The 72,089-nt window shown below is 38.7% G+C and overlaps 3 protein-coding genes and 1 long non-coding RNA gene across 5 annotated transcripts; 2 read left to right on the top strand and 2 right to left on the bottom strand.

The window, feature by feature from the left end:
- The first annotated feature begins 8,739 nt into the window (after positions 1 to 8,739).
- LOC107825391 (uncharacterized) lies at positions 8,740 to 13,239 on the top strand. Its single transcript, XR_012709754.1, has 3 exons — positions 8,740 to 8,918; positions 10,455 to 10,778; positions 12,975 to 13,239. It is a non-coding gene; the product is annotated as an uncharacterized LOC107825391 (long non-coding RNA).
- Positions 13,240 to 31,965: 18,726 nt separating this feature from the next.
- On the top strand, positions 31,966 to 32,916 carry LOC142180948 (uncharacterized). Its single transcript, XM_075253053.1, has 2 exons — positions 31,966 to 32,276; positions 32,577 to 32,916. The coding sequence occupies exons 1-2, from the start codon at positions 31,966 to 31,968 to the stop codon at positions 32,914 to 32,916; spliced, it is 651 nt and encodes a 216-aa protein (XP_075109154.1).
- A 9,158-nt stretch (positions 32,917 to 42,074) lies between these two features.
- On the bottom strand, positions 42,075 to 42,692 carry LOC142180947 (uncharacterized). Its single transcript, XM_075253052.1, has one exon. It carries the CDS (start codon positions 42,690 to 42,692, stop codon positions 42,075 to 42,077), a length of 618 nt encoding a protein of 205 aa, XP_075109153.1.
- A 3,613-nt stretch (positions 42,693 to 46,305) lies between these two features.
- On the bottom strand, positions 46,306 to 58,661 carry LOC107825398 (trihelix transcription factor PTL-like). 2 transcript variants are annotated; one of them, XM_075254026.1, is made up of 4 exons: positions 58,064 to 58,661; positions 54,485 to 55,361; positions 47,750 to 47,810; positions 46,306 to 46,533 (listed from the first exon to the last, which is right to left on the bottom strand). In XM_075254026.1, the coding sequence occupies exons 1-4, from the start codon at positions 58,465 to 58,467 to the stop codon at positions 46,493 to 46,495; spliced, it is 1,383 nt and encodes a 460-aa protein (XP_075110127.1). In that variant the 5' UTR covers positions 58,468 to 58,661; the 3' UTR covers positions 46,306 to 46,492. The 2 variants fall into 2 exon arrangements, with proteins under 2 accessions (XP_075110127.1, XP_075110128.1); XM_075254027.1 differs by lacking the exon at positions 47,750 to 47,810 and having other exon boundaries at positions 58,064 to 58,660.
- Between the last annotated feature and the right edge of the window lie 13,428 nt (positions 58,662 to 72,089).

The following is a 72,089-nucleotide window of genomic DNA, read 5'->3' as shown; positions in this document are numbered from 1 at the left end:
CTAAAAGGAGTGCAAAGTGTTCGACACTACCCTAATGTGAATTTACAATATTTTTTTATATTATCCCCCTCTTTAATACGTGTTTTACTTCTTTTTTGTTTCTTTTAATTTCCTCTATAATTTTGCTTTTTTTCCATTTATTTAATTTTCTTTTGGTAAAAAAGCCCACTAAACTGGAGAAATAAAGAAATCCCTAGACTTTTGATTTAAATTTTTTTTTATTTAATATTTAATGAGAATACACACATCTTAGATGTCTTGAAAGTTTTAGAATTATACTTATTATTTTATTAATAAAAAAGTATTCCTAAATCTACCAAGATGTTCGAGAGCCAAAAACTTATACGAGAACTATGTTAATTTTTTTTTTTTAATTTTATAAAGATTCTAACCCTACAAACGTGGACTTCTTTCACAAGTATGGTTGTATATCATCTTCTACAAATATGGTTATATATCACATAAGGAAAAGTTTAATACATCAAATTTAGTTAAGTCTAAAGTCCTAAATATTAGAGAAATAATTAAAGTCCTTAATATTAGAGAAATAATTAAAGTCGTAAATGTTAGGAAAATTATAAATTGACTGTCTTGTCCAATGTAACATCTATTTTTGAAGAATAAAAAAGACGAATGATATTTCGCTAAGGGCCTTCGTACTTTTAATATAGTATAGATTTTGGTCCATCAACATTATATTCATACTTTAAAGCATATTTGCAGCATGTTAATGAACGTCAATGTAGTGCAGACATGAGTTTAAGTCAAATAAGAATTCTATCCTAAATATTAGATGATATAGTATTCTTTTAGGTTGGTTTTTTGTTTTTGCATAGGCATTATTCTGACGCGTAGTATTTCACTACACTCGAAAGTAATTATACTAATAGAATTCCTAAAGGTAATCATGTAGAACTCCTAACGTGTAGTATTATGTCCTAAAACTAATAGGATTATAAAGCTAATGTCTAGAATTCTCGGTTATGCCCTTTTATTATGAGTTATTATGCTTAATATTTTAAGGTTATTTTTGTAAATTGATATTGTATTCATGCTTTTATAATAATATAGATATAGATATAGATAGATAAATTTTGTTATCGTCGGAAGTATAAATTCTTTTTTATTACCTTGTCAGCCAATATGGTTAATGTAAGAGTAATGTGTTCGTGGTAAAAGTCTTACCATTCTTGTTGTTATCGAAGAGTCAATAGCCGGTGTTGATTCCGATGAGTAATCTCATCACCAACTCCGATGGGGCAAAGCCTCATCACATACCCCCAAATCCCCCCCCCCCCCCGACATTCCTTTCAATTGCCAGTGTGGGGAACAAACAGCGACTACCCCATCCTTCAAAGACAAATTATTGGCCACTGATTTAATGGAGAAAATTATCCAAAGAAGCCCAGAAAATACCTATTCTCCTACGCCACTTTTCTTCCACCAAACTGAAAAAACTAACCAAACAGACTTAATGTTTGAGGATACTCCTCCCTCCAGTGTAAGCAAACAATTCTCGACCGTTTCCTTAATAAAAGGAATTAAAGAAATTATCCTAACATTGGAGGATAGAAATAGAATGTACACCCCATGAAAATTCTCAGTGATTATTAAATTGATAGGCAAAAGAATTTCACACCAATATCTAAAAGAAAAAATCACCCATCTATGAAAACCCACTGAAATTTTCCCCCTAATAGACCTAGGTCATGACTTTTTCATAGTCAAATTCTCCAAAGAAGAAAATATGATTACAACCCTCCACAATGGTCCATGGTTTATCAATGGATATTTTTTGTCGACAAGGCAATGGGAACCAAATTTTGTGGCAGGAAAGGCTAAGCAAATTCATACAGCTATATGGGTCCGTCTGCCCCAACTACCCACTGAATTCTACGACGGATTAATCTTGCAAAAAATTGGTAATTTTATAGGGAAACTACTTAAAATTGATGCATGCACCAGCTCCACCCTTAGAGGCCGTTATGCACGACTCTGTGTGGAACTGCCATTAGATCAACCGGTTCAACATTGTATCCTAATTGGATCCCATCTCCAACAACTAGTCTATGAAGGAGTAAATTTTATTTGCAAAAACTGTGGCTACCTTGGACATACAACTACCTCATGCACAGTTACCACATCAAAAATTACTAAATTACAAGATCCTATAGCCTAGGAACAAGGTAAGGAAGAACAAAGCTTAACTACTGTCACGCCACCAGAAGAGCAGTGGCAAGTGGTGTCTTTCACCAGGCGGAGAAACCTAAGACCAAACGACCCTGTTGAAGGCAAGCAAAAAAACTCTCTGGAGAAAACTAAAGTACCAGGTAACAGTATAGATGTAAAAATTTACGATGCAGCTACTGGTAAATTTCTTAACTCCCAAAAATTAGTCTACAAAGCATTAAATGATCTTAATTCTTCTACAATTAATGTCTCTAAAAAATACTAAGATCACTCCTACAAAAAAGGAAGATAGTTTAATGCATGCATACAATGAGGATGTTTTAATGCCAACTTATAATAAATTTGATTCCCTTAATAACTTTGATTGTTCGAATTCCTCCCCTGAAACTCCAAAAAATTCCTCTTCATTCGAACACTCTCTACCGTTATGTCCAATGTTACATGTGGACCTCACCAACCAATCCACTACTATGGAGACAAGTGGCATATCCAAGCCATGCACTCTCAACCCTAATCCACTTGCCAACCCAAAAACCCCTTCCTACACGCATAATATATCCTCTCTCTCTAACCCTCTAGAAGACAGTCTACACTTGGCATTAGACGATGGCCAAATGGCAACCCAAAACTTCCCACCAATCACCATTTCTCCTCCCCCTAAAATTCCATATCCCCATTGAATGCAAGATCTACAACTTTAAATATGCAATCATTTGCACCAGATTTGCACTCCACTCTCAACAATATATCTCACCCTCTACTACACACCACCCAGTCACAGTCTTCTCCGTCTTCTCCTTCATCCAGTCACAACCCAGTTGATGATGGCCAACTTCCCACCATTTCCTCCTCAGATTCCATTCCACCCACCAACATGACACTAGACCAATTAATATCGGAGGTTTGGATTGTCCTCCAGAATTCGGCCTTTCTAGACCAATTAATATCGGAGGGCATGACACTAGCTATTGGGAATTACATCAACCACATGTGGCTAGCCAATGTCCTGGATCCCTTAGCCCCAACTATTACACCAGCACTGCTACACAACTTGCAAGCCCAATGGAATTTATCGAACCACTTCAATTCACTCAACAATATGGAATTGTTGTACCATCTCCCCTTCTTCCCTCTAGTCGAGCATGTCAACAACAACCCAGTCTTCTACCCTTGGCAACCAATCCCCCAGCATCACCCAATACCCACGGGCTTTCACTACCAACAGCCACCTCTATTCGAACAAGAGCAAGACGACCCAGAGATGCCAGAAGAACTAATAGAGGAGGTAATAGCTCCACCGGTCAGGGGATCGTTCATCGAGATTTCAAGCCTTAGAGAAACAACTCTAATTCTCTTTCAAGAACTGGAAGACAGAAAGTATGTTCTCCGATGCCCAGTGGCACTCTACAAATGTTCAATCGACATTCGCCCACCCATTCTCCAAGCAACAGGGAATTTTGCGACGGTTTTGAGTCCCTCTCTAAGGCAGACCAACTACCTCCTTCATCAAGGAGTAGGGAACAATCACCACAACCCAATTAATAGCCCAATGAGCCTAGTTGTATGGAATATTCGAGGGGCTAACAACGATGATTTCAAAAGGAACTTTAGAAAATTTTTGAATACTCACAATCCGGGCATGGTGGCCCTTCTAGAGACAAAAATGACAGACCACACACATCTTAGGGATGAGTTCCTCTTTACTGACATGTTAGAAATCCCTGTAATAGGCCATGCGGGGAGGGGGGGGTATTGTGATTCTATGGTTTGGGAACTTAGTTACCCTAAATCTTGTTAGCCGCTCTCACCGGGAAATACATGCCATGCTACATGTATCTCCCATTCAACCTCCCTATCTTATTAGTATTTTATATGCTAGTACTTGTTTAAATATGCGAAAAGACCTTTGGAACAACCTTTGTGACATAGCGAATAATTATCACGGACCATGGTTAGTCGGAGGCGACTTTAATGAAATTTTATCTCAAAATGAAAAATGGGGTGGCCGGCCTCTCAACTCAAATAGGGCTACACACTTTTGGTCATGTCTAAACTATTGTAATTTACTAAATCTTGGTTTTAAAGGGGCTAAATACACTTGGACCAACTATCGTATTAATTCAGGTGGTCTAGTCTTAGAACGGTTAGATAGATATCTCGCCAACACCCTTTGGATCAACCAATACCCTAATGTCCTCATCACACACCTACCTAGAACTCACTCGGATCATGCTCCACTTCTTCTCTAATTTAAAGGAAAAGAACCTCCCCATAAAAAAAAGTTATTTAGACTAGAGACTTATTGGTATCAACATATGGAGTTTGAAAAAATAGTCAAAGACTCGTGGGAAAATAGACAACTCCTCGAAGCCACGGAATTTTTTCAACATAGTGTCACTCTTTGGGCAAAAAATACTTTTGGAGACTCTGATAGAAAAAAAAATCCTAGCAAGACTGCAAGGGATCCAATCTTCCACAAATTACCATCATAGTCATTTCCTACATCTCCTAGAAAATGATCTAATTACTGAATATAATACCATTCTTAAAATCGAGGAAGACTATTGAAAAATACATTCCTGTTTGAACTGGCTAAATGATGGAGACGCCAATACAAAATTCTTCCATCTAAGTGTCATCAATCGTAGAAGAAAAAATACTATCTCCTTCTTTAAAGATAATAATGGTAACTGGATCCATGATCCAATCTAAATTCTACTCCATACATCCCAATATTTCCAAAAGGCTTTCCAAACAGAACACATAGATACCCCTATAAAAAATATTCTGAGTCCACAAACATCCTTTGACAATCTAGATCTATCCTCATTGGACTACCCACTGCGCGACTATGAAGTCACTCGAGCAATTTTTTCATTCAAACCTTTTAAGGCCCTAGGACCGGATGACATTCAACCTTTTTTTTAATCAAAATATTGGCATATTGTCAACAATCAAGTTCTATCATTTTGTCACAAAATTTTTAAAGACCTTTCCATCCCCACCTCACTCAATTCTACATATATCTGTCTCATCCCAAAATTTCAAAATGCAAATAGCCTTAATAACTTCCGACCTATCGGCCTCTGTAACACCATCTACAAGGTAGTCACTAAAATTATCGTCAACAGAATCAAGCCCTTCCTTGACAAACTAATTGGCCCCTGTCAATCTAGCTTCCTCAAGGGCAGAAGAACTTACGATAATGCTATCATGATTCAAGAAATCATGAACCATTTCCAAAAAATAAGATACCAAAAAAGTAAGGTTCTCCTAAAAATTGATTTGAAAAAAGCATTCGATCGTTTTGAATGGTCATTCATTTATCGGGCTTTAATTTTCTTCAAATTTCTACCTCGCATCACAAAACTTATTATGAGTTGTGTTAGCACCTCCAGAATTTCCATCCTAGTTAATGGCTCCAAAATAGAATTCTTTTACCCGTCGAGGGGAATTCACCAAGGCGATCCAATGTCTCCCTACCTCTTTATCCTATGCATGGAACTATTGTCAAAATACATTAATCACCAGGTCAACGTTGGACTCTAGGATCCAATTAAAATCAATCCCACTGGCCCTCCCATCTCTCACCTATTCTATGCGGATGACCTGACTCTCTCTGCTAATGCTGACACAAGGTCAATCCACACAATCAAACATAGCCTTATCTTTTTTTTCCAAGCTCTCGGGCCAAAAAATCAACAAAGCTAAATCAAAAATCATCTTTTCACAAAACTGTGACGCCCATACAAAAAATCTCTTTGCCAATATTCTGGACATCCAACCCAGTAATAACTTTTGGAAATATTTGGGCTTTCCAATTCTCACTCGAAAACCCAAAGCATCTGATGTTCTCTACATTATTGACCACATGAACACAAAATTTGCGGGTTGAAAAACAAACTTCCTTTCCATTGCAGGTAGAACAACCCTTGCTAGATCAACTCTTAATACCATCCCGAACCATGTAATGCAATATATCATGCTCCCTGCATCCACTCTAAAGCGAATTGACAAAATCCAAAGGGATTTTATCTGGGGCATCACCACTCAAAAACGGAAAATTCATTATGTCAAATGGTCCACTATTACCCAACCAAAACAAGCAGGTGGCCTGGGTCTCAGGAAAGCAGCAGACAAAAACATGGTATCCCTGGCTAGTCTCTCATGGCGTTTGTTCAACAACCCAAGCTCCCTATGGGCCTCCACTCTTATTTCAAAATACAGCCATAAAAGAAACCCTCGCACTAATTCATTCATCTGGAATAACATCATAACAGGCTGGAAAATCTGTAGTCAAGGTCTACACTGGATAGTAGGCCCGGGCAACATTAACTGTTGGACCTCTGCATGGATTCCAGGTCTCCCACCCTTAAGCTCAATCATCCAAGGTCCAATGAACTATTCTGACCAAACACTCAAAGTCAAAGACCTTTAGGATTCTAACTCTTGGAATCTCACAAAACTATCCCATACTCTACCCATAGATATACAAAACAAAATAAAATCCATCAAACTGGACTCCCTCACCAATACTAGGGACATACCCACTTGGGCGCACACTTCTAATGGTATTTTTCCTCCAGCTCACTATACAAGCTAATCTCAATGCCTCTTCCCAACACTTTTAAATTCCAATGGATTTGGAAACTTAATACATTCCACAAAATAAAATACTTTTTATGGCAATGCTCCCACAATCGACTCCCTACTCTAACCCATTTGCACCAAATCGGATTACACATTGACACCCTCTGTCCCATATGTAGAGTAGCGGAGGAGTCACTTATTCACATTTTCTTTGAATGCCATATAGCCACCAAATTTTGGAGCGACACTCAACTCAACCTTCCTCAGTTCCATCAAAATCCTGACCACTGGCTTAATACATTAAGGGATTTATACAAAACCTTAGATCAATGAGATATCTCCTGGGACATGTTCTTTCCTTTGCCATATGGTCTCTATGGTTAAATCAAAATAACAACTCCTTCAACAAAAAGTGTAATCAGCTTCCTATTGAAACAGTTCTCATACGATGCAAAGAATTCATATACTGTACTAACTCTCCAAGCCATGTTCCTCCTGCTATCACTATCTCTATTAATTGGTTACCTCCAACAAACCACTCCTTTAAACTAAACATTGATGGGGCCTTCAAAGGAAAATATAGGAAAGGAGGCTTTGGAGGTGTATTCAGAAATGGCCGGGGGGATTGAATTTTGGGTTACAACAATTCTGCTATAGCCTACACCCCTGCCTATATGGAGCTCTTCGCCCTCAAAACTGGACTTCAACTAGCCTGGGATAAAAAGTTGGTTGACATTGAAATTGAGACCGATGCAACAGATGTCATTTCCTTGCTTAATAATGATACTTGTTCTATTTACTCTAACTTGGTTATTGAGTGCAGGTCACTACTGAGGAAATTGCAGAATCCACCGATCCGGCATAGCTTCAGGGAAGGAAACAAAGTAGCGCACTTTTTGGCCACTGATGGATTCAAACAACCAAGTAGCTCCACCCCCTATCTGATGGAACAGCCTCCTTATTCTATTTTGCAAATCCTCCACAAAGACAAGGCTGGAACCACTTATAGTAGGACTTTATCTACGAGTGTAATTTCCAAATTAGTAGAATTTGGAAATCCTTTTGTAAATGGCTCTACTAATATCGGCAGTATGGTAGAACAATCTATGAATAAGCCCAATAGGGCTCTCTATCCTTGTAATAGTACTAGTTAATTTATAATAATAATTTCGTATTTCCATAAATAAATAAAAAGAAGAAGAGTGATATGTTCGTGGTAATAGTCTTACCATACTTAATTTGAATAGGAATGAAATCAATCCACAATATTTTACCCAAATTCTAAGCGGACATAATTCTCGTTCAATTCAAAGTTTGATTAATATTAGGTAAAGTTTAAAAATTAAGATTTTATCCAATTTTGAAATATTTATTGATCAATATTTTAAGGCTATTTTGATAAACCAACATTGTATTCAGCTTTTATAATAATATAGATATAGATTAGTAGGGGGTTTCAACCTAAGCAAAATGAGTCAATTGCAGCAATTGTTGCAATATAGTTGCATAATAAGTAGGCGTTTGGACATAAAAATTATAATTTTTGAAAAAAGTAGTATTTGAAGTTAAGTTAAAAAATGGTATTTAAAATTTAAAATTATATTTGGACGTGCATTTCATTAGAAAAAATGTTGCAGTTATGTAACTGGAGAAGGAAGTTTTTCTGAAATTTTGAAAAAGTGGCCAAAATTATTTTTTGGTTTTTAAAAAACTCATTTTCGAAAAAACATATTTTTGAAAAAACATATTTTTGAAAAAAAGGAAATTTTTTTATGGACAAAACGGGGCCTAAGTTTGGCTATGTTGAATTTTTTTTTCGAATTAGCCCGCTGCATTTAATTTATTTTTTAATAACAGGTGTACTGACGCAACGGTTACCGCAACCGTTGCATAAAGTTCACTAATTTTCCTATTAAGCTTTCCTCGGACAACTCATAAAAGAAAACACTTCCCATTTTAAAACACCGAATATTGAAGACAAATTTAAACCTAGGGTTCAGGGTTATTCTCTTGTCTCCTTCATTTTGTGGTAATTCTTGTTGAGACCAATGCTCGGACGAAGCTGTTAACAGTCTCTAGAGTTATTGAACCGGTCTTGGCATTCACAATATATTTTTGATTCTGCTGTACTACCAAAGGTAACACTTCAATTTTCTTTTCTGATTTTCGTAAATATGTTATGCCTTAAATCCTTGTGGGTTTACGTTTATTTGGTTTTAGAGGATGTTCTTATTGTTAAAACTACTGTCTAGTCATGGTTTCCTTTGATCCTATAGCTATTATTTTCTATTTGCTTGCCCATTATGCCCAACTACCCAAGCAGAGCATAACCCTTATTTAAGGATTAAAGTTCTAAATTGCACGATTCTCTTATACATTTTCTGGAATGAAGCTGTGGGCGAGGGGGAAGAAGCTTCTGTTGTTGTCTTGGAGCCGCTATTACCTTCTTCTTAGAATTCATTTTATGTTTGATTGCCATTTGGCTAAATTTGGTGGCAAAGTTTCTTTTTTAGGGAAGCAAAATTACCAGTTAGCTTATCTGGAAGCGAGCTATACATTAACTTCGTTGTCCTGGTTGATTGACATACAAAAGAATCCTATCATTTAATTTTAGCTATGTCCAAGATATAAATTAAAAATACTAATGAGCCGATTGTTTTTTATTTTTTTGTTTGTCATTAAGGTGTAATGAAGATTTATTGTTCTAGATAGCGCAGTGGTTGTGCTATTGCACCTGCTAATTTTAGCTGCAGTTTAGGTAGTAACACAATTGTTGGCTGCTGTTTTTTTTTTCTCCTTCTTTCTCCTTTAGTTGTATTTTGTGCTTGCTTCTCCAGGATCTTAAAAAACTAGTAAAGGATTTACCCGTTCTTCAATGTAAATTAAGTGCTAGAATGTACTTTGCAATCATCTGAGAGCAGCTGCAATATTGAGGTAAAGTTGTCCAATTCTGCAGGTCAGCTGCTTTACACCTCCAAATGATATTCTATTTAGTGTGTCAGCTGCTGCTCTAAAAGCAGTAGAAACCATTTGTTCCAGCAATTGATATGGTCACAGTGTTTCCAAATAATTAAGAAAGTAGACGAGTTGAATGATACAAATTAGTACTTCCAATCAAATCAAGAAATTACTCAAAAAAAGACGAGTTTTACTCGAGTACTGACTGCTGTGAAGTTAATATTGGAAATCACTTACCATGCGGGTGCCCCAGGCGAATTCATGCAGTATACTTTCTCTTTTGGCACTGCACCAATGTTGAGAATCATCGCATTTAAAAGCTTAAACTGTTAGAAAGGAGTACTTTATATTTGTTTACTTGGATTCACAATTTCTCTTGAGCTTAATGCTTGGAAATTTCTTTTTAATGGATACCAATTTTGTACTCAATACTTTTGCCAGCTTTGATATTATGTTTACTTGTGTGAACTGTCTCATATATAAGAACTTTATGAGGGTGGTGGTGTGGGATGGGCGGGATAAGGGAACCAGTGGTCTGATCAGAAGTGAATAATAGGATGACATTGTTATAGAAGACATCAATAATTCTAAATTTCGAGAAGATAACATTCGTACATTTGAAATTTCTCATTCACATGCATAACTCATGGTTATATTTTCAGATTATATTTTTATGTTGGTTTTCTTCCTTTATGTGATTTTCTTGTGTCACATAGGAAATTCAATGGAGAACATAGATAAAAGTTGGATGAATCTTCGAAGAGACACCGATGAGTATATCCGTGGAGTGAATGATTTCCTTGATTTTGCATTTGAACGAGTTGCTCAAGGAAAAGAAATAATGTGCCCTTGTAAAAAGTGCATGAATTGTTATTGGTATTATAGAATCATTTGGTTGTTTGCGGGTTTGTTAAAGGATACAACAAATGGATTTTTCACGGGGAAGGATATTTATGGAGAAAACGTGCACGTCCCAATAATGATGATGAAAGTTCCAGCGTGCATGACGATAATGATGGCCTACTTCATAACAAAGCTAAGTAAGTTTTGAAAAAATAAGTTGAAGCTGCTGAAAATTTGTTCTCTTTTTTTCTTCTCAATCTCTTGGAATTCAGAGAGGCTGGGCATATTTTCTGCTGTGTTTTGCTGTGCTTTATGTTTTTACTTGATGTCGAAAATCAGTAGTAAAACAGAGTTTACTACTTGGGTTCTATACTAAGTTGTTTCGACACGGCAGTTTATGTGTCGCACCCGGGTCGACACGACACTAGTATGGGTGTTGGTATGAGAACCGTACACAGCTGGTCAAATAATTTTGGGTACTTTGACCACGATGGAAGGAAAAATTCGAGACGAAATAAAATTTGATTCCTGAAATCAGAACCAAAACTAGGGTAAATTTGAAGAAAATAACATACCTTATCTAGGAAATCAATCCTTTACTTATCTACAACTTGAGAATAATAAAAAGATCCACACTTTACAAGCTATACATAATGATTCCACAAAATTTCTCACAATTTAAAGATAGTTTTATATTTATATTTTTTATTTGAATTATTTTTAGCCGGATCCCCGCACCCGTATCCGCACTAGAATTCGTATCCCCGAATCTTAGAATTTACATTTCGAAGAATCCGACCTCTAAATCACCACCCGTGTCGGACACCCACATCCGTGTCTTAGCAACTTAGGTTATATACATTATAGATAGAATAACTGTCTTTAGAGGTCTCCTTAAGTAAACTATGAAATTTTGATAAAGATGTTAAACTCACTTGAGCTTGACATTATTAAGTCGAAAAGAGCTGTACTAAGATTTTAAAGTTGTTGATGCAGTAATTGCTTTTGGAGTTTTCACACTTCAGCACTTCAATATGAAAATGGACATCTACACTTGATTGAGATGAACCTACCCCTTTATGTTCTGTCCCAAGTTTAAAATTTACACACATGTTAATAAACAAAAGAATGCATGCAAATTCATGCAATTCTTGAAATGAGATTATATATTTGTGTCTTATTTATGGTTTTCTTTACTGTTAATTACTGGTTAAAGTAATTTTCTACTAAGTAAATTTGCTCAATACTGTTGGACTTTAAGCCATTGGGCTTTAAAGTAGAAGAAGTGTGAATTGGAAATGGAGGGAAAATGAAAATTTGAAGAAGTGAACTTTTGTCTTGCACTTTGTCCCTCATTGGTGAGGGACAATCACATTTGTGTGCTTATATATAGATTCACTTCTTAAAGCTCTTAAAAGGAGTTGAAGAGAATGAACCCTCGCGCCGTCGTCGTCGCTCGCTCGGCTTCGGATTTGTCAAATGATCGATAAGATTATTTTTTGGACAAAATTTATTTAATTATTTAATAATTAATTAAATGTCAAATCACTGCTGAAACTACGCCAGAACCCTGCTGAAAGTTCAGAGGACCTAGCTGGCCGCGGTTCTGCCGCGACCGCGGTAGAATCGCGGCAGTCAGGTTCAGAGGGCCTCTCTGGCCGCGGTTCTGCCGCGATCGCGGTAGAACCGCGGCAGGCTGTGTATTTTCTGAAAAGGCACCTTTCCAGACACCTCTTCTGATATTTGCCTATAAATTCTGAGGCAAGGCTGCATCTTCTTGACACAAAAAACACTCTAGAACTTCTTTCTTTCTGAATATACTGCATCCTAATTCGCAGTCTCTCTCTCTCAAATTCGTAAGTGTGATTTTGCTCCGTTCTTTGAGTTCGTTGGTATCCTGCAGTTTGTATTGCCACTGTTGCAGGAAGGTTTATTCCGTTTTATCCTGGGAGGATTTAATCCATTACCTTGGCAACGTGTGAGGGGGTTAAAATTCCTTAAAGACGCACAAGAAAATTGTGGACTCGGAATATTTCTGATTCTTTACTATTTTATACATTTCTTTATTTTTCTAATAGTTTTCTGATTTTTTGTTTTAACACAGTAACGCTCACAAATACTTCAAGCTATGATGTACTGAGCAGGTGATGGTTGTATGTGAAGTTGGTTCTTGGATATGAATATGTATGATAAAAGGTTCTATGGTATAGAGTTTTGCCCAAGTATAGGGGAAATTTTACTGAAAATTTTATTGATTAGTTAAGTTTGCTGGGATTGCTGTACATTCCTACACCAGTCGTTGTCCAGCTTTAGTTGTGAAATCAGTATATATATATATGTCGAGAATGTATTTCCTTCCAAACATTTGCTAATATTGATTTATTATCTTGTAGGCGAATCAAATGAGCAAAGGGTTGATGAAATGAATGAAGACGCTATTTAGAATCATGAGATTGTTGCACAAATCATTAGTGTGTTCAAATATTTTATGAACTCTTAGTTTAGAATTTTTCTTATTACCATGTGAACATATATGCTCTCTAGTTGCTAGACACTATTTTGCATTTTGCTTTTATTGGTGGATATTTGGAAATTGGAATTATGGTTGGTGAACATTTTACTTCCGTGATTTGTATATATTTTGTGCGTCATGTCTTATTTTATTGTGCATGAATAATTACCCAGAACCAAATTTAATAAACAAAATTAAAAACGGTTGCTTGCAATGCCTTATATAAACTATAACTTCATAAAAATTATTGCAATATTTTCTATCTGTTCAATATATCGCAATAGATTTGAATCTGATAACAAAAGCAATTTTTTGAACTCCTTTGTCACTTCACTAGTACCTTATATCAAATGGATTCAATAATTTATATAAAAAAAATGGTACCTTTCTGCACAATGTAAGTTTTTGGAAAAACGTTTAACAATATATATATATTTAAAAAAAAAAAAAAAACTTTTTTGCCTTATTTGCAGGATGTAATTTTTCAACGGATGATATTGAATTTTCTCCACCTAGCTACGCCCCTGGTGGTGCATAGCGAAGAAAGAATCTGATCAGATAGTGGTAGTTCTTTTTCTTTTTCTCCTCGTGATTTTCCTCGTCTATATTTTCTGTCTTATTAATTGTTGGGGTTACAATGAGTGCTTTGTTTTACACTCAAATAAGCAATTAAGAGCCGTTTTACCAAGCTTTTGGAAGGCCAAAAGTATTTTTTTGGGTTAAAAAGTACTTTTTGAAAATTGTAAGGTGTTTGATCAAAATAAAAAAGTATTTTTGAGCAGCATCAGAAACAATTTTTTTGCTTTTGGAGAGAAACTACAAATTCTAGTTTTTTCCAAGAAGCAGAAAATTAATTTGTTCAAGACAAAAATAATATTACAATACATTTATACTTTTCAAATTATCCCTCATTAATTTAATATTTTTCTTTTTCTTTTTCTTTTCCTTTTTATTTCTACTACATTTCTTCTCTTTTTTATTTTAATCATATTGTTATTCCCTTTCTCCTATTCCTAAGAGTAGATTTTAAATTTATATTGAATGATGTACTTTGGCATATTTAAATTATTATGTAAACAATAAGTAATACCAAATGCTCAATGTTATTGCTTTGGAATAACTATATTTTATATTGATTGAATTTTTAGTTATATTTTACTTTATGTTTTATATTTTTATTGAATTCTTTTATAATAACTGTTTGATTGTTTTCTTCTAAATAATATTAATCGGAAATTGAACCTTTATGGTCCTTTTTCGTAATTTGATACTTGAAAGTACTTTTTTAAAAGATTGACCTAACATAATGAGCTTGAAAAAAATACTGCTCAAACGAATTGGCCAAACACAAACTGCTATTTTGTAAAAATTCTTTTTTAAAAAGTATTTTTTGAACAAAATTACTTTTCAAAATAAGTAGTTTTTGGCAGCTTAGCCAAACGACTGTAAGTCGTTTTTTCCGTTGCCGTAACTTATCCTTTCATGATATTTCAGATAGCTATTCTTCCCCGAGTAACAGGCTGAAAGCTTCTCGAGAAGGGTAGCAGGCAAAGCCCAAAGTTACGCTAAATTCAAATTTCCACGATCAAGCTAGTCTTTTGCCAAAAAAAGTCTAGCTTTTGTTTCCATGTCTAACAACGTATTTTAACTTATTGTAGCATATAATCTATCTTATTTTTTAGATAGCTAATCTCAATTAATATGGGAAATTAATAACTTAGTGAATTAAGTGAATTGATAGTATAAAATAAGCAAGCGTCTTCTTTGTTCATTGATCGATAGCATATTTATGTAGTTACATCACCAACGAGGTGTGACACCATTTAACAACAAAAGAATGTGAATTAAGTGATTGTTAACCTCATTTTAGGTCGAATTCGCGGAAGGAAATGAAAAATAATTGCAGCAGATGGGAGAGAGAAACAACATCGAGAGATATTTCTGTATAGAGAGAAAATGACCATCCGAAGGTTCTGGATGTGGCTCCTATGCTTATATACAAAATTGGGCCTAGAAAAATTGGGCCTAACTACAACACTATCAATAATTACAGTTTGGGCCTATGCTACAATTACATTTTGGGGACAGGAAGTATGATGGACAATACCTTGTTCTATAAAGAAAGAAGAAGCAGAAGAACTGGAGCCCAACTCTAAAGCATTGTCAGATCTTATAGTTAAAACTTTAGTGTGAAATTGAGTTTGGACCATAGCAATAAAGGCTTTTAATATTGGAAATGCATTTGATTTAGTTTTCAGCAAATGAGTCCAAGTAGTTCTCTTAAAATCATCAACTATTGTTAGAAAGTATTTGCATCTATCATGTGCAGAAATATAATAGGGGTCCCAAGTGTCAATGTACAGTAGTTGGAAAGGGGTGAATTTCACTATTTGGAAAGGGTAACCTGGTTTGCTTTACCATTGGACGAATATTGCAAATGAAGTCTTGTTTACCAGAAAGCACAGAAGCAATAGAAAAAATAGATTTCAAATGACTAAATGGAATATGTCCCAATCTGCTATGCCAAAGAGTGTTCATTTTATTCATATGATTGATATTTACAAATGGAATAGAATAATAAAAAGCAACAGAACACTCCACATTATGTCTATTGGAAACAGGAAAAGTAGATGTATTTGAATAAGTAAAAGTAGATGAATTGAGGGCAACAGTAAATGAAGTAGATGGTACAGAAGAAGGCATGTACAGAATGTAGAGTCCATGTTGTGTATTACCAAACTCCAAAGGCCTCTTCATGGAAAGGCCCTGTAAGATAAAGCAGGAATATGGACTAAAAATTAGTAAACATTTTAGTTGTGATACCAACTTGTGCACAGAGATCAGGTTGTACTGAAAACTAGGAACTAGAAGAACATGTTTCAAAATAGTAACATTGGACAAAGGTAAGTCTCCAACACATTTTTACTTTTACTTTATAACCATTAGGTAAGGTTACCAAGTAAGAAATATGTATAGGTTTAACATTTTGTAATAGGCTATTATGGGAGGTCATATGGTCAGTAGCCCCAGAGTCCAGAATCTAGGATGTTTTATCAACTTTACAAAACAAACAAGTATTAATTGAACATTTAGGCCTATTACTTGAAAAGCAACTGAGAATACCTGTAAAATTTGCAGAAGCAGTAAGAGTAGGTGTTGAGGAAGAGTCCTGATCAGACATATGATGTTGTTGAAGAAGAGACATTAGCTGGTTGCACTGGTCTTGGGTCAACCCTGGAATGGCTAGAGCGTTTAGGGCTGAAGTTGCAAGTTGATTGAACTGCTTGGGCTCATGCTGGTTGAATTGCTTGGGAACATATAATTCAGTATGAATATTGGCAGCAATCCTCTTAGTCTTAGTGAACTTAAACTTTAGAGGGAACTGATAACTAGGGATTCTAGTCTATTTTATACTATTTTTTGCTTGAGTTTTGGATTGAAAATGTATACAAGTAATCCCGAAAGCTTACATGTTGTGCTTGTTTGCAGTGTTTGGTCAAAAAGTGACAAGGAATCAAAATCAGCTCAAAAAGGAGTGAAACCTGCACAAGTGCCAAGAACAAATCAAAGCACCGCTACATCAGTAAATCCACTGCAGCTGCAATAGACCCACTGCGGCCGCGGTCCTTTTAGTGCGGTCCGCGGTGGCAAAGTTCAGAGAAGGTGCAATCCTGGAGTTCCAAGCAATGCGGCTCACGGTAGATTCTTCGCGGCCGTGATAGCCTCATCGCGGTCGCAATCCATTTGTTGCGGTCTGCGGAGAAGGGATTCAGAGAGCTAGAATTTTGGAAGTTTCAAAACACCGCTGACCGCGGTGCATTTCGGCTGCGGTTCATTTATTGCGGTCCGTGGTGGCTAGATTTTAGAGAATAGAGATTTGAAGCTAAAAGCCCCACCACGGATGCAGTCCATTTCTTGCAGACCGCGGTACCTCCTTCAGGGGTATTTTTGTCCAGAAAATTCGGCCTTGCATAAATACTTCTTTTTTAGATTTTTAGGGTACCTTTATCTTAGCAGAGCACGTGAACGGCGGTTTTAGTCTATTTTGAGTAATTTTGTAGCTAGTTTAACATTGAATCTTCAATCTTAGCTTGAAATTATATTTTATGGGTTATTATTCATCTCAATATCTGATTTCTTCCATTATTATGAGTAGGTAGACCTATTAGGTAGAGTTGTGGCTCAACCCTAGTGTGGGTATTTGATGAGTCTCTTGTTTTAAGGCTTAGATATTTATGGGTGGTTGATATTTGGTCTGATTTATGTTTTTCATGTTGAATTAGTAGTTGCAAACACTAATTTATGCCTTTTTGACTTGGGCTCTGTAGACATGTAATTTTTGACCCTCTCCAAGATTTTACATATTTTAGCATTTAAATATTTAGTTTAGGTCTAATATAGTTATTTCAACTAATTTTGACTCGTTTACTTTATTTCGTCACAAAAATAAAAATTATAAATTTTTATTTTATTTTATGTACCTTTCATAAAATTAAAAATAATAATACAAAAATAGTACCTTATTTTTATCTTTATATAATCTTGAAAAAACAAAAAATAAAATATAATAGTTTCATGTTTTAATATAGTTTAATTTAATTAATTAGAATTAGTTTTTGCATTATGTAATATAGTTATCTTATATTAAAGAAATTTAACAATGATTTTGAACAATAATTTTGGAGTTTTGGAACCAAATTTTAAGACACAACAAGACATGGACCTACCCCAATCTCCTAAATTAAGTTCAATACCCAATAGTCATTAAACCTAACACCCTAAAAAACCCTTCTTCCTTTAATAGACACAACCTAGGAACCTAATAGAATAGAGGGAACTCAGCAGCTAACCTAGAGACCCCTAGGCCCTGAAGATCCGCCGTAGAACACCAAATGACCCCCCTTGGATTTCATCTTCTTCGACACACCCAAAAACCTTCAGCACCCTTCACACAAAACTTAAGAGCTGAGAACGCCCAAGCAAACAGCCACTAAACCCGCCGGAAAACGACCCCCTAACACCATAGACGCTGCTGCCTCACCAACTAAACACACACACACGCATAAAGATCTTTGGTTTTCAATGGAGTCCGATTGAGGCTGAGTGGCGTGAGATCCGTTTGAAGTTTCCGGCGAGGCTTCTATGTCGAAATTCTAATTCATAGCTTCAGTTTTTCAGTCCGATGGTCTTGCTCTGTTTAGCAAGTAGAGTTGCCATTTTTGACTTTGTTCATCAATAAAAAAGTTTGTTCGATAATCGGATTTTCTGGTGTTGAGGCTCGAAGAAATTCGAAGAAAAACTTCAGTTTCTGGGAGTTTGAAGCTGCGTAGCCTATGCATCGTCCATATGCGTCGATATTTAGCCAATTCCAGAAAGCATCAGGTTTGATTCTTCTAAGTCGAAAGTTTGTTTTATGTGCTGAAAATTTTGAAGAAAGTTTGAGTTATAGCTGAACTTGGACTCGATCATTCTGAGTTAATTGATTTGAATGAATTCGACTAGCGTGCTTAACTTGATTACTGAGTATTGAGCTGAAATTTGTTCTCAATTTGCTGCTGCTTGTACTGGACTTTGCATAATGTCAGTCATAAACTTTGCAACTGCAGAAACGGGAGAACTTATGCTGGTCCCTATGTGTTTAATGTCTAGACCCTTGAGACTCGATGCTAGAGCTAAAACCTTGAAGTCGTTTCTTAGGGCGGCTTGCAATGTAGTCTTGACATTTACGTTTTTCCCTCCAGTCACTTATTATTTGTGGAAGAGAATCGGTCTACTGATCGAAGAATAGCTTGCATTTCTGTTAGACATAGACAATTTAATCAATAGAGTTGGATTAGATGAGCTCTTGTTGGGTATTTTATAAGGAATGTAATGGAAGTAGAAGTTGATAAACAAAATCGGAGTATACATTCGCGCAACTTTGACTAAACTTTCTTAATAATAATCAAGCATTATTAATTGTGGATACGTATGCGTGACATAATTCTTAATGCGCCAAACGAAATGAGTACACGTACGCGTGATTCGTTTTAGGATAATTTTTTAATTAAAAGAGGTGAAAGCACATAGGTTCCAAAATGAGTAGTTAAACAATTTAATAAGTCAAGTATGATAAGAGTGACCGTGCTATAACCACGGAATTAGGAAATGCCTAACACCTTCTCCCGGGTTAACAGAATTCCTTACCCGAATTTTTGTGTTCGCAGACCATAAATAAGAGTCAACTTTCCTCGATTCGGGATTTTAAATCGGTGACTTGGGACACCATAAATTATCCCAAGTGGCGACTCTGAATTTAATATGAATAATCCCATTTCGATTGTCACCTAAATTGAAAAAAAACTCCCTTATATTCCCTTTCGGGGTGTAAAAAGGAGGTGTCACAGGCTCTTCTTGAGAAAGAGAGTTTGAGTCTAGGAAAATCAGACCAACAAGGAATTGGGGCGTATCCAAGAGATTGATAACTCCAATTAAAAGGTTAAACCTAAAGATAGTAATACCCGACTCGAGCCTATATTGCTTGCACAATTTTGATACCCAATTGGTCTTGAAAAAGACAATTAGGGCAAAGTTACTCAAGTTACCGAGAGGTATAGAGTGAGTAATTTCGTGTATTGGCTATATCGCGATCCCAAACTTAACAACTTTGCCATAGGATTTAGAACCCGTCAAGTATTCACCTAGAGGAAAGTCACTTCCCTAGTGCCTCTTTACTCGTGTAGAAAACCCTACATACATATCTACTAAGTTTAATATCGCACATCATTAGTATAAAATTAGAAGTACCAAACAAACAAACATGATTGGAAGTGCAATTAAAAGCACTACGCATTGCTAGCTTAGATAGGAATCCAATTCCCAATCATTCTAGCTCCCTGTGGATTCAATCCCGACCTTCTCGAGTAAAAGCTGCATCGATCGCTCTTTACACTCTATAGTGGTGTAGGGTTGGATCCGATAACTTTTTGGCGCTGTTGCCGGGGATCTAAACGATTTTGTCTATCTATCTAACTAGTTTTATGTTTTGTTTTTCTTTCCTTATGTGTTTTTAATTTGTGTGTGTCATAAACTCAGGTACAAAATGGCAAACGATAATCTTGGAAATGCTATTCCGGGGGAGGAGGTTGATGACAATATTGATGATAAGGTACCTATAGTGCCTCATGCTCAGAGGAGAGGCCGCCAGGCCAATGACAATGTTCCAGACCCTCCCCCGCCTCCTCCAAGAGTCGTTCCTCGGGTGCTTCCAAATGAAGGATATGCTAGTGCAATTGTCCCACCCTGGATCCGGGCGGGCAATTTCCAAATTACAAATGTGATGCTGACTTTGTTGGAGCAGCGATGGTATTTCACAGGTGCTTCCCATCAGAATGTATATAAACATCTCAAGAGTTTTATGGATACGTGTTGGGGAAGCAAGCAAACAAATGTATCAGAGGATGCATTGCGGTTGAGATTATTCCCTTTCTCACTTAGAGGGAAAGCTTTGGACTGGTTCGAGAGGCTTCCCAACCATTCTATCACCACATGGGATGAGTTGGCCGATAAGTTCATAGCCAAGTTTTTCTCACCAGGACATATGGTGGCATTGAGGGATGAAATCTTAGCATTCAAACAAGAACCAAATGAGCCCCTTCATGAAATTTGGGATCGATCTAGAACTATGTTCAAGGAATGCCCCAACAATGATATGACTGAGGCAATGATTCAACAAACATTTTATCGGGGTATAAACACGACCAATTAGTGTGTGGTGAACTAGTTAGCCGGGGTTAATTTCATGAAGTTGCCTTATGCTGAGGCTTGTGATATTCTTGATGAGATGGCTGACACGTCCTCCGCTTGGCAAAGTAGAGCCAATGTGTCACAGGGAACTCAACACAGGGGTTGAGTCCGTCTAGGACAGGTCTACCCAAAAACTAAAAGACCATCCTGATACATCCTATGTGGTACATGTTGCATTTCTTCAAGGGTAAAAGGGTCATTTGGCGGACTTGTAATGACCCGACTGGTCGTTTTGAGTTTTGGCCCATTCTTCGGCAGTTTGAGGCCATGAACAACTTCACTTCAGGTATTATGACTTGTACGCATCGTCGAAATTGGACTTCGGAAAGTTCAGAGTTGATTTGGAAAGAAAATTCTCATTTTAGAAGCTTTAAATTGAAAGAATTAGCTAAGATCAGATTTGTGAGTAAACGACCTTGGAATCAGGATTCGAAGGTTCCAGCAGGTTCGTATAATGATTTCGGACTTGGGCGTATGTTCGGGTCGGGTTTTGGATGACCCGGGAACGTTTTGGCACCTATTGTGGAAGTTAGCATTTTGGAAGAAATTTCATAAGTTTGGGTTGAAGCGAATTTCAGTGTTATCGATGTCCGTTTGCAATTTCGAGTTTGGGAATAGCTCCGTATGGTAATTCTGGAGTTGGGAGCACGATCGGAAGTGAATTCGGAGGTCCGTAGGTCATTTTGAAGTCATTTGGCTAAAGATAAAAAATTGAAGGTTTTTGAGAAGTTTGACCGGAAGTGGACTTTTTTGATATCAGGGTCGGATTTCGATTCCGGAAGTTGGAATAGGTCCGTAATGTCAAATATGACTTGCGTGCAAAATTTGAGGTCAATCAGACGTGATTTGATAGGTTTAAACATCGAAAGTAGAAGTTTGAAATTCTAAAGTTCATAAAGCTTGGATTGGAGGTCGATTCGTAGTTTTGGCATTGTTTGATATGATTTGAGGCCTCGAGCAAGTCCGTAATGTGTTTTGGGACTGGTTGGTATGATTGGTTGGGGTCCCGAGGGCCTCGGGTGGATTCCGGGTGGTTAACGATCAAATTCGGAGTTTGAAGATGAGCTGAGGTTGTTGGTGTAACCGCACCTGCGAGTCTAGGACCGCAGGTGCGGAACCACAGAAGCGGCCCTAGGGTCGCAGATGCGGTATGGGCGGAAGAGAGCTGGGACCGCAGATGCAGTTGTTTGGCCGCAGATGCGGGACCACATCTGCGGTAGAGAGGGCACAGAAGCGGAATGGGCTGGGGAGCCCCCGACCGCAGAAGCGAAATCTGGTCTCGCACCTGTGGAACCGTAGAAGCGTTCAGCAGACCGTAGGTGCGGAAACTGTTGAGGCAGTGAGTGTCTTTAAAATCGGGATTTTTGGCCATTTTCCTCCATTTTTACTCTTGTTGGGGCGATTTTGGAGAGATTTAAGAGGGGAATTTCTTCATCAACAATAAAGTAAGTTAACCCCACCTATCTTGAGTTAAATACATTGATTATGTACGGATTTGAGCATGGAATTTGTAGAAAACTTGGGGGTTGAGGGAAAACCTAGAAAATTTATATTCTTGGAATTTGACCTGGGTATGAAATTGAGAGTAAATTATATATTTGAGTTCGTGGAATTATGGGTAAGTTTAATCTTCGAAATATTTTAGAATCCGGGCACGTGGGCCCGAGGGTAATTTTGTCAACTTTTCGATCGGGGTTAGAAATTGTTATAAATTGGATTGTAATGATTAATTGAGCGTATATTAATGGATTTGCATAATTATCGACTAGTTTTAGAGCGTTGTGCATCAATTTGAGTCTTTGAAAGAGCGTGGAATGTCGGTTATGGATCTTCGGAGCGAGGTGAGTCTCCTTTCTAACCTTGTAAGAGGAAATTGTCCCTATAGGTGAGTTAATTGGTTATGTGCTCCTATTTGTGGGGGCTACGTATGCACGAGGTGACGAGAGTCCGTGCGTAGCTACTATTATGCTATTGTCCGGGTAGTTTAGGACCCAAGAGCATGTTATACTTGGATTATTTGTGAACTTATTGACAGCTTGAATTGCTTAAATCACATTGAACTAGTAAATGAATTTCTAAACTGATTAAACTTCATTTTTCTTAAATGGTTAAAAGAGGATTGGTTTTCTTTGGAAAATTTCTCCGTGCGGACTTCTTGGTTGTCAGTCAGTATGTGTTTATTTTTGGAGCGGGCTGAACGCCTCGGCAGATTAAATAGATGCATCTATGGTTCGTGCCGTTCGACCCTCGGTAGTGCATAGTTTAAATATTGTTGGATCGGGTCGTACGACCTCGGCAAGAGATGCGCATGTTTGTATTGCTTGCCTGAGAATGTTATGCGATACTATTTGCCTTCCCTGGCCAGATGTAGTTGATAAGCATAATGAAAAGTAAACTTTGGAAATCCATAGTTATTTGAGATGTTGTTTACCTGCTATCTGGTTTTACGAGTTTATAATTGTTTTATAAAAATCCATGATTTCCTCACATTTTCACTATATTGTTATCAGACCACTAGTAAGTGTCAAAGTCGACCTCTCGTCTCTACTTCTTCGAGATTAGACGAGATACTCATTGAGTACACGTTGTTTTCATACTCATACTACACTTCTATGCATTTTTGTTGCACAAGAATATGTATCTCTAGTGACCTACTGGGCGTAGTAGCATGGTGGATACGGAGACTTAGGTGAGTTGCACTTCTTGAGGCGATCCGCAACCATCAGAGTCTCTTTCAGTTATATGTTTTTATTTCCTGTCCAATATTGTATTCCGGAAGGTTGTTGTATTTTATTTCCTTCTTAGTAGATGCTCATGCACTTGTGACACCGAGTTCTGGGATAATTATTGGCTATCTTGTATTTACTTCCAAGCGTTCTTTTATTTACATTGTAAAAATTGTCTTTTACTAGTAACATTGAAGGAAAAATCTTAGTTTTCAAAAATTGTTAAAATGAGAACTTAATCAAGTAATTTGGTTGGCTTACCCGACAACAGTGTCCGGCGCCATCACGACCCTTGGTGGATTTTGGGTCGTGACAACATGGTATCAGAGCACTAGGTTCCCTTAGGTCTCACGAGTCATAAGCAAGTCTAGTAGAGTCTCGCGGATCGGTACAGAGACGTCTGTACTTATCCTCGGGAGGCTACAGGGCTGTTAGGAGTACTTCCCTTCTTGATTCCTCATCGTGCGATTTGATTCCTTTGAGGCTTATGCCTTTATTTCTTTCCTACTTCATCTTATGCGACGCAAAGTGCTTGTTATAAATCGAGAATTGAAGAATCTTAATGGTACTTCAGATGTGGTGCAGGATGTTTCTCCCGGTATAGTTGATTGGAATATTATCGTCGCCTTGTGGTAGGGTATTCTATTGTTTCAACCCAGTAGCAATACTTCTGAGAGCTCTGAGGCTAGGCACAAGTTGCCATGATGCTTATGAACGATTATTCCGCTGTATTGATATGATGGTAGGATGTTTGCCTACGTGTCGAGGCAGTGAATGACTTGAAGGGAGGTTTACTCAGTGCATGATCTAGAGATTCGGTATTTTATTCTCGGAAGGGGAAACCAATCGGGCTGAGAATGTCCAGGTTTGGGTTGATGGGGTAACAAGACTTGGTGATTGCGGGCGTGGTGGAGTTTTCTTCTATAATGAGGTGTCGTTGTCCTTATTGAATGTACTAAATTCACCGGTGTTATGATCTTCTACAATTCACCTTTGGAGCAGGATATTGCGAGACAGTATTGAAGAAGCGACTCAGAGATCATGGGGTGCGGTGGTTTAGGATTGAGTCGGTGTTTCTGATGTCGACAGCTCGAGAAAGATGATCTTCGAAAAGGTTTAGAGTTAGTAGCGACTTGTGGGTTCAAGTGCTACGAAGGTAGATTTTATTTGAGGCAACAATTGAGTAGCAAAGTATGAGGAAGGACATGTGGGAAGTGTCAGGCGGTGGCTAAAATTTCTAGAAGGCCAGGTATAAGAAGTGCGGGTCGAGTAGTTGATTAAAGAAGTGAGTTTGCCCAAAGTGGGAGAGTGACAAAGTTGCATATGGGCTTGGTGGTAGGATGACTACACAATTTAAGGAGAGTTCAGAATGACTTGAGGATTTTAGTGATTGGTGATTGGGGTCTATGGAGTTAATCTGAAGTATGGGCTATTATTCGGCAGAAGATTTGATATAACGGGAAGGAGCTGCTTGAAATGAAGAAGGATACCGCATAACTTCGAATCGGAAGGTTGTTACCGCATATTTAAGTGATGTCCACGAGGGATAAATGGACTTGTGCAGCTAGAGAGTGAGCTCAGACTCAGGATGGCTTATTGACGTCTTAGTGGTTGTACTCCGTGCAACATCGTTGGAAGATGTCGGGAAGTGATTTTCACAGGAAGGCTCCTTTGCCAAGGCCACCTCCACCTTATCCTCAAAGGCTCGCGAAGCAGAAAAATGAGAACCAGTTTAAGAACTTTATTGACATGATGAAGAGCTTATCAATTAATGTACCTTTAGTGGAGGCTCTAGAATAAATGCCGGGTTACGCCAAGTTCATGGAAGACTTGGTGACAAAGAAAAGATCCTTGGATTGTGAGACCATCAAGATGGCCCACCAAGTTAGTGCAATAGTCAACTCGATGGCTCCGAAGCTAGAAGATCCCGACGCTTTCACCATTCCTTGCACCATTGAGAGTGCAGACTTTGCAAAAGCTCTATGTGACTTGGGAGCGAGCATCAATTTGATTCCTTACTCCATCTTCAAAACTCTGGGTATTGGTCAACCACGACCAACTTCAATGAGGTTACAAATGGCGGATAGAACAATGAAGAGGCCACTTGGTATTATTGATGATGTTCTTGTTCGGGTGGACAAATTCATTTTGCCTGCTGACTTTGTGATATTAGACTGCGAGGTTGATTATGAGGTTTCTATCATATTGGGGAGACCTTTCCTTGCTACTGGGAAGGCCTTAGTTGATGTGGAAGCATGGGAACTCACCTTCCGGGTGGGTGATGAAAAAGTGGTCTTTCATGTGTGCAAGTCAATTAAGCAACCCAACAGTTCCGAGGTGTGCTCTTTTGTGGACCTTGTCACGGCAGTGATAGTTGATGATGCTAGTGCAATGACCAATGTGGAGGACCCTCTAGAAGTAGTGTTGTTGAATCTTGATGTCAATGAGGATGAAGACCAGGTAGAGTGTGTCAATTCTTTACATGGAATGAGCTCTTACTCTTATGAGCCTTGGAAACTCTCTCTGGACCTTGAGAATAGAAAGACTCCACCAACAAAGCCCTCAATCGAGGAACCTCCTGTGTTGGAGTTGAAGACGTTGCATCCACACCTCAGGTATGAATTCTTAGGCCCTAGTTCAACTTTGCCAGTTATTCTTTCTTTTTGTCTTACTAACATGCAGGTAGATGCTACATAGGCGGTGCTCCAAAAACGAAAGAAGGCAATTTGATGGACTCTAGCTGATATTCGGGGAATAAGCCCCCCCACCTTTTGCATGCACAAGATTATTTTTGAAGATGATGTCAAGCCCTCCGTAGAACATTAAAGGAGGTTGAATGAAGCTATGCAAGAGGTTGTCAAAAAGGAGATGACCAAGTGGTTGGATGCAGTAGTTGGGTACCCTATCTCGGATAGTTCTTGGACTTCGCCGGTGCATTGTGTGCCGAAGAAGAGTGGTATGACCGTGGTTACCAATGCGCAAAATGAGTTGATTCCCACCAGGACTGTCACAGGGTGGAGGGTGTGCATGAAATACCACAAGCTGAATAAAGTGACCCACAAGTATCACTTTCCATTGCCTTTTCTTGATCAAATGCTAGACAGACTTGCTGGGCATGCCTTCTATTGTTTCTTGGATGGGTACTCTGGGAACGACCAGATTTTGATTGCTCCGGAAGATCAGGAGAAAACAACTTTCACTTGTCCGTATGGAACCTTTGCCTTTTCTAGGATGCCATTTGGTTTGTGTAATGCACCGACTACATTACAGCGGTGTATGATGACCATATTTACCGGCATGGTGGAGGACATTTTGGAGGTATTCATGGACGACTTCAGTGTTGTGGGTGACTCATTTGATGAATGTTTGAAAAATCTTGACAGAGTTTTGGCCCGGTGTGAAGAGACTAATCTTATGCTTAACTGGGAAAAATGCCACTTTATGATCGAGGAGGGCATTGTCCTCGGCCATAAGATTTCAAAGCATGGTATAAAGGCAGACAAGGCTAAAATTGAAGTGATCTCAAAGCTTCCTCCTCCTACTTCAGTCAAGGGGGTTAGAAGTTTTCTTGGGCATGCGAGATTCTACCGAAGATTCATCAAAGACTTTTTTAAGGTAGTGAATCCCTTGTGCAAGTTATTGGAAAAAGATGTCAAGTTCGTGTTCAATGAGGAATGTATGAAAGCTTTTGAACTCCTCAAGTTCAAATTGACAATCACTCCCATTATTACCGCAATTGGAGCTTACCTTTTGAGCTCATGTGTGATGCAAGCGATGTCGCGGTTGGAGCGGTCTTGGGTCAAAGAGTCAACAAGATGTTTCACCCGGTTTATTATGCAAGCAAGACAATGAATGATTCTCAGGTGAATTACACGGTGACAGAAAAAAAGTTGTTGGCTATTGTGTTCGCAATGGAGAAGTTTTGGCCTTGTCTCATGGGTGCCAAGGTGATAGTTCATACTAACTATGCTGCACTCCGATATTTGATGACGAAGAAGGATTCCAAAGCTCGGTTCATGAGATGAGTCTTATTGCTTCAAGAGTTTGATTTGGAGATTGTGGACCGGAAAGGGTGTGAAAACCAAGTGGCAGACCACTTGTCCCGCTTGGAGGAGGAGGGGAGGCCCCGTGATGGCCTTGAAATTAATGATTCTTTCCCTGATGAGCAGCTCTTCTCTGTATTAGTGAATAGCATGCCATGGTTTGAGGATGTTGCTAATTTCCTTGTGACTGGTATTGTACTGTGTGAGCTCTCTTCTAACTAAAGGAAGAAGCTTAAATAGGATAGTTTGGACTACTATTGGGATGAGCCTTACTTGTTCAAGATTTGCACTGACAATATGATCCGAAGATGTGTCCTGGAGGAGGAGCAACTGCGTATTCCAGAGGTTGTCATTCCTCTCCATACGGTGGTCATCATGGTGGGGCGAGGACAACTTCAAAGGTTCTTAGTTGTGGTTTTTACTGGCCAATATTGTATAAGGATGCAAGTGAACTTGTGAAGAGGTGCGACAAATGTCAAAGAGCAGGTGGAATTTCAAAGAAGGATGAGATGCCTCTCACCACTATTCTCGAAGTTGATATCTTTGATGTGTGGGGCATTGATTTCATGGGCCGTTTGTTAGTTCATGTGGCAACACATAAATTCTAGTGGTAGTTGACTATGTTTCAAAGTGGGTTCAGGCCGTGGATTTACCTAATAATAAGGCCCGGAGTATTTTTGCGTTTCTCAAGAAAAGTATTTTTACTAGGTTTGGCACTCCTCGGGCAATTATAAGTGATGGGGGAGGGGGTCTCATTTTTGCAATAGAGATTTTGACAGTTTACTTGCAAAGTACGGTGTCAATCACAAAGTTTTTACTCTTTATCATCCTTAGGCGAGTGGCCAAGTTGAAGTCTCAAACAGGGAAATCAAGAGTATATTGTCAAAGATGGTCAATGCAAATAGGATCGATTGGTCAAAGAAATTGGATGATGCTCTTTGGGCTTATAGGACTGTGTACAAGACCCCGATTGATATGTCTCCGTACCGATTGGTGTTTGGGAAAGCTTGCCATCTACCAGTTGAGTTAGAGCACAAGGCCATGTGGGCTTTGAGGAACCAAAATCTTGAATGAAATATGGCAGCAAATCTTCGTATGGAGCAGCTTAATGAACTTGATGAATTTCGATTTCATACCTACTCCAATTCGTCCTGGTATAAGGACAAGATGAAGTACCTTCACAACAAGTATGCTCGTGGCAAGGAGTTCAAAGTAGGCGATTTCATTCTCTTGTTCAATTCTCGGTTACGACTGTTTTCGGGAAAGCTTTAATCAAAATGGAGTGGACGTTTTGAGGTGGTGCTTGTGACTCCGTTTGGTACTCTTGATTTGAAAAACAAAAATGGTGAGATCTTCAGAGTTAATGAGCACAGAGTCAAGCACTATCTTGGCAAGATTGATGACAGCCATGTGGTGGCGATGATCCATCTAAAGTGATTTGATGGTAACCTGTGTCGTGCCGCGACGTTAAATTAGGCGCTTCTTGGGAGAAAACCCATGTGTCTTTCTTTTTGTTTTTCATTGATTTTCTTCTTAGTGTAGGATTTGCTTTTGGACTAACTGGTCGTGAGATGTGTGTAGGGCTGTTTTGATGCAGTGCAGGACCAAATTGGAAAAATGTTGCACTTTCTGAAGTTTGGACCGCTGTCGCACTGCATTTTTCGCGGCCACAAAGGCCTTATCGCAGGGGAAAAATTTGATTGCGGTCTGCAGTGCTAAATGGTCAAAAGTGGAGGTTCTCTAAAGTTTCAACCGCGGCCGCAATGCATTTTTCGTGGTCCGCGATGCATTCTCTGCGGTCTGCGGTGAAGTCCATGCCAATGTCCTTCTGGGTTTAATAACCGCAGTCCGCGGTGTATTTTATGCGGTCCGCGGTGGGTAAGTAGTGTGGGTCCCGTGTCCTTTTGTATAAATAGGACCTCAGGCCCCTTTTACACTTTTTGTTCCTTGCACTCTCATACAATATTGTGTACTGCTCACTCACGAACTAATTTTCACAACACAAGAACTGAGCTTCATCTATATTGCATCTCACTTCTCGTACTTCAAATCTAACCTTAGTCTTTTATTTGGTTTTTATTTTCTTTTAATTTGGTAGTTCTTACTTCTTCTTTTTCCTTTTTCTTTCAATTTTTAACTTAGGGTTCTATAATGTTAACTAGATTAGGTTTTAATTAGCTAGAAATGGTGATTAACTACCTACCTAGTGGGTTGAACAACACAGAACGACTCAAAATATTTCTCTCTCTAGAACTTTACTCTCTCAAATGGCTAAATAGCGATTGAAGTCTACGTGTTGTCAGATGGATCCTCCGGGCAGTGCCGATCTGGCGCGTCCGGAACATCATTCTCTTCCTCCAGGTGTGACGAACAAAACAGTAGAAGGAATTGTCCCTAAACCTTCTTATGCAAACTCTATCGCTAGAATTGCCGGTACATCTATGGCACCAACACGACACCCTCGAGAATCAGTTGTAGCTAGGCAAACCACCCACAATGGGATGCCGACAGTTATTTTCAAAGCCAAAGATTATTATGGCATTATGGCGGAAGAATGCAAACACACTATTGTCGGAAGATTCTTGGAACCTCGACCACAAATTAATAGAATAAGGTCAAGATTCAGGGAACAATTCTCGCTGAAAGGGAATGTCAAAATTGGTGTCTATGATAATTTCAATGTATTTCTCGACTTCACAACTGCAAAAGATTTCAAAACCATCTGGTACCAAAGGGTTGTTGAAATTAAAGAAGGACAAATGTGGCCTCAAAAATGGTCCCCCGACTTCAAACCAAAGGAAGATATTCCTATCGTTCCGGTATGGGTTCTCCTCCCTGGCCTTCTGTTTAATATGCATTCATGGCACTATGTGAAACAAATTCTAAGTTCTGTTGGTACTCCACTGACGTTGGATGTTGCGACCAGTGGAAAAACTAGACCAAGCATGACCAAAGCTAGAGTCGAAATTGACCTCCTTAAACCTCAACTTAAATCTGTTTGGGTTGGGTCAAAGGATGAGGAGTCACCTCTCCAAGGTTTTACCCAAAAGATGGAATACGAAGGAGTTCCAAAATATTGTAAATATTGTAGGAAGTTGGGTCATAACATGATGACCTGTTGACTTTTGGAAAAGAAAGCCAATCTTGAAACTATTAGGGAAGTGAAGAATGATAATCCAGGAACTTCATTAATAGCTGAAACATCTGTAATGGACATTGGAAAGACGATTGAAGTGGCACTAAATCAACCCCAAGTTAAAATAATTGGGTCAAGAGGAAAGGAGCAGACCATCATAGACAAGGAAAATAGAATCACCAATGACAAAGGCAACTACCATGTTACAGATGTTAGTCAACTCCAGGAAAATAACACTATTGATCACAAGATCCCATTGATGGAAAAAAGTTGAAGAAAAAAAAAAAGAAAAAGAATACTAAAGTCAAAAGAATGCCAAAAAAGAAGAGCAAAGTAGTGTTCAAACCAGTGATCTCACAAGAAAGCCACAGGAAATAGCGGACCAAGAGCTCTGTTTCTACTCAAAATGCACACTCTCTCGAGGTTATGGAAGAAAGCCTTCAGATGCAGGGTTTACTCAACACTCGGGCTCAACAACAACAACAACTCTCTACGACTAAGGAAGATATCATTGAAAAAGACCGGATGATAGTGCCAAAAGAAGTAGCAATGGTTAGTAATCAGGAAAAAGATAGTACAGAAAACAAAAATACAAGTAACATAGCTAACTCGGTGCATCAGGTGGATCCTATCACAGACAGTTGCAGCTCCTCTAGCCTCCCCTCAGAGATTATCAAACATCCGGGGATTCAATTAATAGTAGACTTGAATGCAACAAATTTAAACCTTACAACGGAGAACTCAAGTCAAGCCAGGGATACTACTGAAGAACACTTATTACAAAAACAGTCCCGCGACCAAAAGAAAGACAAAGAAATTGTTGAAAAATATGTCCAAGATAGCAACGAGACAAGAGGAAGAACTCGCACCAGAGGATCCAAAACAAAACACAAGAACAGGAATGATCTTTTAATCATAAAGAATCATAAACAGAACACCTCCCCCACAAGTTCTAATGATTAGCACAATCTTTTGGAATATTAGAGCAGTGAGAACCAAAAAAGCCATTCAAAGGCTAAAACACTTATACAATATTAACAAGGTTCAATTTGTAGCTATATTTGAGCCTTTCATTGGTAAAGAAAAGCTCGAAGTTTACAGAAATTCCTTGGTTTCCAACATAGTACTTCCAATTGTAATGGTCAAATTTGGTGTTTCTGGAACAACAATGGCACCTATATGATGATTGCAGAGGATGAACAACATATTACCATAAAGTTTGATGACGCCATTAGTAACCATAGCACCTACATCACAGCTGTCTATGCAAAATGCACGGCAGTTGAGAGAAAAGAGTTGTGGGAAAGATTGGTGGAGGATAGCCTTATCATTGATGGCCCATGGTGTATTAGAGGAGATTTCAATGTGATTATTGATCCAGAGGAAAAGCTAGGAGGGAACCCTCACAGAGTTCATAAAAGCTTGGATTTCATTAATTGTATGGATAATTGTGGGGTTACGAATCTTGGTTTTTCCGGTCCTAAATTCACTTGGTGCAATAATTGGAGTCTTCGCAAAAGAGTCTGGAAAAGGATAGACATAATTTTTATCAACGACATGTGGGCGCAACAATTCCAAAATAACTCTGTTAAGCATTTAGTGAGAACGGGCTCAGATCATAGGCCTTTACTCATGAAGTGCTAAAATAATAACCACAACCACGTTAGTTATTTCAGGTTTTTGAATTTTTGGGTCAACCAAAAAGATTTTTTGGACATTGTCAAGGAGGTATGAGATGTTAGTATTTCTGGTAACTCTATGTGGATCCTGCAATCTAAATTGAAAATGCTTAGTCAGAGACTAAGCAAATGGTCCAGAGAGGAAATAGGGGATATCAATGATCAAGTGAGCAAATGGGAAGCCGAGGTTCAACTCCTAGATGATATAGATACCAACTCCAGTACTGATAATAGTAGAACAAAGGCTAACAAGGTTTATGCTGAATACATTCAATGGTTGAGCAAGCAAGAATCTTTACTCAAACAGAAGACCCAAACTAAATGGTTCGAAGATGGAGATAGTAATACTAAGTACTTTCACGGTCTCCTCAGAGAAAAGAGAAGAAGATTCCAACTCCACAGAATTAAAAACCACAAGGGGCAAATGGATTCAAAAAGAAAACAACATTGCTAAGGTTGCTTTCTAACACTTTGATTCCATGTTCAACATCCCAAGCCCACCCTCAACCCCGAAAATGACTTGTATTCCTAAGTGCATTTCAGAAGAAGATAACATGAAGTTATCTGCGATTCCTAATGAAAGTGAAATCAAGGATGTTGTATTCGATTTGAGTGCTGATAGTACAGCTGGTCCAGACAGTTATAATGGTACTTTCTTTCAACATTGCTGGGATATCATCAAACATGATATCGTTGCTTTTGTCAGTGAGTTCTTCAATGGTAAAAGACTTACCAAATTCTATTCTCATACTTGTCTTGCTTTAATTCCTAAGATTGATGCTCCTACCAATTTTTCTGAATTCAAGCCTATCAGCCTTTCCAATTTTACCAATAAAATTATTTCTAAAATTCTTTCTAAAAGGCTGAATCCTTTGCTACCAAAACTTATTTGTGAAAATCAAACGGGCTTTGTGAATGATAGATTGATCACTGAAAATATCTTTTTGGCTCAAGAATTTATTCAAAATATTTTTGAGAAAAATGTTGGTGGTAATATTGTTATCGAAGTAGATATGGCAAAAGCTATGATAGAATGTCATGGGTCTTTGTTACATCTGTTCTTTGGAAATATGGATTCTTAGAAGTTTGGATTGATTTGATCAATAATCTTATTTCCGGAGTCTGGTACTATATTATTATTAATGGTAACAGAATAGGTTTCTTTACATCTTCACAAGGTCTGAAACAAGGGAACCTTATATCCCCCTCTCTCTTCATTCTTGCAGTTGATGTCCTTTCTAGGTCTCTGAATAATCTGAATCATGATGGTAACTTTTCTCCTTTCTCTATGCCTGTAAGGGGGCCGATTATTAACCATCTTGCCTATGTTGATGATATTATTATCTTTAGTAGTGGTAATAGTACCTCTATTGAGATGATCATGAATTTGGTTAAGGCCTATGAGGTGAGCTTAGGTCAGCTAGCCAATAGAGACAAAAGTTTCTTTCTGACGGCCCCTAATACTTGTGCTCTCCGTATTAATAGGATGAGAGATTGTACAGGCTTTACGGACAAGGAGTTTCCTTTTAATTACCTTGGATGTCCTCTTTATGTAAGAAGAAAGAAAATTGCTTACTTTGACTATTTAGTTCACAAGGTCATTAAAAAACTCAACGGTTGGCATGGTAAAATGCTTTCTTATGGAGGTAGGCTCGTTCTTATTAAAAGTGTCCTCCAATCTCTTCCTATATATACACTATCTACTATGAATCCTCCTAAAGCCACCTTTCATCTCCTTGGAAAACACTTTGCTAATTTCTTCTAGGGCACTGATGGTGACCATAAAAAGTACCATTGGAGATCATGGAAGAACCTTTGTTTTCCTATTGATGAGGGAGGTATAGGAATTAGTAAAATGAAAGATATCAGTGAGGTTCTAGCTATCAAAAGATTGTGGAGGTTCAAAACAACACCATCTTTGTGGGCTAATTTTCTCAAGCATAAATATTGCATTAGAGCTCACCATGTTGCTAAACAATGGTCCTCTGGCAACTCTCACTGATGGAAACATTTGACCAAGGTAAGAAAGATTGCAGAACAACATATGGTTTGGCATATTAATTATGGTAACTCAATTTTTTGGTGGGACAATTGGACCTGTAAAGGTCCTCTCGCCAACTTGGTCCCTGGTACATACAAAAGCCCTAAGATTCTTGTCAAGGAATTCATCCAGATTGGTGAATGGAACATCATCAAACTTCAAGATATTTTACCAAGTTCTATAGTTGAGCACATAAAGGAGATTGAAATTGGGAACAACTCATTACCAGACAAGATTTATGGGGATCTTTTACTAGATGGAAGATACTCCAATAAGACTACTACACAACTTATTAGAAAGAGTAAACCAAAGGAGCATCTGCTAAGTAAGGTATGGCATTCTTCTATTTTTAAAATTTCTTTTCTTACTTAGAGATTATGGTATAGAAAACTACCTTTTGATGATGTGATAGTCAACTTTGGAAGACAAATAGTTTCCGGATGTAACTGTTGTGCTAGTCCTAAAAATGAAACCATTCAACATGTTTTCATGGAAAGAGAAGTAGCTAGTTATATCTGGAAACGAATAGGATCCCCCTTTGGAATTATTCATCATTATCAAAGGGCAGTTAGATATACCATTAACAAGTGGTGGCAGGTTAAGGAGCGAAATACAGTTCACAAGTTGATTCTTCAAATTACCCCCACTATTATTTGCTGGAAAATTTGGAAAGAAAGATGTTCTTGCAAATATGGTAGTCAAAAGAAGTTCAACTTGTTTAGAATGGAGCATCAAATTCTTTGGATCATTGGAGCTGTAGTCGCCAAAGCCTTCCCTAGTTGCAAAATCTCAATGCCTTGGAACAACTACTGTGAAATAGTTCTAAATCTTCAGCGTATTCCTAAAGCTATTGTTGTCAACTGGAATAAACCGGAGGATGACTACTTTAAAATGAATACTGATGGCAGCTTCATCAAGGAGAATGGAAAAACCGAGATTGGAGGAATTCTCAGAGATGGCAAGGGAGACTTAATTATGGCTTTTTCAGTTTCAACTCAGGGGAGTAGCAATAATTACATAGAAGCGCAGACTGCTTGGTTTGGTTGTAATTGGTGTGTTCAAAATGGCTACATAGGCTTCACGTTGGAGTTGGATTCATTGATTGTGGCAAATATGCTCAAAGAAAATAGAACCAACAACTATAAGTTGAACAACATCATGGAGTGTACCTCTCAGATGATTCAGGAAGCCAATGTTAATGTCGTTCACTGCTATAGAGAGGCTAATCAAGTGGTGGATTACCTAGCTAAGCTAGCGGCTACTTCTTCAATAGAATCATACTTCTTTACATTCCAACAACTCCCTAAAGGTGCCAAAGGCCCTTTCCATCTAGACAAGAATCAGATGCCTAGTATTAGAACCAAATTCGATAAGGCAAATTTTTTTGTGAGCTAATTATTCGCTTTGTAATGGATTAAGGATGTATATATTTCTCCCTACCCCCCTTTTTTGAAGAATAGCTATTTATCCTTATGTTGTATTTTCAAGGGCAAGGACATACCCTTTTTTGTAATCCTCTGTTCTGATGAAATATACAACCCCCAGCATGCGAAATTTAATAATAAAAAAAACTACCTAGTGGGTTGATTAATGCTAAAATGCACAAAAATTTGAAACCCTAGGTCTATGTTGCTTCGTTTCGCCTACCGCGGCCGCGGTTGATTTTTCACGGTCTGTGGTACCTTATTACGGCCGCGATGCAATTTTTCGCGATCCATTGTGATCTTGTATCAGAGGGTGGGTAGTCTGAATCCCACCCCACTGCGGTCCGTGGTGCTATTTTTTGCGGTCCGCGGTCAATTGTTTTCAATCATACTCTTCACTGTTTCTTCTGGTACGGTGATACTAACAAACATTAACTAAATTCTCCTTACAGACAATGGTTAAATCACGAGGAGGTGGTGAAAATAGAAAGAAAATTGAGAGTACTCCCGGGGTAGGGGACGAGAAATGATAAAATTGACCCCACAGGTTCAGAAAGCAATTGGGGAAACAATAAAACAAATCAAGGCTGCAGATAGAGCTGTTTCCCATTCAGAGGGAAGTGAGTATTTGCCCTCCCGGGAGGCATCTGAGTCTGACTTAGTGCCGGAGTATGTACTTGACTTCCCGGGGAGGTTTATGTTGAGAGATGTGCCCACACCCCCAGCCTCTCCTACTGTTCAAGCTTCAGTTCAAGTTTCTTCTGAGCCGTCTGAGGGCTCAGCAGAGAGCAGTGATAGTGCAACATCTACTTCACCCACAACTTCAACACCTGGGGAGGATCCTATTGATGAATAAGAAGGGGAGACCCCCAAACAGAGGGTGTGGAAAGAACTAGAAACCCGGAGGCTTGGCAAAGCAGATTTGTTTGTGAGATTGCATACCACAAGTTCCGAGAGTGGTGGCCCCAGAGGAAATTGATTCTTGAGCGAAGATTCATTGAGAGGGACCTTCTGCCTCACAACTCTAATGTGAAGAGGCAATTCAGAGAGAGACCGGGCTGGGAGTATTTTACAAGAAAAGTCTAGAATGCAAACGAGCACTTAGTCAAGGAGTTTTATGCAAATTCTGCTCACGTCAAGAGGAATACCAAAGTGACTAAAGTGTGGAATTTGAAAGTGAAATTCAATGGAAAAACAATCAATGAGTACCTGGGTTTTCCTGAGGAAGATGAATCATTATACTTGGAGAAAATAGCACTTGATGAGGCAGCCCGTCCATGGTTAGCATCATATTTGGCTCTTCGGGGCACCACCCCAGCATGGTTGACATCAGGAGTTGTAATCTTGAGGAAGACTTTAAATCTTGAGGCGAAGGGGCGGGAGACCTTTGTATACAGCAGGCTGGATCCCACTACCCATGAAAACTCTATGCCAGTCTCCTAGGCAATATTGGTGGCATCTATTATGGCGGGGTTCCCGATCAATATTGGGAATGTTATGTCTAGGGTGATCACTAGGGTCGTCAATGAGGGTGAGAGATCATACCCCTTCCCGCACTTCCTTACAATGTATTTTGAGGACCGGGATGTGGAGAAAAGGAAGTTTGACGTGAAAGTGAAACCAAAAATGCCCTTTTTATGGTATAGCCTCAAGGCCGATGACAACCCCAAAGGCAAAGATCCTAAAGGAAAAGCCACTGTTCTATTGGCTAGTTTGAAGAGCCAATAGTAGTGGTCCCTTCTTCGCAGCCTCCCACAGCCACACCAGATATTGCCCCCGGACCATCTACCTCCACTCCAGATATTCCATCATCCTCAGCCTACCCATTGACTGCCCACCGTTTGAGCAAAACACTTCTTTGTATCAACAACTAGATGCAGATAGCAGCTTTTAAGCTGTCTGTACTTTCTAGCTCAATGGCAGCTCAGTCCGTACCCCACAGCCACAGCTTCCAGCTTCAGTGGAGGAGACTCTCAAGGAGCTTCTAGACAACCAGAAGAAGCTCCTGGAGAACCAGCAGTTGATATTGGAGGTTATAGGTGCTCATGGAAAGTCACTTAAGGAGCTGACTAAGCGAACCAAGAAGTTGAAGCATACTTGGGCCTCAAAGGAGTCTGTGAAGGAGTTGAGGGGAGAAGTGGAGAAGATGAAGGCTACTGATCATCTACCATTGGAGCTATTGTTGCATGTCCAGCCTCCAGTAGCTCAGACTGAGCTAGAGCAGGACCAGGAGTTGCAGAGGGCACCAAAGAGGAGGAGAGTGACCCCCCAGGCAGATGATGCAATGATTGAGTTGGAGGACCCGCAGAGAGGTTCCTCTAGCCAGCCTCAGGTCCCAAAGCAGTCACAGGTTCCCGAGCAGTCACATGACCCCACTCAGTCACAGGACAACGTGCTACTACAGGACCCCATGCAGACGGAGGATCCATAGGGAGTTTTTCTTTACTTTTTATCTTCTTTTTGAGCTTATTTTTGGCTAGTTAGCATTGAGGACAATGCTAGCTTTCATTTGAGGGGGTAACCCTATTTTGATGATGTTGGACTGTAATTATGATATTATGATACTATTTTCTATTTTTTTTGTTATGTTTTTTCACTTTTGGTATGTATATAACTTTACTTTTTATTTTACTTTCCGTTATTGTTCTAGTTTGGTCTGTATATAAAGTTACTCTCATGTATATATTCATCCCTTCTTATGTATATTCATCTAAAAACCCCTTTTTGTACATATTCAGTTAACTTTTCGCATTTTACTTCATAGCTTCTTTTGCAATTTCCTTAATAGTATAGCTTCTTATTTCATTTAATAGCTTCCTTTTCAGTTCATAGCTTCTTTTTTTCAATTTTGTGTGATCCATAAGCTTATGGTTTTCTTAATGTCACGGTTCTTTCCAAATGTGGAGTTTGTGTGAACCAGATGGCTCTTCCCGATGATGGATGGCATGACAACCTTCTTAAGGGTTTGAGTCTGTTTTTCTTTTTGTTTTGGTGTAAATAGTAGTTAGTAAGCAATGATGCCACATGCAAAGCTTCACTTGGGCCTAATACATTTGCCTTTGATCTTATGGTCAAAAATAAATTGGTGTGTATAGGATGGTCAGTTGTGACCTTGAGACTCTTGTGTTGGCTAATAATCATCAAGTAGTTTTTCGGGACCATTTGTATTGCTCAAATGTTAGCTAAGGTTGTTGTGGGCCCCCGACTCTGTCTCTTTAGCAATCCTATAGCTTGTGTGGTGAGAATTTGATTTGCAAGTCCAAGTCCCGAGCCATTAGTCTAGAACTTGCCTTGAATGTTTGTCTAGGAAATCTTATGTGTAATTCGACTTGAGAAGTGATTATAGGCTATCCTTGATTCGAATGATATATTGAAAACATCCATAGCTACCAATGATAATATCCCTAGTCAACCCCTTTGAGCTATAATCCTTTTTCTTTCAAAGACTATGATACAAGCTTTTACCCGTTCTACAAAAACCCTCTCTTGGCACCCGATCTTTTCTTAGCACAAGGCAAAATCATAAGTTTGGGGGGAGACGAGGAATGCAAAAAGTGGTAAAAGGTACAAAAATGAAGAAAAGAAAAGGAAAAAAAAAAGAAAAAGAAAGAAATCAAAAATCCAAAAAGAATGAACAATGTGGAAGAAATGAAGGAATTCAATAAAAGTAAAGAGATGAAAGGCGTGGAAAGATTAGAAAGGAGAAAAATGTTTGAAATGAACAAGAAAGAGTGACAGTGTGTCTCTATAACCCTCAAGAAAGAAGTAAATGACTCAAAGAGTTAAGAGAATGTGTGCCAAAATGAAGCAAATGAAGTTCTTAAGGGAAGATGAAACCTACTTAGATAAAATATTTCCTACCCTGAACCAAAAGCCTTCATTGTATCCCCACAAAAGCCCTATATGATCTTGAGTTGAGTGAAGCTTACATGAGTGGTGACTCACATAAGGGGCAAGCTTATGGTATTTAGAGCCGGACTTGTGACCTTTCTTTGAGAGAGATGAGTGTGTTTTCCACAATCCTCATTCTGAGTGCTACAATTTAAAAGTGAGGTTTTTCTTAAGGAAGAGTGAGGAGCATAAGTTTGGGTTCCACAATGACCAAAGTAGCAGAAAGAGTTTTCTTGATGAGTTGAGTTAACTCTAGATTCTTTTGTGTCACACTAAAACCATGGTGCTTTGAAGGTTGAATGTTGTTAATGATTCATTTGAATTGAGGGCAATTGTTAGTCTCAATTGATGCTAGATTAGGTCACTTTAGTAAGCTGAATTTTCTTGGTTTTATTCTTAAGGAGGTGGGACTTACTTTGTTTGCTTGAGAGCAAGCAAAAGCTTAAGTTTGGGGAAGTTAATAACTAGGAATTCTAGTCTATTTTACTCTTTTTTGCTTGAGTTTTTGATTGAAAATGTATACAAGTAATCCCGAAAGCTTACATGTTGTGCTTGTTTGCAGTGTTTGGTCAAAAAGTGACAAGGAAGTCAAATCCAACTCAAAAAGAAGTGAAACTTGTACAAGTGTCAAGAACAAGTCAAAGCAACATTGCAGCAATAAATCCACTGTGGCTGCAATAGACCCACCGCGGCCGCGGTCCATTTAGTGCGGTCCGCGGTGGCAAAGTTCAGAGAAGGTGCAATCCTGGAGTTCCAAGTAATGCGGCCCACTGTAGACTCTTTGCGGCCGTGGTAGTCTCATCGCGGCCGCAATCCATTTGTTGTGGTCCGCGGAGAAGGGATTCATAGAGCTAGGATTTTGGAAGTTTTAAAACACCGCCGACCGTGGTGCATTTTGTGCGGCAGCGGTAAAGCCATCGCGGTTGCGGTCCATTTATTGCGGTCCGCGGTGGCTAGATTTAGAGAACAGAGATTTGAAGTTAAAAGTCCCACCGCGACCGTAATCCATTTCTTGTGGACCGCGGTACCTCCGTCAGGGGTATTTTTGTCCAAAAAATTCAGCCTTGTATAAATACTTCTTTTTCATATTTTTAGGGTATCTTTAACTTAGCAGAGCACGTGAACGACGGTTTTAGTCTATTTTGAGTAATTTTGTAGCTAGTTTAACATTGAATCTTCAAATCTTAGCTTGTAATTATATTTTATGGGTTATTCTTCATCTCAATATTTGATTTCTTCCATTATTATGAGTATCTAGACTCATTAGCTAGGGTTGTGGCTCAACCCTAGTGTGAGTATTTGATGAGTCTCTTATTTTAAGGCTTAGATGTTTATGGGTGGTTGATATTTGGCCTGATTTATGTTTTCCATGTTGAATTAGTGGTTGTAAATACTAATTTATGCCTTTTTAACTTGGGCTCTTCTTGAGAAAGAGAATTTGAGTCTAGGAAAATCAGGCCAACAAGGAATTGGGGCATATTCAAAAGATTGATAGCCCCAATTAAAGGGTTAAACCTAGAGATAGTAATACCCTTTGAGCCTATATTGCTTGCACAATTTTGATACCCAATTGGTCTTGATAAAGCCAATTAGGGAAAAGTCACTCAAGCTACTGAGAGGTATAGAGTGAGTAGTTTCGTGCATTGGCTATATCGCGATCCCAAACATAACAACTTTGCCTTAGGCTTTAGAACTCGTCAAGTATTCACCTAGAGGAAAGTCACTTCCCTAGTGCCTCTTTACCCATACCCTACATACATATCTACTTAGTTTAATTTCGCACATCATTAGTATAAAATTAGAAGTAACAAACAAACAAACAAATATGATTGGAAGTGCAATTAAAAGCACTACGTACTGCTAGCTTAGATAGGAATCCAATTCCCAATCATTCTAGCTCCCTGTGGATTCGATCCCGACCTTCTCGGGTAAAAGCTGCATCGACCGCTCTTGCCACTCTATAGTGGTGTAGGGTTGGATCGAATCAGAAACCCGTGCTTTTTGTAGCATTTATCCACTGTATACCCGAGTTTGTTACAAAAATTGCATACCACATTGTTTCTCCTGGGATCAAACATGGTTTTGGGAGGAAATGACTTCTGAGACCCACCAAAAAGGATGCTGACTCTGATGAAAACTGAGGGATATTTGGCTGAATTCCCTTTGGTATTCATCGGTTACCAACAGAGAATGTGACCTATTGATGGAAGGAATGGGGGTCATCATTAGGAGATTGTTTCTAGCATTTGCATAGCTCTAATTTAGACCCATTAGAAAATGGTACATCCTCTGATTTTCCTCAAGCTTCTGGATATCTTTTTTACCACCTCCACATGTACAATGACTTTCAGAGTGAACTGTTAGATTACTATATTCGTCCCAAACACTCTTTATCTTGGCATAATACTCAGGGATGCTCATAGCACCCTGAGAAATGGAGGCAAGTTCTTTCTTAACTTGATAAATTCTAATCTCACTAGGTTGTCCATATCTATCTTCCAGGTCCATCCATACATCTTTAGCAAGTTGACAGTAAAGAACACTTTTACGAATTGCTGGAGAGAGAAGATTATGAATCCAAGAGATCACCATATTATTACATCTATCCCATTGACTAAAAACAGGTGAGTTCAACGGTGGCCTCTCACAATCAGGTTGAATGAAATATAACTTGTTTTTGACAGAAAGAGCAATAAGCATGCTCCTTCTCCAGTCACTATATCCCGTCCCACCGAATATCGTCCCTACTAGTGAAAGCCCCAAATTATCCGAGGAATGAATGTAAAGTGGGTGATTGTGATCAATTGTCTCATTGGACAATGTATCATTAGCAGGGGAGCCAGCAGGTGATTTGTCAGAAGGACTAGAACCCATCACTAAGGAAAATTAGGGTTTTCTAATTGTATCTACGCTAGGACCACGAAAAACATAAATCCCGTGAAATAGGGCAGAGAAAAAAGGAATTATAGGGTAAATGCACAAGGAAAGGGAAAAAATCACCAGCAAAAGACGAAACTCCGGCGAAACTCCGATTAACGGAAAACCTCAAAATTTTCACCGCCGAAAAAATGGACAAAACGAACATCAAATTGAAGAGCGCACTCCTATCTACCCGGATACGCTGCTCTAATACCATGTGAAGCTCATTTGAAGGTCGAATTTGCGGAAGGAAATGAAAAATGAGTGCAACGGATGAAAGAGAGAAACAACATCGAGAGATATTTCTGTATAGAGAGAAAATGACCATCCGAAGGTTCTGGATGTGGCTCCTATGCTTATATATAAAATTGGGCCTAACTACAGCACTATCAATAATTACATTTTGGGCCTATGCTACAATTACATTTTGGGCCTCACCTACATAACTAATACAATCAGCTACATAACTAATACAAATTAATACAAAATTATACTATACTCAGGTCTTGTTATCCAACAATGATACTCCTTATTATTTGATCGAGAAAAGGAGAAAGACAACACATTTACCATTTGAGAAACAGAAGATGAATAGTGGGGTAAATTAAAGTTTGCAGACGTTCATGAGTAGTCAGAACCATGCATTAGAAGGGTTTTTCGAACTGTTGTGTAATAGTAGTACTGAACTACTGATAGTAGCAGACTTGAGACTGCCATATATATATTCATTGGGAGTAAAGGAAGTTTCCCCACTGATCACAAATAACTACAAATGGCAAAGCTGATCAATTAGTTTCGCAACTTTATTCTCTATTTCTTTCTTGTTCTATGTATTATATTAATCTCTTTTTCAGCCCCTCGCTTTTGTTACATCCAATGTTTTCTAAAATCTCCAAGACAATCCACCCTCAATTGTGGGAATCTGAACTTTTGTGGGATCAAATTAAAAAGAAAAAAAAAGAAATTTTAGGCATAGTGACGTCATTGATTTGACAAGTAACTGAGATAACAAAAGTACTATTTGTCTAGTTTTCACCTCATTATCCAATTGGAAATCTGACCTTAAATGACAACTCCATTTTTGGGTTTCCCTACGAGCCTTGCAGAGGCAGTTAAATTATATATATATATATATATATATATATATATATATATATATATATATATTGTGGGTTGTCAACATTTGCATTTTGTCTAGTATCTAAAGCTTAAGAAAAGTAGTTTAGGCCCCAAAAAAACTTACAGGAAAAAAAAACATAACCTCCTTAATTTGCTTGAGGTTTTCAAAAGAAAGTGAAGGTTTGCTGCCTTTACCATCAAAGTCAAGTAAACTAACGTCATCTGATAATTCCTGAAAATCGTTAAGACTTCAAGATCATTACCTAATCAAATAAATAAGTGAAAAAAATTGCTTGAAGATGGTTCTCATTTAAAAGAAAAGTGATAAATGCTAGTAGAACAAAATATAATAATTAATAATATTAAAAGAAGCAATCATAAAAGTTCCCAGACTGCATTGAACTTCTCCAAAAGCTTATAAGAAATATAATACTATTGAGATAGTGTATTTATTATGTGTATAGGTATTGTTTGTTAGTAGTCTGTTAATAAATAGTTAGTTGTGTATTAGTTAGCTGATATTGGTCATTTACATTACACACGTGTAAAGTGTATATATGTACTCAATTGAAAGTCTAATACAGTTAGTCAGTTCATTTCACATAACCGACCTTCTCTCTCTCTGTTCATCTTCGAGAACCTTCTAGGGTTCCTCCATTGGAGCTCAAGCTTGAGCTCTGTTCTTCCATTACTCTCATTGTTTTTACATGGTATCAGAGCAAGGTTTTCTGCTCGTTATTCTCTTCAATTTCTCTCTCAATTTTTTGGATTCCAAATATACAGTCACTGTCTCCATTTCTGCCCCAAATTTTTGATCCGACATTTTCTTCTTCTCGCCTTATTTTTTGACAAATTGATATTGTTTCTCATGGCTATCGTTGATACAAATAATGATTCTGGAGTTGAAGCAAGTGATTCAACTCACGCCGCCGCCACTGACCCCGGAGTCAATCCAAGCTGCCCATTTTACATGCATCCATCGGATAATCCTAGTGCGATGTTGGTGACAACACCATTGAACGACGTCAGATACTGATCCTGGAGAAGGAGCGTCCTTAGAACTCTTTCAGTCAAAAATAAAGTAGGATTCATCACTGGAGAGTACAAGCAACCAGATCTAGACTCTCCACAATTTCGTCAGTGTGAAAGGTGCGACGATATGGTAACCTCATGGATCCTGAATTCTCTGTGCAAGGAAATTGCTGACAGTGTCGAGTACGCTAATAATGCTTTTGAACTTTGGAGGGAATTGGAAGATAGGTACGATCAGACTAATGGCACTAAGTTGTATCAAATCCAAAAGAAAATCAATGATTTAGCTTAGGGAGTCCTCGATGTTATCGGATATTATACGAAAATGAAGAAGCTCTGGGAGGAATTAAGTATGATAAATACTAAGTCACAATGTAGTTGTCATTGCACTTGTGGGGCTAAGGAGAATATGCACAAGGCTGAACAAGATAGAAGACTTATTCAGTTCCTCATGGGATTAAACGAGGTGTATACCACAGTGCGAGGCAGTATACTCATGATGAATCTACTGCCTACCATGGCACAGGCTTTCTCTTTGCTTATTTAGGAAGAAAAACAACGAGAAGTGAAGCCACATAATCAACTCATGCTCGATTCTACTTCCTTGAATGTTAATGTGCCTTCGCACAATAATTTCAACAACATAGCATCTATGAATAACAACTTCAAAACCAATTATTCCCCAAACAATCGTCCTTCCACAAGTACCAGACCACGTCCCTTCTGTGATCACTGTAAACGCACTGGTCACACTAAAGACAAGTGCTTCAAGCTCCATGGTTATCCGCAAAATTTCAATCAGAATCCTAAGTATAATAAAGGCAAAAGGACCGCAGCTAATGTACACACTACTCCAATCGATACATTCTGCATGAAAGGTGAAGAAACACAAGCTCAAAGTAACAACTCCAATGTGAGTCTCACTAGGGAGAAGTATGGACAGTTGGTGACTTTGCTTCAACACTTTCAGACCAGCACTGGAGGAGATAACTCAGACAATAATGTGACTGGTGGAGCTGTGAACTTTGTAGGTATTTTTGCTTGTTCTGCTTCTGTTCTCTCTGTTGATTTTGGCTTGCTCTCATGTAAATGTTTTAAATCAAGGGCTGACATTTGGATCTTGGACTCTGGGGCCTCTAACCATATGACCTTTAACAAATCTGTCACGACCCAAACTGAAGGGCCATGACTAGCACCCGACCACACTTGCCGAGCACCAATGCACATTTCATCTAACCTTCATTATTATCTTTTAGGGCTGACGAGATCAATATAAATGGTAGACCTAGATCATAGACAACCAACAATAAAATATGACGGCATGAACATACATAGCAGGGGATGACCAGACAATCAAGAAACTACATATAAGGTATGAGCTACCACGCTACTATGAAAGACTATACAACAAAAACTAGCCGACAAGGCATACCAAACTATACATGAGTCGACACCTGTCTATGAGCCTCTAAAAGAACATAAGTGTTGCAATATAGCCGGAACAGGGCCCCGACATACCCATAATGTCTATAACAAAAATTGCATACCAAGACCAAGGCAAGTCCGGAGAAGGGATCTCGCCAATCACCGCTGAACTGGACAGTCTACTGTGGTGGGGGAGCTGCACCTACCTGTCTATCAGGACCTACAGCACGACATGCAGCGTCCACAAATAAAAGGACGTCAGTACGAATAAAGTACTGAGTATGTAAGACAAGGAACCATAAATACGATCAGTAATGTAAGCAAGGATAGAGAATATACAACCTGTAACATCTTAGTACCTCTGAGGGCTACTTACATGAAATGCATGATACATATATATAAATACATAAACCTTTAAAGCATTCGCCTCTATGGGCATCATCATCATCATATCGTACCCGGCCATAATAGGCTCGGTAGAATCGTACCCGGCCACGTGGAGCTCGGTAAAACCCAACTGATCAGTGGTTGCACAATAGGTGCCGTACCCGGCCAACTATAGCGTGGCTCGGTAGAGTAAAATAGATACATATATATAATGCATGCTCGACTCATGGAATCACATTCTAAACCTTTCGGAGTGACGTAAGGTCGGTATCCTCTGTACACGTTATTAGGACTAACTCTTCACTATGAACCTTATAAGGATCAGGAAGTACCAACAACATTGATAACATAAGACTAAGAGAAGCAACATTAACATCAATCGTTCCATAAGAGGGAAAACAATGTAAGTACTGCTAGCTTCTAAGAGTAGAGTATCTTGGAAGATCGTTCATTACATTATGTACAATCGGAGTCGTGCAAAAGAAGGAAAGGGATAGCCTCACATACCTTGTATATACTGCCCCAATCTCAAGCTATGCAATTGTCAAAACTCCTTAGTCTACAATAAGAGAAACGATACTATCGTTATCATTTAAGCGTCATAACTATTATGTATCGACCACAACCTATTTTACGATGAAACGGACAGCACCTCCCCTATATATATGACCTCACACCATTCAAAACAGTCACCAAACAGCCCAAACAACATCAATAATAAACATATTGAGCCTCCCAAAATAGTCCACACACATCCTAATCACTCCATACATACGACGACCACCGTAGTCGTGTCAAACAACCTGGAAATGTTACGAATAACTATCAGCCCATAACCCTACATATATATGGTGTTTCTCCACACCCTTACTCCTCCAAAACTCCACAAGATAGTAGTAAAATACGCAGCCCAACAACAACGCAAAACAGTCCACAAAACAATAACATTACTTCCAAGCCTTTCGATATATATTTCACAAGTTCTAGCTTCAATGGCTTAGCTGCAACTTGGATAATCTTAAATACATATAGAGTAAGAGGTTGCTTACCTTTATACAGAAATAACAACTCCAATTTGACCTTAAATTTCCATGAAATATCCCTCCAATGCTGCCACAACAACAAAAAGCGAAACTAGCGATCAATTAGTGTTTTTCGGCACTAGAATCACTTTAGAAGGCTTGAAATCACCTAGGATTGATATTAAGAACATGAGGGAGTATTTACAAAACATAAACCCTTTAAAACAACCTCCCACACGAGCTGGAACGACACAAAAATGAGCAACAACAAGAAGAACAAGAGACTTACTAGCGCCACGGAATTCCCGACACTTGATTTGTGTTGTTTGCCCTTTGTTTGGGTCTTGAATCTTGAGAGAACCTTGAGAGGATGTTCCTAGGGTTCTAAGGTCTGAAAATAGTGAGAAGAAATGACTTAAAACGGGTTGGAGGCATCCTATATAGGTCCAAATATCTTAAACCGCCTTAGTGGGCCCCATAGAGAGGTGCTTGGCGCAGTCTCGCGAAAACGCGAATATCTCTCTACTCCGAGATCGTATCGATGAACGGTTTAATGCGTTGGAAACTAGACTCATAGATCTTTAATTTGGTTGGTAGATCACCCCGTAATTCCTTGTAAATTATGAGAAAAGATTAGAAACATTTGACCTAATGTTTAAGTAAAATTATGAACCTAAGTTGCGACAACTTTTGTCGACTTTTGTTTCATAACTCGTTTGACTTCAAGACTTATGATACGGATATTATATGATTAAAATACCTTAATAAATGACCTCTTGAGTGTATTAAGCACCGCTAGATTACCTGAAAATACGAGTTACAACATCCTTGATTCGTTTAACTTCTAATACTGGTTAATCACCCTTATACACTCTTGTATCACTTAAGACCAATAGGATTGACTTCTTATCATCTCAAAGATAATTCCTTCTTGGATTTATATTAACTGATATATGGCATGAACTAACACATGTGGATATGGGTTGTAACAAAATCCTTACTTACTCACAATAAAACCTTAGTGTACCCCATCTTAATCACACTACCAAATGGCTATAGGGTCAAAGTTACAGAAATTGGAACTGCCACATTAGCACCAAACATTGTTCTGCATAGAGTTCTCTATGTTCCATCCTTCAAGTACAATCTTATATCAATTCATTCTTTAGCTTCTCAACTTAAATGTTTGGTTGTTTTCTCTAACTTTCTTTGTCAACTGCAGGCCCCTTCAATGAAGAGGCCTCTGGAGATTGGTAAGGTCAAGGATGGCTTGTACCTCTTGTGTTCGAGTTGTCTGAAGAATTCATGCTCTACTTCACATGTTCCTTTACCTGTTTTTTGTTCTGTTTTGTCTAAACCTTCTAATGTAAATAGTTTGCACTGTCAACATCCTGAATCATCTGTAAATGTTCCCATTTGCTATTCACAATCAATTGTAAATAATTCCACCAGTAATAAAACTCAGTGCATTTCCTCACATTCTCTCTTGTCTGATAAGAATCAAGATGACTTGCTATGGCATTACAGATTAGGTCATGTACCCTTTATCAAAATGAGGGGGATATCCTTCATCACTGTTCAGTTCTCAACTAAACAGCCTTTCCTCTACTCTATTTGTCCTATGGCTAGACAACCTAGACTTGCCTTTTCTCACAGGACTAACACTACTACTTCCATCTTTGAGCTTCTTCATGTGGACCTTTGGGGACCTTATCATATTGCCACTCATGATAATTACAAATATTTCCTCACCTTGGTTGATGATCATAGCAGGGCCACTTGGACCCACCTCTTAAGTAGTAAAAGTAATGTCTTACAAGTCATCAAGAACTTCATATCCTTAGTTGAAGTCCATTTTAAATCCAGTGTCAAATACCTCAGATCAGATAATGGTTCAGAATTTGTCAATATGGAAACCTTATCATTCTTTCAGTCCAAGGGAATAATTCATCAAAAAACATGCTCCTACACTCCTCAACAAAATGGAGTTGTAGAAAGAAAGCATAAATACCTCTTGGAGACTGCTAGGGCACTCCTTTTCCAGTCCAAATTACCCTTGCAATACTGGGGTGAATGTCTATTAACTACAACCCATATTATAAATAGACTTCCCACTACTTATCTGAAAAATAAATGCCCAATTGAGATCCTATATAGCAAACCACCAACCTATTCACACTTGAGAAGTTTTGGATGTTTGTGTTTTCCCACTATACTTAAAGTTCATAGAGATAAGTTTGAGCCTAGGACAACTCCTCATGTCTTTGTGGGATACCCCTATGATGCTAAAGGGTACAAAGTTCTGAATTTGGCCACAAAAAAAATTCATGTATCTAGAGATGTAATTTTTCATGAACATATCTTCCCTTTTGCTATTCTACCTGATTCATCCTCCTCTTTTCCTTTGGTGCTTGATTCTGTCCCTCATACAATAGATATTTCATCTCCTGACATGCATTCAACTGATTGTGTGTCTAGACCACAATCAGACTCAGATGACACCTCTCATATAGCCTCACCTACAACTACTCCCATTTCACCTCCAAGTCACTCTTCATCCCTGCAATCCCCTGTACTTCATTCAACACCTCAAATTCAAGACAATCATGTACCTAGAAGGTCTACTAGAGAAAATCATTTGCCTGCACATTTAGAAGATTATGTGTGTTCTTTACCTAACCTGTATTCTATTGTTCACTCTCCATCTAATTCAGATTCTCCATCTACTTCATCTTCCTCTGCCTCCACATCTAACTCAGATCCTCCTTTTTCTCTCAATGCCCTTTTCTCCAAACATCATCATGTCCCTTTCACTTCATTGGTCCCTGATAGTCAGCAGCTTGGGCAAAGTGTTTGCCATGATAGTGAGCCAAGATCTTATGAGGAAGTAGCCTTGAATCCTGCCTGGCAAACAGCAATGTCATCAAAGTTTGAGGCTCTCCATGCCAATCACACTTGGGACTTAGTTCCCTTACCTACAGGGAAGAGACCAATAGGTTGTCGATGGGTATACAAGATCAAACACAGAGCTGATGGTAGTATTGAGAGATTTAAGGCCAGGTTAGTAGTAAAGGGGTATACACAACAGGCTGGTGTTGATTACACTGAAACCTTTTCTCCTGTTGTGAAGATGACAACCATTAGAGCACTTGTAGCCACTGCAGTAAAGAGACATTGGGGTGTTTTCCAACTTGATGTTAACAATGCCTTCCTCCATGGGGATTTACATGAGGAAGTGTATATGGATTTGCCTCCTGGACTGTTGGTTGATACACCTAGGCTAGTGTGCAAATTGAACAAGTCATTGTATGGCTTGAAACAAGCCAGTCGACAGTGGTATGCCAAATTGGTTGAGGCCTTGTGCTCCAAGGGTTATACACATTCTCTCAATGACTATTCTTTGTTTTACAAGAAATCTGACTCTTCTGTTATATATGTTGCTATATATGTGGATGATGTTATTGTCACAGGGAATAATTCAGAGGAAATCAATTCTTTGAAGGCCTTTCTTCATGCTCAATTCAAAATCAATGACCTGGGCAGGCTACATTATTTTTTGGGCTTAGAAGTTCTCTACAGGGAAGATGGTGTGATAATCTCTCAAAGAAAATTTGCTCTTGACCTACTGAAGGAGTATGAATGTCTTCATGTTAGTGCTTTCAGCTCACCATTAGATCCTACAGTCAAACTTCAAGCCAAGGAAGGTGTACCCCTAGCAGACCCCTCTTTGTATAGAACCTTGATAGGCAAATTGAATTTTCTCACAAATACAAGGCTGGACATTGCTTATAGTGTCCAGCACCTCAGCCAATTCATGCAAGATCCCAGGGAACCTCACCTCATGGCTGCCTACCATTTACTTAGATACTTGAAAGCTGATCCCACTCTTGGAATTTTTATGTCTACCAGCCCAGATTACACAATCAGAGGGTATTGTAATTCTGATTGGGCTGTCTGCCCGGATTCTAGGAAATCTGTTAGTAGGTATCTGGTATTGCTTGGTGATAGTCCCATTAGCTGGAAGTCCAAGAAGCAAGCTACCATATCTCTTTCTTCTGCAGAAGCAAAGTACAGAGCCCTCAGAAATGTAGTTGGAGAGCTTGTTTGGTTGTGCAGACTGTTTACTGAGCTAACAGTTCCATTTCCTACACCAGTCACAGTGTTTTGTGATAGTCAGTCTGCTCTACATATAGCTCGAAATCATGTTTTCCACGAGCGGACCAAACACATTGAAGTAGACTGCCACTTTGTAAGAGACAAGTTACAAGAAGGACTGGTGTCTCTTCATCATGTTGGAACTAATAGTCAGTTGGCTGATGTCTTGACTAAAGCACTTACTGGAGTCAAGCATGCAACAGTTATGAGCAAGTTGGCAATGACACCCTCACCTCCAACTTGAGGGGGGTATTGAGATAGTGTATTTATTATGTGTATATGCATTGTTTGTTAGTAGTCTGTTAATAAATAGTTAGTTGTGTATTAGTTAGCTGATATTGGTCATTTACATTACACACGTGTAAAGTGTATATATGTACTCAATTGAAAGTCTAATACAGTTAGTCAGTTCATTTCACATAACCGGCCTTCTCTCTTCTCTGTTCATCTTCGAGAACCTTCTAGGGTTCCTACATTGGAGCTCAAGCTTGAGCTCTGTTCTTCCATTACTCTCGTTGTTTTTACACTCCCTCCGTTTCAATTTATGTGAACCTATTTCTTTTTGGTTCGTGCCAAAAAGAATGACCCATTTCCTTATTTGGAAACAATTTACCTTTATGCAATGATTTATAGCCACACAAAATATATGTGCTTCATTTTACACCACAAGTTCAAAAGTCTTCTCACTTTTCTTAAACTCCGTGCCTAATCAAATGGGTTCACATAAATTGAAACGGGGAAAGTATATAATTTGAGCTCAACTTTATGGTTTGCTACATTTAGGTACAAAGCACCATACGAAATTTTAGAAAATGCGAAAATGTCTTTTCATGCTTGTTGTATATATGCATTAGGGGAGTACATAGGTCGGGTTGGTTCGGATTTTACGATTATCAAATCAAACCAATTGTGTCGGGTTATTAAATCTAAAGACCAAACCAAACCAATAAAACTCGGATTTTTCAATCTCGGTTTTTCTCTGGTTTTTTCGGGTTTTCGGGTTTTTCGGTTTTTTTTTTCCGGTAAAATCTTCGTAGAACAAAACATATAACATATACTCAAAATATTTCTTTAATCCTTGTAAGATACAACTATATAAAGTATTTTCCAAGAAAATAATACAAAATATGAGATGTGTCATGACATTATCCTAAAATATTCAATAATAAAGACAATAAAATTATGTAATAAGAATATTGCTAATTAAAAAACTATAATAAAAATAAACATAATCTAAAAGTGCTAAGTCATGCTAAAGTAAGTAGACTAATAAGGGAGTATTAATGACATGACTAAACACTAAAGAAAAGATAAAAATAGATTATGCATTTTTATCTAAATTATTGCAAAACAAAAAATAAATATTCATTACATTCTCGTTCGTAGTATTGACTATTGAAATTGAATATTTTTTGTTAGCATTAGTATTAATTTGATTTTAGTTTGGGCTTTTGTTAGCATTATTTAATTTACTAATATTAATGGCTATAAAACTTATTGGAACAGTCAAAAGTTCTAAGTTCAACCTTAAAAGATAAAATTATGAAATTTTTTTAAGAAATATTTATAAATTACATCACAATAAATATATTTATATATTAAATATATCTAAAACTTCTATATATATAATGTCGGGTTGGTTTGGTTTCGGTTTGACTTTCTTTAGTTAAAACCAAACCAAACCAATTATGGTCGGGTTTTTTTTCTTGGTTTGACTCGGATTATCGAATTGGTGCGGTTTGTCGGTTTCCTTTGTACACTCCTAATATGCATGATCCTTCTAAGTTGTTTATATATTTAACTTCTTTTTGGCTCCAAAATGCTTTAAGAAACATAATTAGTTCATAAAAGAATATTAAATAATGGCTCTGATCTTTATATAGTTAGATACTCAAATACCAAACCCAATCCCGTATGGGGGAACAAAAGAAGAAAATAGAAGAATTTCATGTCTGATTTACACATTTTAACGTAACAAAAAAAATGCATAAAGGACTAATGTGAAGAAGGGTTAAGGTTTTGGTTCATGATAGAGTGAACGAACTCAGATATCTCACTAACCACTTACATTAGAGATCCATATATTAACCTAAATCAAAACAAAGCAACTATCTCAAAAAGTTCATAAACTCATTAAATATTTATAAAGAGATCAAGATATAGCATGATACTTTTTGACAATCAAACAGTTCAAGAAGTTCCACAACACATCCTTTTATGGAGATCAAACACATAAATTCGTATCATGCAGTGTTCGAAAAATATGCTGCTTATGACCTCGAATCATGAAAGAGTTTGAAGAGAAGAACCAAGGGAATACATAAAATTATGCTCAGAAAGTATCATTAATAAAATTATTTTACTCTTAAAAAAAAAACTAGCTAATTGACAAAAAATGAAGGAAAAAGCACGTCATATCAGAGTCTCAGACCAACATTAAGATAAAGAAATTAAATCTCAAGAATATCCGGAAATAATTAAAAATGAAGATAAATTAATCTCATTTCCTAGGATGAGTTAACTTCAATAATCCCTAAATATTCCACAAACCAGTTAGCACCTCAATAAAACAAAAGTACCATAATCAAACTTAAATTAACCACTAACCTGAAACATCCCAGGATCCATTATTTGAACATTTGGTACATGTCTTGATGTTTCACAATAAGATCTCCCTTCTTCATTGTTCTTGAAATTATAATATGAGCTCAAGCAATTCTCTTTTTGTTTCTTGTTGCACTTGATTAGGTATCCATTTATGCCATCCCAATTCATATCTTTACATATTGAAGCATTTTTATTAACCTTGATCAGTTCTTGATCTCCATTTAATTTATGCAATGCATCAATTAAAGCAGCATCACGAGCTTCAATCCATACTCTTTCACCAGCCCAAAACTTTTGCTCTTTTTCTATCCTAATTGATTCTTGTTTCTTCCATTCTTCTTCCCTTAAAATCCTCTCTTGTTCCTTGTGTTCAATTGTCTTCATCATTTTCTCTAACCAAGCTTCTTGTTTCTCTATTAACTTCTTCATTTGTATGTCCACAAAGTCTTTTATCTTACCTTTCCAACTCCTTTTTCCTCTTTTCTTCTTCCTCTTTTCTTTTGAGTCATTGTCCATATTGAGTTCGCTATCATCGAATGAAGTTGCATGATCAGAATCAGAGGAATCAGAGAGACTTATAAGACTATCAGAGAACTTATGACCCTGATGATGAAAATTATGAGATTCTTGATTGTTGTTGTTTATGGGATTATTGTAGTGAAAATTACTGCTTCCAATATTGTTGGTTTCTGATATTGAGATTGTATTGCTTGTTTTACCATAGAGAGCTTCAAGCTGTCTAAAGTATCTATAGTGTTTGCCATCTTGTCTTCCAGCTTTTCCTTCTTTAGTCTTCTTGTAGTATTTGTATAAGTTCTCAAATTTCTCCCTACACTTCTTCCCACTCCTTTGGTATCCATGTTCCTCAGACATAATCCTAAAATTGGAGGAGAAAGATCGAGGAATGCATTAGAAGATTATAGGGTATTAATTAAGGTATATACGTACATAATACTCCATCAGTTTCATTTTATATATTGGTGTTTTACTGGACACGAAGTTTAAGAAAGACAGACTTTTGACATATACCAAAAGTCAGTGGCGTGTGCAAGATTTTACATAAATTGTGACATAATTTGAAGAAATGGACAAATGAATAAATCACTATAATGACAAGCGGAGTAATTTTCTCTACGTATCCCCAATATTTTTATTTTTCTTATAAATATCTAGTGAAATTTTTTGATTAATTAACTGGTGTCCCATGACACCGCATGGTATAAGGTGCATACGTCCCTGCCAAAAGCACTCTTAGAACTTGGGGTTTTAAATGTATCATGACATTTTTATGATCTTAAAAACATGACATTAAGGATAAAATGAGAAATTTAATGTTAAAGAGATTACAAAATATAGAAACGTTTCATTTTTTTTGGCAAAATACATATGTTACCATCTAAACTATGGACCAAATACTCCTTACACACTCTCTCACGGCAAAAATCATCTTACACATTCAACCTTTCAAAAGTGAGTTTAAGACACACCATTTTTTCCAGATGGCATGCGCGTGTTTAACTAAAACATTGAGCGCGTATAACCACTAAAATTTTATTTAGATCCTTAATTAAATGCCACATGTCATAATTTTTTTCCTTATATTTTTTCTTAATATGATAGTAAAAAGAAACTAGAAAAGGGGAAACCAGATCTGGCTTTCTTTTTTGTTCCTTGTCATCTCAGCTTAGATCCATCCTCCCACTTCCCCCCCCCCCTCTCCCCCACCCCTCCCCCCATACACACACAAAAAAAAATTATTTTACATTTCTTCCCCAAATCACCTTCCGGCAAACTCTCACTATAACAATTAAAGCCAATTTAAAGTGGGTTTTGCATTTGAAGTTATAATCCAACTTGATATTATGTTTCTTCCCATGTATAAAAAGAATCATAACATACATTTAAAGTATTTTCCTCTTCAATTGCTGTTGGATTTCTCATTTTCAAACAAAGGTTTCTTTTTTTAAATGGGTGTGGAGAAGGGGGACTGTGGTATTTGTTAATTTGTTTTGAACATTAATGGTGATGGTAGTAGCTATGACGTTGGTGGCAGCTATGGCGGTAACAACAGTGATAAGGTGGTGATAATGGAGGAAGGAAAAATTATTTTAATTTTTGGTGGATTTTTTCTTGTGGTCGGCAGGGGATACTTTGTCGGAGAAGAGAAAGAGATGAGAGGGAGAAGATGGTTAAAGGGTGGAGTTGAAAATTTAAGTATTTTATTCTTTGAAAATCAGTACTGACACGTGTCACGATTTTATTGGTGCGTGACATTACACATTTCTACAAAACTGGTCAAGAAAAAAAAAAGTGTGTATTAGATACACTTTTGAAAGGTTGAATGTGTAAGATGATTTTTGCTGTCAGGAAGTGTGTAAAGGGGATTTGGTTCATAGATCAGGTGGTAACTTATGTATTTCGCCTAGTTTTTTTCCAAAACAGATTAGAAAAGAGCATCATATAAAATGGAATAGATAGAATATAAAGGAACCCTAGATTAAATGGTTAAATGGTCAGTCCAACAGGCAACAACTTCAAGTGATATTGATGGATGCAGCAAATAGGTAGTACTTGGCATCCAAAAGAATCCTGCCATTGTTCTAGCTAAAAGGAAGTAAAGTGTCTTTTGAATAAAGCCAGCTACTCATTCTTAAATTATGTGATGATCAGAAAGAGAGGTAATGAAACAGCTGACGAAATAAAGATGAAAATAACACCTGATTCTCCAACTGAACTTCAATGAACTGTCATTTTCTATCACAGAAATAGTAACCAATTAATTCACTGAGGAGGTTGCTTACAATTGCTGCCTATACAGAAAACCTCACATAAAAGCAACTCTTGTTGTGAACAGTACTAAATTGGGTATTTCCCATCAACAAACAACTTAAGATCCCCCCACACCCCACCCCAAAAACAAGAAAAGACAAAAACAAAATAAAATTGATGGCAAATTTAATACAACTAAACATATCACAAAAAAAGGGGAGGAAGAAGTAAAATAGAGACGTTGGCTATATATTGAATTTGTTGAGACGACATATATAATTAACACAAATGTTGCTTTCTCTACTAGCTTAATCGTTTAGATCAGATTATCACACAATTTAACAGAATTTTTACGCGTGCAAATTAAAGTTTCTCCTTTTTTTACACTTTTGAGGATGGTTCGGGAGGAGCTGGTTCCGCCTTCGGCTAATGAGGGAAATTTCAGGTAGCTTCACAAACTGGGGCGTGAAAGCAGAGGTGAACTGACCAGGATTTGAAGGTCGGAATGCACTTTTAGATTCAACCAAAATCTGTTTGTATATAGGGTGTCCACTAGTAATATATCACTATTTTCTAAGAACACATTATGGAGTTTTTGGGTGCCGGTGATCCTTCTCGGTATAGCATTAGTCCACCTAAGAAAGTGAAAATTCTAAGCTTTGAAGTTTAAACCCAACCCTTTTTTTGCTACTCACTATCCAAGTAACAAATCCGAAGTCAGTTCTCAATGCCCAGAAGCTCGGGGATTGAATAACTCCATCCGTTGAATTAGGTTAAAGTATTTAGTGGGAGGGTATATATATAGTATACCTGGAGACTTCATCCCAGAGGGGACCTTTTTGATTAGCTTCCTTGAACTTGGAATCAAGTTGTGATCTAACTTCAAGTAGTGTAAGAGTCTCTTGCCTTGGCCACCGTCCATTTCCGCCGTCACCACCTCCGCGCATAACACCACCACCACCACAACCCTCCATCTCCGACGCAGTACTAAGCGTGGCCCCGCCGCCACCGCCACTAACACTAGGTCTAGCAGTTGCAGCTGCCGTGGGATGAGGAACACAGTTATGTTGTGGCACAGTAGCCATTACCATCTCGTAGTGTTGGTGACTACATAACAAATCTGAATGCAGATGTGGCGGAATATTGGAAGCAAATATAGGCCTTCCGTTAATGTACTGTGTTAGATCCATCATTCCATACTCATGATCATCCATTTCCAAAATTTTAAAAAACAAATTAAAAGCGTCAGCAGTAAGAAAGGAGGAACTGAGTCGAGGTTAGTGGATTTCGAATACTGAATGATTAAATTAAAAAAAAAGAATAAGGACAGTAGGAGGAAGAGATGATGAAAGGAGCGATAGACCCAGATCGTGTCCTTATAGAAAAAAAGCTATGATTTTTAGTACATATAAAAAGGAAGTGTAAGGAATATATATGGACCCATTTCTCTGTGTTCACGGCAGCTAGCTGCAATATAATAGCATTGTAAGCTGGAGAAATCAGCTTATTTTGAGAAATACTTTTGAAAAAAATACTTTTGAAGAGAATCAGTTTGTGTTTGGCTAATTACTCTGAAAAGCACTTTTGAGAAATAATTTGTGTTTGGTCAAGCTTTTTAGAAAGTGCTTTTAAGTGTCAAATTACGAATAAGGACATGAATAGATTTACTTAATAATTAATATTATAAGTAAATAAATAATATCAAAATTTTGTTATTACATGCAATAATTAAAAAAATAATCCATTTTATTTAAGTAAAATATGAAAATAAAATTAAAAAGTACTTAATTCTTTTAATATAAGTTAAATATATTAAAATTCCTTCAACAAATATAAAAGTATTCACCCCTAAAGTCACTATATATTAGAAAATTTCCTAAAATAAAAAGAAATATTTATAAATTAATATCCTAAGTATTAGGTTTAAGGATTATTTTGGTATATATTATATTTTGTTAAGGGTATTTTAGGTAAGAAGAAAAGCCAAAACTGCTTATGCTTCTGCTTTTGGAAAGAAGCTACTTTTTTCTGCTTCTCTGAAACGGCTTCTTCCCAAAAACACTTTTTTTCCCCAAATAAGCTTGGCCAAACACCTCAAATTAGAAAAAAAAAAATGCTTTTGGAAAAGTTTGCCAAACAGGCTATAAAGCTTGTTCACTCTTTTCTCTGTCGCTCTTTGGATGTACATGAATATATAAATAGCACAAGTCATAAATAAATTTAACACTTAGCCATCTCCAATTTTTCGTTTTCCTATTAAAAAAAAGAAAGAAAAAAAGAGAAGGTCGAACAAGAGTGAAAAAGTTTATTATAGCACCATAATACTTTCCTCCCTCTCTTTTAATGTGGCAGAGTTTACCCCTACAAAAGAAGATTTTTGATACATAAACTAAATAGTATCATGAAAAAAGAAATTATATACGTATATAAAGTACTAAAGTTGCCCTTATAGTCGACAGTAAATGGTAGCGGTAAGAATTTCACTTCTCATTTTATATTTCAATTCACTCCTCAAAAAGGTAAACTTTTATATGAGGTGAGTCATAACAGGTCAGATAAAATAAAATGATATGATTAAATAGTTTCAAGTATAAAGAGCTACGACAATCTTTTCGAGACATACCTAAAAGGAAAAGTGTGCGACAGAAATTGAGCTGAGTAGTTAATACTATGATACTCAGATATTGTGCTTTCTTGATACTAGAGTATATAATTCCCTTCTTTCCGTTTGCTTTTCTGTTGATTACGTTTTTAATGTGTTTTGGGTACAGCCTTTTTAGACCGCTGTCACTTATAAAATGTTGGAAGTGAAGGTTGTTTTGAAGATTGACAAAAGAAGGTCACGCATGAACTAGGTCTATCTTTTGTGTACATAGACACAGACAGATTCGAGTATATGGGATGCACGTGAACGAGATAAGTTTAACATGGTATATTAGATATCTCTTGATCGAAAAGTTTGCATAATTGATAGGGAAAAGGACTCCTTACTCAAAGAGAACACTAAGATAAGAAAGGAGTTAGAGGTTGAAGTTAACTAGAACTCTTCCACCAAGGAAAAGTAGCATTAAAACTCTAGTCATTTCTTAATTTACCAACTCTATATATTGCAGGATGTTCTCATTTTACAGGCATGCACAATAAACGTGAATTGAGAGCAAAATAGCAAGGCATTTTGCAAGCAGTTCGTGTGTGATTCAAGTGTGCAAACCTGAAGCTAGATGAACCAGATAGAAGAACCAGTTCCAAGTGTCTGTCTTTTATTCTAGTTCAATTGTAGTATGTGTTTTCATATTATACCTTTCACCTTTATCTAGAAGCAATTGTAATAGGTACTTTGAGTATTCTAGTTAGGGTTCACTTGAAGTTGTCGCAACAGTTAGAGGATGGGTTCCACAACGGGATTAGAATTAATCCTTAGGTTTACAAAGTATTTTGTAAATGCTGTTTTTGGCTCAGTGATTTAGTGAAGTGTTGGGAAAAATTCTACTGAGAAGTAGGTCGTGGTTTTTTTTTTTACCTTTTGAGCCAGGTGTTTTTCACGTAAAAATACTTATGTTCTTTACTTTCTGCATTCACTATTTCAGCAACAGTTAGTTAAGGATCACTTAGAAGAACCGGGTCCTTCTATAATAAGTGCACGCAAAAAATTAGACACCACACAAATCATCCCCCCCCCCCACTCTTGTGTGGTATTAAAGTTAAAATATTAATTGGTACCAGAGCGGACTATCCTTGAAGAGGCTAATACCTTAGGAGAAGATCAAGATGAGTGCACCACCTGGAAACTGGGAAGGGTAATTCACTGCTAGGCCACCACTTTTCAACGGCCAGTATTACTCTTGGTAGAAAAATAGGATGAGAGATCACATCATAGGAGAAGACTATGAGCTATGGGACATTGTCACATATTGGTCCTATGGCTACTATGAAGAAAAATGTTGAAGGAGCAGAGGTGCCAAAGACAAAAGCTGACTGCACTGCTGAGGATCTAAGAAATGGCAGAAGAATGCCAAAGCCAAGTCCAAAACCATGAAGGAAGGGAAAACCATTCAAGAGATGTACACAAGGTTCACTACTTTGACAAATGAACTAAAGTCTCTTGGAAGGATTATTCCTGAAGAAGACAGAGTTGAGAAGATTTTGATAAGGGTTTTGCCTATTACATGGGAGAGCAAAATCACTGTCATTCAGGAATCAAAGAACATTGCCACACTCAAACTAGATGAGTTAATTGGGAATCTTACTGCTTATGGACTTAGGAGGAAAACCATGAAGATGGATGTACCTAAAAAGAAAAGAATCATGGCACTCAGAATCACTGCAGGTTCTGATCTAGAAGATGATGAAATAACTATGATCACAAAGGATTTCAAAAAGTACCTAAGGAGAGTAAATGGTCCTTCAAGAAGTGGAAGTTACAACAAGCCAAAGGTTCCTGAAAAATAAACCAATGAATGATGCTACAAGTGTGGAAAGACTGATCACCACATCAAGAACTGCCCTCAATGGGAAATTGAATGGAAGAAGGAAAGAGGTAAACGAAGGAACAGGAAGAAAGAACATGTTCAACCCAAGAAAAACAAAGGATCAACCAAGGCTATGGTCGCTGCTTGGGGAGAAAGTTCAGATGAAAGCTCAGATGATGAAGATGGGGATGAACAAACACTTATGGCCATTGGAGAATCTGATGAGGAAACTGAGGTAAGTGTAATTCATCTCAAAGACAAGATTAAGTTTTTGTCTAAAGAAAGGTATCTGAGTTACCTCTAGATCTAATTGATGAATTTGAGGATGTAAACAATGAAAAGGAACAATTGTCTAAAGAATATGTGATTTTAAAAGCAAAGTGCAAAAACCTGGAACTTAAGGGTAGTGAAATTGTAAGTGAAAATATTGTCTTGAAGAACCAGGTTCATGCACTTGATTCAAATGTCATAGAACTTAGATCTGAAAATCTAAAACTAAAATTAGGAACAGGTAAGAAGACAACTAATCACACACAACTCACTCTAGAAGAAAATGTAGGTAAATCGAAAGATGAGTTGTATAAGAGGGATGAGCAGGTAAGAGTCCTAAAGGAGGATTTAAGCAAGGTCAAGTATGAGCTAGACAGAACTTGTAAATGGAACGGGTCCTCCGATGCACTTTTGTGGCTGCACGAACACCATATTAACAACAAGAGAAGACTTGGCTATGAGACCCCTGCACCAAAGTGGGATCCCAAAAGCAAGTGCCTCACACTTCTTGAGAACAAAATTTGCACACACTGTTGTAAAACTGGTCACTATAAAAGTTAATGTACTGCAAATGAAAAGGCTAGTCAACAGAATGAAGAATTTGTTCAAGGGGAAAATAGGCTGCCAGGTTAGGCTACAAAGAATCTAATTCACCCTTTTGCCTATATAAGATCCAAACTAGTTTGGGTTCCCAAGACTAGCCTTTGATTTCCTTTTGCAGGTCAAAGTGAAGGGGAACATCCAAATATAGTACATCTATAGTGGCTGCTCAAAGTACATGATAGGAAACAAGAACCGGTTCCTTTCACTTGAGGACCTTAAAAGAGGTAATGTATCATTTGAAAATGGGAATAAAGGTGAGATCATTGGGGTTGGAAAGGTAGGTAAAAGACTAAACAACATATATATATATATATATATATATATATATATATATATATATATATATATATATTATAGATTTATCCACACTCTCAGAAAATGAACTCACTTGCTTAAGTGTGTTGGATAATGATCCCCTCTTTTGGCACAAGAGACTTGGACATGCTAGTCTGAGTCAACTCAACATATTAGTCTCCAAGGACCTGGTGATAGGGCTGCCTAACATCAAGTTCAAGGAAGATAAAGTTTGTGAGGCTTGTGCACGGGGAAAGCAGGTAAGATCTTCTTTTAAATGTAAGACAATGGTAAACACCACCAGGACGATGGAACTGGTCCATGTGGATCTTTGTGGTCCAATGAGAACATTAAGCAGATGTGGTAAGAGATATGTTATGATGACTCATCACTTGTTTTAGAAATAAATTCTGTGTTCCAAGGCTCTAAAAACCTCTTTCAATATCACCTCGATTTGCATGTGCAGTCCGGGCGCGTAGCCGGAAAGCCATTATGTGAAAACCGGTGAAAAAGATGATTTTTTGCCTTTAAAATGAATTTAAGTTGACTTTGGTCAATATTTTGGGTAAACGGGCCCGGAACAGTGATTCGACGGTCCCAGAGGGTCCGTAGGAAAATATGGGACTTGGGTGTATGCCCGGAATCGAATTCCGAAGTCCCAAGCCCGAAAAATAAATTTTTTTAAAGAAAATTATTTTTTGGAATATTTATGAGTTTTTGAAAATGAAAAGTGTTTAAAATTTGATGGTATCGGGCCCGTATTTTGGTTCTGGAGCCCGGTACAGGTCTTATACGTGATTTAAGATGAGCCCGTAAAATTTGGTAAGAAACGGACTTGAGATAACGTGAATCAGACCATATTTGAGAAAATTGGAAAATTTGAGGTTCTTAAGTGAGTTCATGATTTTGATGTTAAATTCATAGTTGTTGATGTTATGTTGGAAATTTGGTCACACGAGTAAGTTCATATGATGTGTTTGAGTTAGTATGAATGTTTGGTTTGGAGCCACGAGGGCTCGGGTGAGTTTCAGGTAGGTTCCGGGGTGTTTAGGCTTAGGAAATCACTACTGTTGCATCAGTTCTAGTGTAACCGCACATGCGAGTCAAGCACCGCAGGTGCGAATAGTGGATCGCAGGTGCGGTCCAGCCTCTCGCAGATGCGGACAAGCTCCCACAGAAGCGGTTCCGCAGAAGCGGTCTGTTTTCCGCACATGCGATTTTGCAGGTGCGACCCAAGGACCGCAGGTGCGAAAGTCGGGCAGTGGAGTTTTTTGAAACAAAACTTCAGCGTTTTCTCTTTCAAAATTTCATAAAGATAGAAGGCCTAGGGCGATTTTCTCAAGAGATTTTCTTCCCAATTCATAAGTTAGTGTTTAATAACTGATTTCTTTCAACTCTCTACTGTTTTCATCAACTTTTATCTAAAGTCCTATAGTTTAAATGGTAGAAAATTGGGGATTTGGGTAGAGTAAGGGCTTTTTGAATAATTAAAATTTAGACCTCGTTTTGGGGTCGGATTTCGAAACTAATTACATATTCAGGATCGTGGGTGAATGTGTGATCGGGTTTTGGTCCGAACCTTATGTTTTGACCAAGCGGGCCCGGGGTCGATTTTTGAGTTTTTGGGAAGGATGATAGGAAATCTATAACTAAGCATTGGAATTGAATTGTTTAGCGTTTATTGATGTTATTAAGTCGATTATGTCTAGATACAATTGAATTGGAGCTAAATTCAAAAGGAAAAGCGGTGTTTGAGGCTTGAGTTGGCCGTAGACGTTCGAGGTAAATGTTTGGTCTAACCTTAGCTTGAGGGATTAGGAGTTGTGTCCTATTTGCTATGTGTTACTTGTTGAGTACGACATATAGGCATGGTGATGAGTATCTATATATTGGTATGAAGCATGACCGTGAGTCTTAAATTGAAATTGTTGTGTTCTTAGCAAATACTACAAATGCCTAAGTTGTTGATTCTCTGTGTTGAGCAAGGATTATGATTGTTCTTGTGGAAATTACTTATGATTGAGTATTGGTGCTAGTTGAGGAAGTTAGATGTTGGAACAAGTTTGGTTATAGCTAATTTTTCCCTTGCCGGGAGGTATTTACTTATACTGGCGATTCCCTTGCCGGGATAGTGTTGTTTCTTTATTGATCCCTTTCCGGGACTCTCCTTGTGATTGGTGTTGAACTGTATATGTGGATCAGTTTGCACGCCACAACAATAATATGTTTGGATCGGGTTGCACGCCGCAACAATAAAATGTTTGGATCGGGTTGCACGTTGCAACAATAATATGATTGGATCGGGTTGTACGCCACAACAGTTATTTTATGATTTGGATCGGGTTGCGCGCCGCAACAATAGATAATAAAAGTGCTTATTGGTTATTACGAGTTCCTTATTATTTTGCTATGAATTCTAAATTGTTCTTTATGTTTTCTCTTAATTTACTGTTGGTAAATGATATTCCCTCACAACATGTCCCTCTCCCATCTTTACATGTCTATTTCTGTTTTATTTTCCGCTGTACATTATATAACTGCACAGGTTTATTTGGTAGTCTAGTCCTAGCCTCATCACTACTTTGCCGGGGTTAGGCCAGACACTTACTAGCGTATGGGGTCGGTTGTGCTGATACTACACTCTACACTGTGTGCAGATCCCGGAGCAGCAGCTTTTGGACCATAGCTTTGGGTGGCTGCCTTTGGTCCAGTCAAAGATCCCGAGGTAGTCCTGCAGGCATCCGCAGGCCCCGGCGTTCTCTTCTACTTTTATATTGACAGATTGTACCTTTCTTTTCAGACAATTGTTTGTAGTATTCGTAGACGGTCTATGATATTGTGACACCGATTCCGGGTAGAGATGTACTTGATATTGTCGTACTTGTTTTTGGCTAAGTTATCAGATTACGTCTTTCACATGTATTTAATTATTGTCAATATTTCACTGTTGATCGCATGTTGATTTAAACTGTTAAAAAGGGCTAAATAAAAGAGTTAGTGAATCCATAATACTCGGCTTGCCTAACTTTCACAAGTAGGCGCCATCACGACTCCCGAGGGTGGGAAATCCGGGTTGTGACAAGTTGGTATTAGAGCTCTAGGTTACATAGGTCTCACAATTCACGGACAAGCTTAGTAGAGTTTGAGGGATCGGTACGGAGACGTCTGCATTTATCCCCAGAGGCTACAGAGTTAGGAAAAACTTCACATTTATTCTTTCCTGTAGTGCAGTTTGGTTACTCAATGCCAATTGAATTTCTACTTTGTTCTTTCGCAGATGGCGAGAACTTGCGCTTCCTCATCCACCGATCAACAGCCCGATCCCCCAGTAGCAGCTCTATGAGGGGCAGAGGATGAGGCCGAGGCCGTGCTAGAGGCTGAGGTAGGGGCAGAGCTCAGCCCAGAGCGGCAGCACCAGCGGCAGAGCCTCAGGTTGACTCCAGGATGCTCTGGTCCGTCTAGTGGGCCTTATGGAGAGTGTCACACGGGCAGGCTTGCTTCCTGTAGCACTAACCGTCTCTTAGTCTGGAGGAGGAGCCCAGACTCCTGCTACTCGCACTCTAGAGCAGATGGCTCCCCAGTTTCAGACTCCAACAGCTCAGCCAGTTGGAGCAGTTCAGCCGGGTGTGGTAGCTCAGACCGGTGATGGAGCAGCTATGTCTGCCGATGCTTTATAGAGATTGGACATGTTCACTAAGCTCTTCACTACTACTTTCAGCGGTGCATCTTCTAAGGATCCCCAGGATTATCTAGACAGCTGTCATGAGGTTCTCTGGAACATGGGGATAGTGGAGACCAATGGGGTCGACTTTGCTACTTTTTGCCTATCGGGATCCGCCAAGACTTGGTGGAGAGATTATTGTTTGGCTAGACCAGCCGGATCACCAGCTTTGACATGGGAGCAGTTTACTCAATTATTTTTGGAGAAGTTTCTCCCTATCACTCAGCGAGAGATCTATCGGAGGCTATTTGAGCGTCTCCAGTAGGGTTCTATGACCATTACTCAATATGAGAGTAGATTCATCGACTTCCCATCATGCTCTTATCATACTTCCCACCGAGAGAGAGAGGGAGAGGGTGAGGAGGTTCATTGAGGGACTTATTTAGCCGATTCGACTTCAGATGGCTAAGGAAATAGGGAGTGAGATTTCTTTTCAGGAGGCGGCCAATGTGGCCAGGAGAGTTGAGATGTTTCTATAGCAGGGAGGTGACCAAGGGTCTGACAAGAGGCCTCATCATTCAGGAAGATTCAGTGGTGCCTCGTTTGGAGGCAGGGTTTCGTATAGTAGAGGTCATCCTCCTAGGACTTTTTAGTCAGCACTTTAGGTTTCTCACGCCGCTTTATGTGGCCGTGGTTCTCATATGCAGTATTCTGATCAGCATCCCTATAGTGCACCACCAACTCCTATCAGTGCACTGCCACTCTAGAGTTTTCGGGGTGGTCATTCAGGTCGCTAGGGTCAGTCTTAGTTTCCTCAGCCGCCGTATTCAGGTGGATGCTTTGAGTGCGGTAAGTATGGTCATATTAGGAGGGCTTGTCCGAGATTGGTGGGTACTCAGTCGCAGCAGCAGGGTTCCTATGCTATGGTTCAGGCACCAGGTATTCCACCACCCGCTCCGCCAGCTAGAGGTGGGGGTAGAGGTGATGGAGGTGGAAGTGGAGGTCAGGCAGCTAGAGGTGGAGGCCAGCAAGCAGCAGGCCGTCCCAGAGATGTAGTTTAGGGTGGTGGGGCCCAGCACCGATGTTATGCTCTTCCAGCCAGGCCTGAGGCTGAGGCTTCCGATGCAGTTACCACATGTACCGTTCTGATTTATAGTAGAGATGTTTCAGTTCTATTTGATCCATGGTCTACATACTCCTATGTGTCATCTTATTTTGCACCATATCTGGTCATGCCTAGTAATTCTTTGAGTGCTTCTGTATATGTGTCTACACCGGTGGGTGATTCTATTGTGGTAGATTGAGTCCATCATTCATGTATAGTTGTGATTGAGGGTCTTGAGACTCATGTAGATTTGTTACTTCTAGACATAGTTGATTTTGATGTCATATTAGGGATGTACTGGTTATCACCTTACCACGCTATCTTGGACTGTCATGCCAAGACTGTGACATTAGCCTTGTCGGGTCTACCTCATTTAGAGTGGAGAGGGACTCCTGGTCATTCTACCCATAGTTTTATCTCTTATGTGAAGTCTCGACGTATGGCCGAAAAAGGGTGCTTGGCCTATTTGGCATATGTTCGTGATTCTAGCGCCGATGTTCCTTTTATTGATTATGTGCATGTTGTTGTGAGTTCCTTGAAGTATTTCCTTCAGACCTTCCGAGTATGCCACCTGACAGGGATATTGACTTCTGCATTGATTTGGCTCCGGGCACTCAGCCCATTTCTATCCCGCCGTATCGTATGGCCCGCCTAAGTTGAAAGAATTGAAGGAGCAGTTGCAAGACTTGCTTAAGAAAGGCTTCATTAGACCTAGTGTCTCGCCTTGGGGTGCGCCGGTGTTTTTTGTTAAGAAGAAGGATGGATCGATGCAAATGTGTATAGATTACCGGGAGTTGAACAATGTTACAATCAAGAATAAGTATCCATTGCTGAGAATTGATGATTTGTTTGATCAGCTTCAGGATGCCAAGGTATTTTCGAAGATTGACTTGAGATCTAGCTACCATCAGTTGTGGATTAGGGTATCCGATGTCCCTAAGACAGCTTTCCGCACTCGGTACATGCATTATGAGTTCTTGGTGATGTCATTCGGGTTGAAAAATGCCCCAGTAGCTTTTATGGATTTAATGAACCGAGTGTTCAGGCCTTACTTGGATTCGTTCATGATAGTCTTCATTGATGATATTTTGATCTATTCCCGCAGCCGGGAGGAGCACGAGCAACATCTTAGAGTGGTTCTTCAAACTTTGAGGGATAGTCAGTTGTATGCCAAGTTTTTGAAGTGCGAGTTCTAGTTGAGTTTAGTTGCATTCCTGGGTCATGTTGTATCAGTAGAGGGTATTCAAGTTGATCCGAAGAAGATAGAGGCAGTCAAGAACTGGCCAAGACCTGCATCAGCAACAGAGATCCGGAGTTTCTGGCGTTTGGCAGGCTACTATCGTCGGTTTATGGAGGGGTTTTCGTCTATTGCAGCCTCGATGACCAAGTTGACCTAGAAGGGTGCCCTATTCAGGTGGTCATATGAGTGTGAGGCGAGCTTTTAGAAGCTCAAGACAGCTTTAACTACGGCACCTGTGTTGGTTCTGCCCACAGGTTAAGGGCCATATACAGTTTATTGTGATGCATCTTGTATTAGACTTGGTGCAATATTGATGCAGGATGGCAAGGTCATTGCTTGTGCTTCACGGCAGTTGAAAATTCATGAGGAGAACTATTTGGTTCATGATTTGGAGTTAGCAACCATTGTTCACGCGTTGAAGATCTGGAGGCATTATCTGTATGGTGTGGCATGTGAGGTGTTCACGGATCACAAGAGTCTGCAGTACTTATTCAAGCAGAAGGAGCTAAATTTGAGGTAGAGAAGGTGGTTGGAGTTGTTGAAGTACTATGATATCACCATCTTATATCATCCGGGAAAGGCCAATGTGGTGGCTGATGCTTTGAGTAGGAAGTCAGCCAGTATGGGAAGTTTTGCTTATATTCCGGTCGGTGAGAGGCCACTTGCTTTGGATGTTCAGGCTTTGGCCAATCAGTTCGTGAGGTTGGATGTTTCTGATCCCAGCTGTATGTTAGCTTGCACAGTCGCTCGTTCTTCTTTATTGGAGCGTATCTGAGATCGACAGTATGATGATCCCAATTTGTGTGTCCTTAGAGACACGATGCAGCATGGAGGTGCCAAGCCAGTTACCTTAGGAGATGATGGAGTTCTGAGATTACAGGGTCGAGTGTGTGTGCCTAATGTGAATGGACTCCGAGAGTTAATTTTGGAGGAGGCCCATAGTTCCTAGTACTCTATTCATTTGGGAGCCGCTAAGATGTATCAGAATTTTCGGCAGCATTATTGTTGGCGGAGAATGAAGAAAGACATTGTTGCACATGTGGCGCGGTGTTTTAACTATCAACAAGTTAAGTACGAGCATTAAAGGCCCGATGGTTTGTTCTAGAAGATTGAGATTCCTGAGTGGAAGTGAGAGTGTATCACCATGGACTTTGTTGTTGGACTCCCATAAACTAAGAGGAAGTTCGATGCGGTGTGGGTCATTGTTGATAGGCTGACCAAGTCAGCATATTTCATTCCTGTGGTAGTCTCTTATTCTTCCGAGAGGTTACTGAGATCTATATCCGGGAGATTGTTCGCCTTCATGGTGTGCCTGTGTCTATCATTTCGGATCGAGGTACGCAGTTTACCTCACATTTCAGGAGATTAGTTCACAGAGAGTTGGGTACACGGGTTGAGTTGAGCACAATGTTTCATCCTCAGACGGACGGGCAGTCCGAGCGGACCATTCAGATTTTGGAGGATATGCTCCGAGCTTGTGTCATTGACTTTGGAGGCTCGTGGGATTAGTTTTTGCCTTTAGCAAAGTTTGCCTACAACAACAGCTACCAATCAAGTATCCAGATGGCTCCTTATGAGGCTTTGTATGATAGGTAGTGTCGGTCGCCGGTTGGATGGTTTGAGCCGGGAGAGGCTCGGTATTTGGGTACAGACCTAGTTCAGGATGCCTTGGACAAGGTCAGGATTATTCAGGATAGGCTCCGTACAGCTCAGTCCAGGAAAAAGAGTTATGCTGACCGTAAGGTTCGTGATTTGGCTTTCATGGTTGGTGAGCGGGTATTGCTTCAAGTGTCGCCTATGAAGGGCGTGATGAGATTTGGGAAGAAGTGCAAGCTTAGCCCTATGTACATTGGCCCGTTTGAGATCCTTGATCGAGTGGGGGAGGTGGCTTACAGACTTGTGTTGCCGCCAAGATTATCAGCCTTGCATCCAGTATTTCATGTGTCCATGCTTCGGAAGTATCACGGCGATCTATCCCACGTGTTAGATTTCAGCACTGTCCAGTTGGACAAGGACTTGTCTTATGAGGAGGAGCCGATAGCTATTCTAGACTAGCAGGTTCGTCAGTTGAGATCGAAGAGTTTCCCTTCTGTTCGTATTCAATGGAGAGGTCAGCCTGCTGAGGTATCGACTTGGGAGTCTGAGTCCGTCATGCGGAGCCGTTATCCCCATCTTTTCCCCGACTCAGGTACTTCCTTTTTATGTCCGTTCGAGGACGAACAATTGTTTTATAGGTGGAGAATGTGATGATCCAAAAATTTATCACTTGTTTTAGAAATAAATTTTGTATTTCGAGGCTCTAAAACCTCTTTTAGTATCACCTCGATTTGCGTGCGCAATCCAGACGCATAGCCGGAAAGCCATTATGTGAAATCCAGTGAAAAAGATGATTATTTGCCTTTAAAATGAATTTAAGTTGACTTCGATCAACATTTTGGGTAAACGGACCCAGACTCGTGATTTGACAGTCCCGGAGGGTCCGTAGGAAAATATGGGACTTGGGCATATGCCCAGAATCGAATTCCGAGGTCCCAAGCCCGAGAAATAATTTTTTAAAAATTATTTTCTAGAATATTTATGAGTTTTTGGAAATAAAATGTGTTTAAAATTTGATGGTATCGAGCCCGTATTTTAGTTCCAAAGACCGGTATAGGTCTTATACGTGATTTAAGATGAGCTCGTGAAATTTGGTAAGAAACGGACTTGAGATGACATAAATCGGACCGTATTTGAGAAAATTAAAAAATTTGAGGTTCTTAAGTGATTTCATGATTTTGATGCTAAATTCATAGTTGTTGATGTTATGTTGGCGATTTGGTCGCACGAGTAAGTTCATATGATGTTTTTGAGTTAGTATGCATGTTTGGTTTGGAGCCCCGAGGGCTCGAGTGAGTTTTGCGTAGGTTTCGGGGTGTTTAGGCTTAGGAAATCACTATTGTTGCATCAGCTCTGGTGTAACCGCACCTGTGAGTCAAGCACCGTAGGTGTGAGATCGCAGGTGCGAATAGTGGGTTGCAGGTGCGGTCAAGCCTCTCGCAGATGCAGACAAGCTCCCGCAGAAGCGGTTCCGCAGGAGCGAGTCTCCCCTCGCAGATGCGGCCCCAGTGGTCCTAATCATTTCCGTAGAAGCGGTCTGTTTACCGCACGTGTGATTTCGCAAGTGCGGCCCAAGGACCGCAGGTGCGAAAGTCGAG

Source organism: Nicotiana tabacum, chromosome 5 (genome assembly GCF_000715075.1).
Source record: "Nicotiana tabacum cultivar K326 chromosome 5, ASM71507v2, whole genome shotgun sequence".
NCBI classification, from domain to species: Eukaryota; Viridiplantae; Streptophyta; class Magnoliopsida; order Solanales; family Solanaceae; genus Nicotiana; species Nicotiana tabacum.
The sequence above is the reverse complement of the archived record's forward strand: the minus strand, read 5'-3'. Positions and strand labels throughout refer to the sequence as shown.

Bases quoted from the DNA above. Each gene is read 5' to 3' on its own strand.
- LOC142180948 (XM_075253053.1), top strand. From the start codon at position 31,966: ATGATTGCAGAGGATGAACAACATATTACCATAAAGTTTGATGACGCC. The intron at 32,277-32,576 runs GTGCAATAATTG...GAAAATGCTTAG, and splicing joins TCCGGTCCTAAATTCACTTG to TCAGAGACTAAGCAAATGGT.
- LOC142180947 (XM_075253052.1), bottom strand. From the start codon at position 42,692: ATGGGTTCTAGTCCTTCTGACAAATCACCTGCTGGCTCCCCTGCTAAT.
- LOC107825398 (XM_075254026.1), bottom strand. From the start codon at position 58,467: ATGGATGATCATGAGTATGGAATGATGGATCTAACACAGTACATTAAC. The intron at 55,362-58,063 runs GTATACTATATA...CTCCAATTTTAG, and splicing joins CTCTGGGATGAAGTCTCCAG to GATTATGTCTGAGGAACATG. The intron at 46,534-47,749 runs GTAAGCAACCTC...GTCGTGCTGTAG, and splicing joins GTTGTTATTTCTGTATAAAG to GTCCTGATAGACAGGTAGGT.